This window comes from Taudactylus pleione, unplaced genomic scaffold, assembly GCF_031769625.1.
Source record: "Taudactylus pleione unplaced genomic scaffold, aTauple2 ptg000329l, whole genome shotgun sequence".
NCBI lineage: Eukaryota > Metazoa > Chordata > Amphibia > Anura > Myobatrachidae > Taudactylus > Taudactylus pleione.
Window position 1 is genome coordinate 2,008,451 of NW_028284730.1, and position 72,089 is coordinate 2,080,539.

At 44.9% G+C, this 72,089-nt stretch overlaps 1 protein-coding gene across 1 annotated transcript; it reads left to right on the forward strand.

Annotated features, from left to right (window-relative positions):
- The first annotated feature begins 1,577 nt into the window (after positions 1 to 1,577).
- Positions 1,578 to 25,466, forward strand: VAMP8 (vesicle associated membrane protein 8). The gene is made up of 3 exons (XM_088443183.1): positions 1,578 to 1,807; positions 22,251 to 22,415; positions 23,216 to 25,466. The coding sequence occupies exons 1-3, from the start codon at positions 1,793 to 1,795 to the stop codon at positions 23,357 to 23,359; spliced, it is 324 nt and encodes a 107-aa protein (XP_088299309.1). The 5' UTR covers positions 1,578 to 1,792; the 3' UTR covers positions 23,360 to 25,466.
- Positions 25,467 to 72,089: the final 46,623 nt, after the last annotated feature.

Below are 72,089 nucleotides of genomic sequence, written 5' to 3' on the forward strand. Positions count from 1 at the left end.
GCCAGTCTCAGTCTTAGAAAAGAATTCAGTCCATCAGGTAGTTTTCTGGGTACTCAGAAACCTTCCCTTTGTACGCCACCGCAAAGACGCCATAGAGGAAAAAAATATTTTTATTTTTACTACATTAAAGCATTTGCTTACATTACACTTTTATGGTTTTTCTGTTTTATTTTTGTAGAATGTGCTACTGGAGGTCCATAAATTTCATTTTTCTGGAATATATACAAAGCTCTACACTTTTTGAGGTGCGTCCAGATCTACTTTGGCAGCACATGGACCTAGTTTGAAAAAAAAAGTAATCATCATCATCAAAGTATTTTTGCACTAGGATCAGGCTTGTTCTGTCCATAATGCCTTTCTCTCTGCAATCGCGTATTTTCCATATGGTTGAATACAAGGAGGATAAAGGATAAATAATGTTGGGGACATAGGAAAGGATAAATAAAAATAGGTTTATGTATGGATCTTAAACTAGTATACTGCCTGGGGCCCCATGTGCCCCTGTAAAGGCACCATGGGGTGTTAATCTGGTTCTGGTGCAGATGAACAGTCTCGGGGGTATTAATCCGGCTCTGGCGCAGATAAGCAGTGGTAGAAACTGCACATCACTTCCCAATGCTGCAAAATTGTGCATGTTCCATTATGTTTTAAAAAAAGAAAATCTGAAAAATGTTTTTAAAAACAATATATTAAAATGTTTCTGCACAAAATACCAGCTTTGTCTTTGCTAAACTGAACAGGGCTAATTTCCTTATTCATGATTCATTGAAGATTTTCTAACTTTCCAATGAGAGTATCTCCCAAACGACTTGGTTATATATATATAACCAACGGGTATATATAACGGGTGGCTTCAGCTACCCGTCAGACTTCACATAAACTGATATAACAGCCATGGCTTTCCACAGACACCCACAAAAACTGCCTCTTAAAGTAGAATGTTAGTGGCGTAAATCTTAATTCAAATGACTTCCACACCTACTGTAAAATAGGAATCCACCCATCTGTCATCCTAACCCTCTGTCCCATGCTCACTGTCTACCCCATCCGTGTCACCCCTGTCTGTTTGCCCATCCCCTCTAGAATGTAAGCTCTCACGAGCAGGACCCTCTTTCCTCTTATGCTTATCCTTTCTTTACTTATATTATCTGCTCTATACTCAAAAGCACCTTACCTGTGACTTTTGCCATCCTGCTTCTGTTGCAGCAGTGTTTATATACCATGTACTTGTCTTGTAGTGTCTTAAACTGTATGACACTGTTTTCTTGTTCTGCTCAACTGTTTATGTACTAGGTTTATGTACTATGTAAGGCGCTGCGGAACCCTTGTGGCGCCATATAAATAAAGGATAATAATAATAATATATATATATATATATATATATGTTCTCTACTCTGCCAAATTTCCGCAGTACATAAATTATTAATAATATATTGGCGATGACGTTTCCACCTGCCACAGCTTTTACAGGTAAACATCCACATGACTTAATCAGACTGACACTGGGCCACAGTGCAATACAAAAGCCAAAACCTGCTGTGTGACCACATTCCGATCCCTATCATGAAGACAGCTGCTGCCGGGGAGCTGGAATGTATCAGAGGTGGTGTATACCTGGAGGAAGGTGAGCAGCTCACACCCCTCCCTCATACGGAGAAGGGAGGGGGACAGGAAGTCAGGCCGGTGTTTCATAATCATAACTCAGTCACACAGGGCAGGGAGAGAGACTGCTGCAATCTCGCCACACAGAGTGACACAGACCCGGGGGAGCTGCTCTGACTGACAGACAGCCATGGACAAGAGGCCGGTGAGTGGAAAACCCGGGTGGGGGAATATGGGGCGACCCCGGAGAGGTCTGGGATCACTGGAAAGTACATTGAGAAAGTTTGGACCTGGGAAGCCCCTCTGTATGCAATGAGTTGGGGGAGAAGCCGCTAGAAGTACAAGAGGGGGAGATAAGTTTGGGTGGGGGGGCTAAGGATAACCAGCGGAACGGAACCGGGACAATGTAGCGCCAGATATAGTGTAACAGACCACCCTCTGCACCTGGGACTTGTAGTTCCACAACAGTCGTAGAGTTCGATGGTTTCTCCCAGCACAGTTACAGAGGGCAGAGAGTAGGGAGCAGCAGAGACAGGTTGTAGTGGAGGGATCAGGCTACAGGGATCTGACTGCTAACTGGACTTTGGATCGAGCTGTTTACTTCAGATTACAGACACTGAGACAGGGGGACACACTGTGTGTATTGCACTGTATGTTCTGTGTGTGCTGGTGTTTGGTATGTCTATTATATTGTAGTTGCTGTTAGTGGATATAGGTGTTTGTGTATTTCCTGTAAGCTTTTTACACAACCAGTGACTTGTAACTACTAGTGTTCTGTATGCTGGTTTTAGGTACATTTCATCTCCCTTGTTAGGGTTTGTGAACAACCGGTTTTCAAACAATGAGTGTGCAATAAAAGGAGGCTGAATTTATTTTCTTCTTATACCAACTTATTCTTCTCTCCATCTTATTCTACGACATACTGTAAGGGGAGGGGGGAATTACCCTGGGAAAACTACAGCTACTTATTCAAATGGCTAAAAATGGCTTGTGTTCCCTACTTTGCCACCTAATTTGATAACCAAAGCCTTGTTGGGTCAGGATACATAGAAGAGGCTTTTGTAACCTACCCCTTATGTGTTTTCCCACTTGTGAGATTGGTTTCAGAAAAATAAGTTTTTTTTTGTTTGTTTTTTTGTTGTGTATGAGAACTTGAAGAAGGAATAATCGAACACAATAAGCAGCTAACTGCACTTTCCTCTACAGTGTACATTAATAGGAGGAGTGAGAACGAAGATATAGAGGAAGTATCTTTGGTCACTGCTGTCTGGGTGATGGTCTGAAGGCGTTTTGCCCAATTTAAAGGCCCAGTGTACCTGGAAGTGCATGAGTTAAACATTGACTTCTGTGACAGTAGAAGCACGTAGAAGTTCCAGGACATATATTAGGTGTGTGCGTGTAATGACGTCAGGACGGTTGTTTGGCAATTACAAACAGTGTCTCGCCACTCCTTCATTGCCAGAAATGGCTTTATTGCTAGATATGACAGTACAATCCTTCTGTGAAGGTAGACAGATGACTGTGCATGGTACAAGCACACTGATCCGATCTTTCATTTATATCGCTGATTGCACCATTCACCATCCTGCTGGTACATTTCATAATGCTTCTCAGTCACAGTGGTGTTGGTGATTGCAAGAGCTCTGCAGTAGACAGTTAACAATCATCTACCCGTTGGTTTCAGTCCATATAGTAACAGTATAGCCTGGCATCAGAAAACCTATAAATCTTAGGCCAACAAACAGCTAGGCTACGTAGGGGTGGATGCCAACTCTCCACCAGCAGAATGAAGAACAGAATGTTTACAGATCTCATAATTACAAGTGATGCTAATATATTTTTAGGGATATTAGACGTCACCCATGACACTTTATAAGGTTACTGAACCTCTTCAGACTATGATTTTGAAGTATAGGTAATAAAATACATTTACTAATTGGTACACTGGCTCTTTCACTCTTTGGGGCTTATTTACTAAATGGGCTTAAACATGCCGGGAAGCATTGGCTTTTACAATCCACGTCTTAGTAAATAAGCCGCTTAGACCTTTCGTATCCTTTATGAAATGGTGGGCCTTCACCTGGTGCCAATGTACAGTATGGCCATTACATACGGCAGAATTGTTGCTTGGCTATAATGTAAACTTTGAAAGTAGACATCTTGGAGGGACTAAAGGTGCGTATCCACTTGCTGATTGGGTAACGACAGTATGATTACAACATTGTAATCGTACAGTCGTTCCTCATCCCCTGCAGTGCCTACACTGAGCGATATGTCGTTCAGTGCAGACACCCTCCCTCATCCCCAAACCTGGCCAATCTGTCGTTATCGGCAGATTGACAGTCATGTTCAGGCGATGATTGATATTGGAAACGACCAGCGGGAGCGCGCATCGCTGGCCGTTTCCGACATTATACTGTCTGGTTTATGCAAGATTAATGAACAATTACGATGTCGTAATCGTTCAATCGCTTTGTTTAATCGGCAAGTGGATACGCGGCTTAATAGAGGGAATTTCCTTATTACTTCCATTGCATTATCTGCTTTTTATCACTCTCCTATCTGCCTCCCCTCCCTGGTCTCTGTACTGGTTGCCTGGCTGCTCATTCAGCATTTTCCTCTGAACAAAGCTGTTATTACTGAACAACCTGTTTGTTATGAATGGATACTGGGGGTGTGGTCAGGTTATGTGCGTCATTCTATTAAAGTAATTCAATTCTAAGGCCAGAGGGACAGAAAGAGGGGATCTGTCTTTCATAGACACAAAGTATATTAATTAACAGTGATAGATATCGTATTATAAAGCTTTTATTCTGCCCTAGCAGCCAGAATATGAAATGGTATCTGGTAACGCACACTGATGTATCATTATCCATGCGCTAAGGCAGTATATGTACTTGTTACCTCGCCACGTACACCTTAGAGTCTTATGTACTTTTCCATTTTTGGCTGTGAGTGGCTTCGTGTTGTATTTGCAACAGCAGAGTTGGTGTACATAAGAATTATGCTAATCTCCATAACTTTATCTGGAGCAAGTGTTCTGTCAGGTTTCTGAGAGGTGACCGTTTCTTATAGCGCTTCGAGTTATATTAAATGCAGGTTAGTTTTTGTGACTCTTTATGGCTTTTGTCTACTCAAAGTTGAGAGTTTCCCCACTCAGGGCTTTCTGCACTGTGGCGTATAAACCCCCGCTAGCTAAATATTTAGGGAGCACTATTTACTCTGCTTCGCTCTAACAGAGTGATAATTAACCTGTGGCATAGCATACTATCGTCCCCATTTAATAATGATGCTTATTACCAGCAGCATATTTCCTTTAGTATCGCAATGATGCTGTTGCTATTTAACACTACTTACCCTTCCGGAAAGGTCCGATAATGCCCGCCCTCCTCAGCGGCCTCCTCATTGCTGAGCCTATTGCTGTAGACCTTTGTGTCATGCGCATGCACGACAGCCAGATTGCGTATATGTACATAACGCTTTCACCTGGCGGGCACTAAGCAATTCCCAGAAGGCTTTGGTAAAGCCGGAAAGGCTGTTGCTAGGTCTCCACTGCTGGCAATATGGATGGCGTACGTGATACAGTGACAAGCTTACCGCTGTTTGTTAAATACTGAAAGGAGGCCATAACACCTTTAGCGAGTGCTAAAGGCGCTATGTCTCGTTAAATGGGGCCCTATACACTTATTGAGCTATCTCATGGAATTTCATTGTATTGTGCAGAGTTTCTGAAACGTAAGCAATGCTGAAGGTGAAGCAGGCTTGCCTACCCTCCCGATTTGGTCGGGAGCCTCCCGAATATCGGGTGCCGCTCCCAACCCCCCGGAAAGGCAGGCAAGCCTCCCGGCTGCCGCCTACCCCCCCGAACTACTACTAAAAAACCCCGCAGCAGGGGGGCCCGATGACGCGATTCAGCGCGAATTGCGTCATCGTGGCTCCGCCCCCTGCTTCACAATGCCTTTTTCCCGGCATTGTGAAGAGGGGGCGGGGCCACGATGACGCGATCGTGCGGTCACGCTCCTGGCCCCGCCCCCAAAATGGCATCATAGCCCGGCCACGCCCCCCACAGAATGCAGGCATTCAGCTCCCTCCCGGAAGGAGGGAGCTGAATGTCGGCAAGTATGAGGTGAAGCAAAGAGACCGCTTGTCACAAAGGGGGAGTTGTGTAAAGTGAAGAAGTTGCCGATGGCAATAAATTGGCTTCGAGATAGCATTTAATAAATGCTTTCTATAAATGTTAGAAGCTCATGGGTTGCTATGGGCAAATTCTCAACTCTTTACGCTGCTTGATAACTCTCACTTTAATAGTAAATTTACACCTGGGTGAGTTGTATCAAGCAGTGTAAAGAGTGGAGAAGTTGCCCATAGCAACCCATGAGCTTCTAACATTTATAGAAAGCATTTATTAAATGCTATCTCAAAGCTGATTTGTTGCTATCGGCAACTTCTTCACTTTGCACCTCTTGACACATCTCACCCAGGTGTAAATTTACTAAAGTGAGAGTTTTCAAAAGTGGAGATGTTGCCCATAGCAACCAATCAGATTCTACTTAACATTTAACTAGCCGCTTCTAGAAGATAATAGCTAGAATCTGATTGGTTGTTATGGCCAACATCTCCACTTATAAAAACTCTCACTTTAGTAAATTTACCCCCCAGTGTCTGTCTGTAACGGCATGTTTTTGCTATTATTATTATTATTATTATTATTATTATCAGAATCATAACGCATTTGGGTGGAGATTCCTGGCGTGATGTGCAACTGAACAGAAAACCGTTCTTGCTCGCACTTCTATTGTATGTGATCTTATACAAGCAAGGTTAACTTCCTGACTATCCCAAGTTATAATGAACTTGGGGCCTGATCCAGCACAGCTGTGTTTGCACGCAGCCGGACGATGTTTGCATTCTGCACATGTGTATGCATCTCAGTGCGCAAACTAGCCACTGCGATCGGGAAGCGATCGCAGTGAGCACGCAGAGTCTTCACAGAGTGATTGACACGAATTGACCATTTGGGGGTGGAGAGGCAGGAAGGGGGGAGTCGGCAGAACGCAGGTGTGTCTGTGCGTTTGAATGCCATTGCAGGAGCGTGCATAATTAAGCCCCTGCAATTGTATACGCTGGCAGAGGTCTAGATCAGTGATTGCAAACCTCGGTCCTAAAGGCACACTAACAGTCCTGGTTTTGGTGATATCCATGCTAAAGCACAGATGGTTTAATCAAAATAACTGAGGTACTAATTAAGTTGCCTGTGCTCAAGTATGGCTATCCTTAAATCCTGGACTGTTAGTGTGCTTTGAGGACCGTGGTTGGGAACCCCTGGTCTAGATGGAGACAGGAAGTTAGCAGTTTGTGAGGTAAGGTCAGGTCAACCACAACTGTGTGAATGGTTCGGATGTTACTTGATGTTTTGGCTGACTTGTGGATGCATGTCATGGGAAGTGGGCAGGCTTTATACAGTGATGGGCATATTTTTGCAGCTAACGGGTGCGTACGAACGCAGCCGTGCGACACTGCTGAATCAGACTCTTGGTCCCAATGAAATCTTGCCTATCATCTAATCATCCATATAAATTGGCCTGTCTGTGAAATACCATTACTGTTCTAGTATCTCACATTCCTGGTGAGGTAAGGATGATAAGCTATTGCTTCTCCATTAGTTCCAGCATGACCTGCTCTGGGGACATTCGCAGGAACGGGACTTTGACTGAACCCCAATGCCCTAATGTGAAATCAGGGTAGACAGACACCTCACAGGAACGTGGGGCATCACAATCTTCCTCACTTTTTGGGCTTTAAGCCTGTGGTTTCGGAATAGTAACCACGGAATAACAAGTGTTTACAGCGATGCCTTTTTTTTATTTATTTTTTTGTATTTGTTCACGTTGCAAGCAGTATTGTGGAGTGCACCAGTATCACAAGCATACAGCCAATCACTTCACTAGCTGGTGACATCACTTAGGCACAAGGCAGGGTGTGTCCTCCCTCTGTGTACACCCAGCAGATACACTTTTAAAGGAGCAGCAGTACTGGTACAAAGGGCGTTTCAGGCTGTTAATGATAATCGCTTTCTATTGCAAAGTTTTATTTTAGAGCTTTTAGAATCAACAAATACAAATATTGTTCTATAGATAGCCATGGAGAAAACAAAGGGATATGCCAGCAGTACTGTCATTGTAAAACTAGAGATCAGCGAGTAGTGATGAGATAGGGACAGGGGGTAGTCAGGTGTTGGTGCTGGGGGAAGAATGCTGACTGACTCTTTGCCTTGCAGACAATGTATATCTCAGTCTATTCAGATATGAAGATAAACCCTTTGTTCAGTGTTATCCTGACATTCCGTAGCAATGAGTAAAATATCACCGTCTCACTCCGTTACAGACAGCTGTAGCTGCTACCATATCTTTAGGACTGTGTCCTGATTGGACCTTATACAGATAAAAAGAGAGTAGTGCTCAGTACACACTTACTTGACGGATCGGTCAACACACCGATCCACCGTCCGGTTGGTAAGATCTACACTCTTAACAATCGACAGCTCGATATGTCTGTCCTGACATCACAACTGGGCGGGCATTTACATTTGCCCGCCCAGTTGAGATGTTGGCGGTTCCTGCAGCAAGTGTATGGACGGTAGGCAAGTCACCCGTACACAAATGCAGATGTATCGGCTGAGCTGCAGGGCTGACCTAATATGTCTTGTAAGACGTTGTTCACAGACATATCGGATGCATTTGCGATATATATCGTTCGCTGATCGAACGCTATATTGGCAAGTGTGTCCCCAGCATTACTGAGCATAACTCAACCAGTGTACATTGTGCATTCTTGCGCAACAAGTCTGCTGAGCCCCTCTCTCCTAACATGGCAATATGTGAGAGAGAGCATGGTGGTCTTAATCAAATATTAGATCTTATTAGTTTTGCTGCATTTGGTAACAATGACCTATTATAGTGACCCATCACAACATCTCTGCAATGAAACAACCAAGTTTTAATCACCATGTTTTAGAATCCGAAGAACATCTGTCCAAAAAGTTCTGACACCATGGACGAACCCCGAAAATGTAACTATAAGGTGGACAGAACTCTGGGCCCGATTCAGACTCGCTGGCTCGATGCGTTCGCTCGCTCATGCGTATGCAAATTCGGGAAGGCAGTCGATCGCACGGCAAGGCATTAGCACGCCCACTATGTTTTGGCGTGCGGTCGCTCTGTGTATGCAGATGCCCACCAGTCTGTCTTAAGACACCCACTAGCGCACGTCATCTCCAGGAAGTGTATGCAACCATCGGATGCATACACAGCGCTTGTGGTTGACCATACCCGCAAGCACTGCGAGCACTTCAGTGTAAAATTCAACCAGGTGATGTGTACTATGATGCTGCCTCTTAATTATGCACGCCTCTGAAACGACGTTGAGACGCTCAGGCACGCCTACGTTCAGACCTCCACTCCCCCGTTTTTAATGGCCAGCCCCTGTCACCACCCACTAACGGCTTCTCCTGTCACTCATTCAGCCGGGCAGTCTATACACGGCGAGCGAACGCATCCCGATTGCTCGCAAGGTTTGCGCACTGCGATGCGTATGCATGCGCACAATGCAAACATCGGTAGCCTGCGTGCGAACGCTTCCTAGCGAGCGGGTCTTAATCGGGCCCTTTGTGCTACCCAGCAGTTTATTTATAATGAATCTTGTATTCTCATACTGATAAAAGGTCCAGTTGGCCATTTTGTTTAGTCTTTGTGGATCCATCAGGTTCGCTTTGCACAATTTTTTCTCTGAGATGAAGATGTGGTTCATATTTTGAATTAAGGAGAGGCAGTGATCAAGCTTTACCATGGGTAAACATACTCCTCAAGTTGTGAGCATGTATCTACAGCAGTCCACTGGACAATGCCAAACTTCTCCGTCAGAGACGTTTTAAGTATACAGCCATCTATCAGGGGCGTAACTAGGTATTTGAAGGCCCCATAGCAAAAGTTTGTAAGGGCCCCTATATACCACCCAATGGTGAAATTTGTATATAACACATGGGACCCCTCAGCTCTGGGCCCCATAGCAGCTACAGCCCTTGCACCTATGGTAGTTACACCCATGCGTCTAGTTTGTTCCACCATTTCCCCACTATCTGTTTACCAGGAGGAAACCGTTTTAAGAGGAGGAGAAGCAACCTAGGTGGATACCCTCCTAAAAGTTTTATTGAAAACGTTGTACACTTCAAGTTTGCATCTAGCTTATGGAGAAGTACAGCTGTCCAGACCCCTTTGAGATGAGAGGACCATGGGCCAAAAGCAAAGTAAATCTTTTTGGAGGTACCTGAGGCTTATTTTTCATATCGCCCACGACACATCGGAACGATTATCATTTAGTTTAGTGGTTCTCAAACTTTTTTGAATCGCGGCGCCCTAGTGCATCACCATTGTTTTCATGGCACCCCTAAGCCAAAAGCTTGTTGTTGAGAAATTGAGAGAAAAATGTAGTGAAGTAATACAGTGAAGTAAATTGTTCTCACCTGTCAGCCTTAGGTTTGGTTATATAGTGGTGGACAGGTTTGTGCACATATTTACATTACATTGACCATAAAGAATTTAATTTGGTGCTGGACCACCAACCCGAGGCACCCCAGGGTGCCGCGGTGCACATTTTGGTAACCACTGCTTTAGTGTGTTCCCTGAAAACCATCTAATTCCCTTCGGATGTGCTGCGAATCAGGTGAGACGGTGCCATGGACGATGTGGTATAGTTACATTAGACATGTAACTGTATATCGCACCATCATTACAGAGGATGGTGCAGTGGGTACGGCAATGCGATATATCATTACGGTTTTTGATGGTCTTAAAAAAGAAGGGAAGTATCCTAAATAAGAGCCTGTTGCTGCTGATAACTTTGATGATGCCTCCACCAACATACAGTAGGTGAGAGATATTTTCCACAAAATGCAGCCATGTCACAGAGGGGATGGGTACATCTAATAAAACATTTGCTTAAAGTAGAAGTAAATGGACGAAAAAACATTTTAAAATTCATCCATTGTATCGCTATATTTGAAACCTGTATCATGTAAGTATATACGGCCTTCCAACACTTCAGCAATTGCCGGTGTTTGGGAGTGGTAGCAGCTTAGTTTATGGTTAAGTGAAATAATCTTTCAGCACAATTAAAAATGTTTTCATTAATTGTCTATTAAAGAAACTGTCATAGCACATCACCATTGTTTACCTGTAATGCTGGGCATTCTCTGTACAATAATCTGACAGATCACCCAGATAATGGAAGAGTGTATTTCCACGACTGACCACTAATTATCGGTCTGCCGGACACACTGAAATCGTCCAGCATGTCTCAAAGATGCAATAATTTGGTCAGCCACATATGGCATCATAAAATATGGACCTATGGAATCTTAAAATATAAACTTTAAAAACAGAAAAGAGCTGAATAAACTGGTTTCCTAAGTGATGGTTACAGTATAGAGGGGGGGGGGGCAATGCTGAGACAATAGGAGCTACTGAAGTTCTCGCTAGCTGTTAAAACATGTAGAGGATGGGGGTAGAATAAGCTATAGTGATGAGATGAGTTTAGAGATATTGTTTGACATATTAAAGGTTGGGAGATCCATAGGTTGGAAGCAGCAGATAATTGTTAGTGGTAGGGTCTTGGAGGTTGGCATGAGAGATTACCAGGGAGGAGGAGATTCATAGGTCAGAGCCAGAAGGGGGTGAGAGGCAGAGTATCTAATGAGCAGGTCAGAGATATATAAATAGGAGAAGTTTGTGCGGGCTTTAAAATCGAGGATGTGTAGCTTAAATTCTGGAGTTACTGTGGAGCCATTGTGGGGATTTGCAAAGTGGTACAGCTGATATAGAGTGACAAATGAGGAAGTTGAGTCTTGAAGAATTTAGGATGGATTATGATGGGGAAAACTATATAGCAGGAGGTTATCTGTGCTAAAGACAGTGAAAGAATGCATAAAAATGTTGGTAATCTCATGAATGGAATAGAGGTGTCATCTGGTAATGCATCTATGCAGGTGGTGGCAAGACTGCACAAGGGACTGAATATATGGGATAAAGCTGATGGCAGAGTCTAGGGTGACTGCAAGGCAGTGGTGTTGGGGGGCTGAGGAAGGCCTGTTATGTGGGAATCTGGAGTGAGGGTGGGTAGTGAAAGATGAAGATCACTGTTTCGGACATCCATGTGGGGTTAGCAGAGAGGCATTGGACACGTACTTTAAAAGAAAAGGCGAGAGTTTAGTGTAGAAGAGAGTAATTTGGGTGTGATTTGCTTACAGGTGGTAACGGAGGCCCAAATAGGGTTTTAATTCATCGGCAGAAAAGCAGAGGTTCAACAACCCAGCCTTGATCATCCCCAGTAGATAGAGAGAAGGGAGGATGTGAGTTGGTGGTTACAAAGAGTGATGGACGTTGGTTGACATAGTAAATACCAGGGACTTAATGGTAGACAATACATGAACACTAAATGAGTCGCCATGTGTTGTACAATCTAGGCTAACCTTCCAGGACTACAATCTCCAACATAGTTTGTTTACTGACTTTTAGTATTTTTAGTAGGGATGTGCAGGCTCGGTTCTACTCTGTTCCGCTCGGTTTTTTTTACCGAATCTTATTGGCTATCCAAAACTCGTGACAGCTGAAACCCAATAAGATTCGGGAAAAATAACCGAACGGAACCGAGTAGAACCGAGCCTGCACATCCCTAATTTTTAGCAGTAGCAGTTTTAGTTTTATTTTCAATTTTCATATTCAATAAATATTGTTATAAATTAATAGACCAATGGTTCCCAAATTGGGTGCCGTGGCACCCTAGGGTGCCTCAGGCCACTTGCAGGGTGCCTCGGGTTGGTGGTCCAGTACCAAATAAAATTATTTTTAGCCAGTGTGATTGGCAGCAGCCTTCACTGGTTTTGCCTATCAAAAGTATGTGGACAAAAAGAAGCACCAACCACCACATAACTGAACCTATGGGTGACATTTAAGCACAATTTTACTTCATTTAATTTTTGCTGAATTTCTCAATAAGAAACTTTTGCCCCAGGGGTGCCATGGAAAAAAATGCTGCTACTCTAGGGCACTGTGATTCAAAAAAGTTTGGGAATCACTATAATAGACTATTAATGGATAGTGCTGATGATATTCCTGAAAATCAGGGACCGTTGGCAAATGGCAGCTCAAACTACACCAGCCAACTGGCAATTATGTTTTATCACATTAGTTCAAGGGACACTATTCAGCGCGTTGTTGATAGCTCTGGGAAGGAGTTCCTGGTTATTTTCAATTCAGCGCGTTGTTAAGTCGACTAAATGATTTCTTCTCGCACCTCCTGAGGGTGTGAGCAGAAATCTGACTAAAGTGTCGGCCGCGAAGCTGTTTGCCGGCTTAATGCGGCTCAAACATCCTCGCGGCTTGCACTTTTGTTGGAGAATGCCGGTTCTCGCGACTAAACACCCAGGTCGTGAGAACCGGCATTCTCCGACTTAATTATTTATAGTCGGACTAAACTGTGAGGTGAATTGAATAGCTCCGGGACCAACTTCCCAGTGCTGTTCACCTTGCGTTTAATTGAATCGCCCCCTGAAAGCGAATATCTGGTTGCTGTAGTATTACTATAGATTTTCATCCTATGTTAGTAAATTACTTTTTTTCTGGGCTTTCTTTGTCTGTTTTTTTTGTGTATAAAATGACCGTATTTTGCCTTTAGCACTGTTGACTTTTTGCTGGTGTGGGATGATGGTATTAGAACCCCGAGTCTCAAATGCATAGGTCTTAGTGGGGCTAGTGACATGAACCAGAGTTCTCCAGGACATTAGTAACTGCCTTGTATAATATAGCAGTGACATCAATGACCAGTGTCCTCCCAATAATCCACATTGTAAAATATTCCTATTGACCTAACAGGCCATGGTAGAGCTGATAGAGGGACCAGTCCTTTCTAGTCATTTCTGTAAAAGACACCGTGTTAATGTGGGAGAGGTGATTGGCTAGAGGAAGTTAGAGGGGCTTTGGCTTAGATGTAGCACCAGGGCCCAGGAGACCTAGCCCTACAGCGCTTATTAAATACTTTTCTCACAGTTACTATGAGGTTCTGCCCATTTATTCCTGTCTTTCGTGGTGCACGATTACTGCAGAGCTCGATCAGCCGTGCTGCTAGTTAGACGGCTTTTTCCTACACATCACAATGTACGTGAGGAAGATTCCCTGCTAATTAATGGTTTTGCGCTCTTCAAATTAGTACTTTAAAATACTCTTTGTTGCTGAGACAAATGGCAACATACACTTGAGATCTTGCCTTCCAAATATGCCCGCCTTCCATATTTTCCTGATGGGATGCGATCAGGATACCGGCGGGCGCTATCCCGCCCGCCATCACCCACATCCCGACATTGGACTAAAGATAGGCATTGAAATCCCGACGCCTATCATTAGCCCCACTACTAAATCCCGACTTGCGGCTTACCGAACGAAGGTAAGCCTGGTGTCTTAGCGTGTAGCCATGGGGGGGGTTTAGCTTTAGGGACCCCCGGGGGGACTTGGGGTTAGGCACCCCCCCGGGAGGTTTAGGGTGTGGGGAGGGAGGGGTTAGGGTAAGGCACTAGTGGGGGAGGTTAGGGTTAGGCACCACTAAGGGAGGGGGTGGGTTAGAGTACTTACCTCCGGCAATCTGGATTCCAACCCGTCGGGCTGCCGCTGTCGGTATTTGATCCACCAGCATTACATACCGATTCCTTTCCTGATACTGTATATTATTTGTTTTTCCCTTGCCCATATGTAGATAAACCTCAGACAACAGCATCAAATACCCTATAAACTAATATAAAGAGTGGGGAAGTTGCCCATAGCAACCAATCAGCTTGTAGCTATCATGTCTCAAATATATTCTATAAAATCATCAGTAGTATCTGGTTGCTGTGGGCAACTTCTCCACTTGTCCACTCTATAATATGTATAGATAGTCTCCCACATGTAGATAACGGAATCGGTATGAATTACCGCCAGACCTAAGCCCAGCTGATGAAATACCGACGCCGGAAGGCCCCCCCCCTTCCCCTAACCTAACCCTAATCCCGCGACTATCAGCTCCCGATACCCGGCTCACCTACGTTTGGTATGCCGGGCATCGGGATTACAGTGTGAGGCTAATGATAGGTGTCGGTATTTAGACGCCTATCATTAGTCCCAAGCCGGGACTTCACTGTCGGGAAGCCGGCGTTCGGCATTTCGACCGCCTGCTTCCTGACTACATTACGTAGATAACATTGATGAATTTAGAAGCCGAACACACAAATTTACAGAACAATAAAAATGTATTTTCGGTTTATGGCTACATTTACCTCATGGATGTCAATGGACAGGTACAATACTTACTAGCGCATCTTTTCGGTAAAGGCGTGCATTCATAAGACTTTCTCAGACAGAGTAAATGGAGAGGCAAGTTATTGTTAGAAGCACCAGCCTTTAGTATGCTGTTTGATAGGGGTCTATTTACTAAGCAGTGGAGACAGAGAGTGAAAAGTGATAAGGTGCCAGCCAATCAGCTCCCAACTGTCATTTTTCAAGCACAGCCTTTGAGATGACAGTTGGGAGCTGATTGGCTGGCACCTTATCACTTTCTTATCACTTTTCACTCTGTCTCCTAACACTGCTTAGTAAATAGACCCCTAGGTCTTATCTACTATCTGAGATTTGGATTGCTCAAGGATTAAGTAATGCAAAGCAGTCATGTTACAATTGTTTTCACAATAATCTGATCACCTGGTGGCAGCGTATTTGGACTGTATTTCCAGTATTTCTGCAGGACGAACAAAATACCCAAGACTTTAATTGAACATCTATAGAAAAACAAAATTGACATAGTTAAAACTCTAAGACATATTTACCATGTCATGCACATTAAAACCTGATTATAATCCAGTAGGTTTTAATTAAGTTATCATTTGTGTCCGTACATTAGTTACGATGTCTGAAACCATCTGGAATGGTTAAACATTTTAAGCTGAGGTAGTTGAGTTAAAGTTCTTGACTACACACCTCAAACAATGTAATTTGTAATAATTAGCTCTTTATGTGATCACTTTTTTTCAATGCTATTGCTAGGGCCGGCACCATGTGGTAAGCGGCGGTTAGCAATGCAGGACGGCGCAGGGCTGGAGAGGCGCCGACCTGGCCTGAAACCGGCTGCCTTCTCAATCTCTGTTTTAATAAGCACCATGCAAGCGGGTGCTATGTGTTTTTTTTATATGGCATTGACCGCGATCCAATCGCGGCTCACAGAATGGTGGCTAATAGGCTGCAGGGGCTATTTGAACTTGCGCTGGGTGTGTACATAATGTGTATAAGATATACTGCAGTGGCATAATGTGTAAAAGGGGCACTACTGTGTGGCATAATTGTATAAGGGGCACTACTGTGTGGCATAATGTGTATAAGGGGCTCTACTGTGTGGCGTAACGTGAATAATGGGTAAATGTGAGACCTGAGGACATATTTGTAGATGGACTCAAATTTATAGTTTGCAGGGGGGTGCCGAACACCCTCGTAACTGCCATAGCCAGGGCCGGATGTGTGCTATAAATGTACCGAATGTATCTAACTGTCTATAGAGTTAATGGTGAATGGCCAGCATGAGTCATTGTGTGGCTCTCGAGCATGCTGGGATGTGTCAATTTACAACTTTTGGAAACTGCATGTGTCCATTGTGACTTGCAGAGCAATCTAGGAAATGATGCTGGACGTTGGTAGTTTTGGCTGCACAAGCAGAACACGTTGTAGCAATTAGTGAAGTAATGTAGTGTTACAAGGTATTACCATAGTGGTGATAGAGAACTGTTTGAGACACTGCCCAATCTGTCGGATCCCATGCAAAGTGCTGGCCTGCTGTGGGGGCACAAACTCTGCAATTCAAAGGACCATATTAGGTTTTAGACCAAGATGTGCAGTACGTGAATTTTACAGCCAGGCCACTTGCATTATGGAATCGCTTGTCTGACCACACACACTACACAGGCCCAGCACCGTGTACATGGGAATTTACCTATGCATTCAGAACTAGTCTGGCACAACTTGCAAATCCAGATTTAAAAACACAGCGTGTTTCTTTCCCTTCAGTTACTGTATGGCCTTATACTCCTGCTTGATGCATGTTCCAAATAGTTTCCGGCTCCTGTAACCTAGCACTTATAAAGTGTGATTACACGTTCTGTGAAATACAGTTGTAAGTAAAACACTCCCATCTAATTGTTTGTGTAATTATTGCTGTGTGTACTAAACATAAGGATTAATGATTTCACAGTGTGCAGGGTCTATAACCGTGTTTTCTTCATGGCTGCATTTTGTGCACCCTAGGGTTCTCCACCTGTGATAAGGGGGCTGCTTGGCTAGATTCCAGGAGGATCTCAGGTTGTTATACCGCATTAAAAAACAGACAAAAAACTATAGTAATAAAATAAAACCACTCATAATGGAGTAAATAAATCCATATGTATACATACAAGGAATGGCTTTGTATAAATGTTATAGCATATCACATACTGGACGGGGAGTGTGCCTCTAAATCAGAATTTGCATGCTTTGATTGCGTAAAAATAGTTCCCTTGTGTACTGTACTGGGACATTGCTGTTCTAGGCTGCCAAACTACACTGTGAATCAGAGATACATGCTAAACAAATGATTAAAGTCCCAAGGAGCTGTCTATCAGGCTGCCACTCGTATATCAATAAGGCCACTTTAAACCTTCGGGTCAAAGACCACAAAAGAATGAAATATCCAGGTCGGCGCTTCAATAGTGTCCCATGCAAATGGTCTTATCTTGTCTGCACTGCAGTCCAAAAATGTTCTGCTTGAAATTGCAGATAGTCCTCGCCGTGCCAAGGAGAGAGACAGAAAAAGCATATAGTGTAAATCAGATGGATACCACCTCATCCAGGTGTAATAGGATGAAAAGTCACAAACCTGTAGAAATGGGTAATAAACAGGGGACAATTCCCTTTTGTGAATATGCTTTCATTACATCCACTTTCATATCTGTGTATATAGGATTCTTTTTATTCAGTCCTCTCCAGTACGGATATTTATACAAAATAAAACTACAACCTAAAATATAGTGTTAATGATACATGATAATAAATCACCCAGGTGTAGAATAGATGATGAAGTGCCAAATAGAACCCAACAGGTTAATATATGGACAGGTGAGTAAAAAATATGTTCGACGCCTTCCCTTTGTGAATATGCTTACTTCAGCTTTACTTGTAGCAATGCGTATAGGGGTGACTTTATACTCTGTAGGCTTATCCACATGAGGGCATGAGTGCAGAAGACCAGGTAACGGAATGAATAAAAAATATCATAGTGCATCATATAAAACCAATAACATTTAATGGACCCAAATGTTAAAACTCCTCTAAAAGCAAATCATACAGCTGGATGTGCTTTCGACCAGAAAGTAGATGTAAATAGCATTGTACAGATCACATCAGTGTAAATGGAGCCTGGGATAACGTAACTATGGATATAGACCATATTAATCGGGGATAGTGCAGGGCTAGCCACCACGCAACCAACACACTTAGGACCTCATTCAGAGTCGGTCGTTGCAGCCGCACGGTCGTAAGGTAAAATGGGCCGGATATGCAAATGAAGCGCTCGCAAGTTGCGTTGTTAAGATGGGATCGTTAGCTGGACGAGCGAGGGGAGGATTCGGCCGTAAGACTAAAAATACGCCCCCTTCTCGTTCCCATTACACGTCATCTCCGGGCATATAAGGATTAATCGAGACCATCGGAGCTGGTCGTAGACCTTAAGGTGCCATGACACTACTTGGTTAATTATGCACTCCCATAAGACGCCGTTTGCATAGTCAGGCATAGTCAAGTACGCCTGCGTTCGGATCTCCACTCCCCCGTTCACAAGCACCTTCCCCTGTTACCACCCACAAAGGCCTCATCCTGTCACTCAAACTAACGACCTGGCCAAGTTGAAGGAGAGAGCAATTTCTGATCGTAATAGCTAGTTTGCGCACGCGCATTGCAAATTTTATGCATGCGCAGTTTAGCGAACATCGGTGGCGTACGACCGTGCGGCCGCACCGACCAACTCTGAATGAGGTCCTTTAGTCTTTTTCAAGTAAAAAATCTACACCGCAAATCAGATCCAGCAACCTATTGTATATAGCACATTAGTAGCAAAACTATAAAACTTAATAAAAAAATTATATGACCCCAGCCAAAAACCATATTACCCCAACCAAAAACTTTAATTGTGTATAATTTCATTGTAACATGGGATTTAATTGCACTGCTAAAAATAGTTTGTATAGCCCACGTCTAATGTCCGTTAATTTATTCAGGTTATTCAATTTAAAAAAAAATCTGTCCATACATGTGGGCAGCACAGATGGTGTAATGGTTAGCATTACTGCCTCACAGCACTGAGGTCGTGTGTTCGATTCCCACCATGGCCCTAACTGTGTGGAGTTTGTATATTCTCCCTGTGCTCGCGTGGGTCTCCTCCAGGTACTCCCGGTTTCCTCCCACAATCCAACAATATACTGGTAGGTTAATTGGCTCCCAACATATATTAACCCTAGTGTGTATGTGTGTGAGCATGTGGTAGGGAATATAGCATGTAACCTCCACATGTGAATGGCCAAATATTCTCTGTAAAGCGTTGTGGAATATGTGTGCACTATATAAATAACTGGTAATAATTAAATAAATGTAGGTGGCCAGTTTAGATGAGGTCCTCAATTTAGACCATTAGTCTGATCAAAAATATTATTATTATTATACTGGATATTTATTGATTGAAAACTGCATTATTGTTTTCAGGAACTGATATATAATACAGAATATAATATTAGAATAAAAATATAGAACAGTGTTATCCAGTGGCCAAATTACTGTGAAAAATTGTGAAGTATTTGGATTGTGCTACCAAGCTGTTCATCAACCGCTTTAATAAACATCATGGGGCATTTGATCCAATGTACATTTTGTGTGTGAGATTAGCAATATAACATCTCCTAGCAGGAAATATAACTTATTTGATCACAACATTTGGTTGCAGAAAAACAATGAACATTGGCCCTGATTTAGAGCCGCTCGTAAGCGGCCGCTCGTTCGTTCTGACCGATGTTCGCACATCTGCGCATGCGTACGGATTTTAATACGTATGGTGCGAGTGGAAAGGGGGCGTATTTTTCAAAATTACAACCGCAAGTTTTGCTCGCTCGTTGAGACTTAGAGGCGTGAACAGACCGCAATTAGCGAACGGTTCATTTGAATAGCCACCCCTTGTTTTAGAAAGAACGACCGCAAATAGCGAGCGGCTCTGAATGAGGGCCATTGCTCCCTTGTGTTTAATGAACAGTTCTGTAACTTGTAAACTGATTTCTGTACCCATAAAATTCATTTAGGATATCAGAATTCCCCCAGTTCAGCTATTTATTGTAAGTTAGCAAGCAGGGCCCTCTTACCTCCCTGTCTGTCTGTTATTACCCAGTCTTGCTTTTATTATTGTTTTGTTGCCAATTGTAAAGTGAAACAGGAAATGCTGGCACTATGTAAGTAACAAATAAAATGAAATTGAGACTGCGGTCTGTTTTCTCTCTGCATTTCAAAACACTGTGAATTAAAAGTGCTATAGTCCAGTGGTGGCAATATGTGGTCTGGGGGACACCTAGGACCCTCCTAACCAGTCGAGTCTTTCCTCAATGCAGTGACTGGAACCCAATACATGTGTGTGTAATGTCTGTGATGAGAGAGGGACTTCACCCCAGGTTGAGCAGCAGGCCGCAGGTTACTCTATCATACAGCTATAGACAACAAGGCCTTCATCATTCTTTGCGGGCGATTCAATTGTTATATTGTGCCATATCTCCCAACTAAAATAATGGTAGATGGGGGCGACCATAATCAATTGTTTTATTGCTCATATCGCGCCCATATAGACAGGGTTTAGCCGTGTAAAGCGACTAAACCTGACTTAAGTCCTGTTAGGACGCCCAAACCATGGACTACGCATATTTCTGCTTGTTACCTCAGGAGGGTGTGAGCAGAAATATAGACGAAAACCACTGAATTCCTCTGAGTGTTTCAGTTTATCGACCTATTGTGTGAGCCAGTAAGTCGCTTTCTTCTTCTGGTGTTCCTGTAATCTGCTTAGAAACACCCAGCAATAGCACTTTCATCAGTCTGCTTATCACCGTTTGCCATCGCTCGCATGCAGTCGTATTCTACACAGAACTGGTTTCCACATTCATAACAACCATTTGCACTTGGTATTTTCCTTCCTCATTTTCTCATGTCTCCTCCCCACCCTGTGTGTTCCTGCGATCATTGATTTCACGTCCATTATGTCTTCCTGCACAGTACAGATAGGCTGCATGATAGCTAGTTTGACATAACGCTGGATCAAGGCCCATCACTGACCAAAAGGGAGGGTGCAGTGTTCACCAGGCCGTGTATCTGTGACACTGTACAATACTTATGTAGTCCTGATGTTTTGCTTCAGAGATCATGGATAGGATGTAGAAGCCTGAAGTATAAGTCACGTATCATAACTGTTTCAGGATGCGGTTTCCTTTGGCACATTAGGGTCCACAACAAGACTCTCCACTTTTCTCTGCTAATGGAAGTTGTACAGAGTGGCTTTATTTATGTTTGCAAACCTATACGTACATTATGCGCTTTGTAGAAGGGAGGAAGTTGCGCCAAACGTAGTGCGATGATGCCTACAGAAAAGAGGTATGGTCATGCCATGCTGGGGGCTTTGTACATGCTACCGAATCTCTAGGCCACCCGCAACACCCCTCAGCTTGGGCACCAGAGGTACGTAGCTTACATTGTCCTGCGAGTGGGGAAGATTGTGTCGACTTGTGACACAGTCCCCAATTGGTATTGTACCACCTCCATCAGTACAGTTGGGGGATATGGATCACTGACAATAGCTGCCACCATTTTTTATAATAATTTCCAGGTGCCCGTTGCTACTGAGTGGGGGGTATTTAAGCACATCAATTGCATCTCGGTATTCACAGACCTTGTTGCTCTGTAACCCTCACTATAACATAGTTATTGAGCTTAAAACGTATGAAAACAAGTGTTTACCATCAAATATAAACAATAACTAAAGTATTGCTTTATAAGTCGGGCGGTATAGAAAGCAGAAACGTTTCCAGCGGCAAAACACTAAGACCTGGATCTTTCCCTGGAAATTGGGGACCGTGGGTAACTTTGCATTTTATGGGCTGAACCATTAACCATGCAGCTAATCACTCCTCAGGGCTTGTCACACACATCTGCTGGGAATATAAGTAACATGCGTGCAAACTAACACGCTTTAGTGATGTGTTATTAGCACATTTGCCACGCATTCTCCTGCCGTGACCAGAAGAACAATCATCCTCCTTCAGGACAAAGCCTTTCCATGTGTGGAGTGTATATGTGCCTGCACACGTATGACGTTGGCATTTACAGACTTATTATTGGCAGCATTAGGCAGAGGATGTAAAAGGTTTGCATGATTCTGTAGACGTGTCTGTGTGTGAACGATCTCTGCAGTCTTTCTACGTGACTTATGTTTTCAGAGTTTATCCTGACGCCATCTTGTTTCTGTGTTACCAGGAGACGGGCGGGGCACCGGCCCCAGTGGCCACTGACCGCGTCAGGGACCTGCAGAGTGAGGTGGAGGGAGTGAAGAACATAATGTCTCAAAATGTGGATCGAATCTTGGCTCGCGGAGAGAATCTGGACCAATTGAGGAATAAAACGGAGGACCTGGAGGCCAGTGTGAGTTCTCTTCATATGTACAATAACAGTGACCGGTATTCACTTTACATCAGAGAAGGCATAATTCACGCTCCCACTTTAAACTTCCATTAGGTTAGCTGTATACTAGGTGGGTTTTTGCCCCTGTATGACCAGATTAAAGATAAATAGAATGCATCTTGGGGCTGATATTGCGTTGGGTGCAGATTTTGTCCAGGCGCTGAGCGAGCCCAGACATTGAGCTATAACTACAAGCATCTGTTGTATGTAACGTAGATGGTCTTGCTTGCTGCAGGCACGTACAGTACAGCTCTACTTGTACACTGCATTTTAGGGTAGAGAGAGGCTCTAAAGCAACTCGGGCATTCTACATTTTTCACCCTGCAGCACTAATCATTTTTTACAGCTGCGCATTTTACACCCTGTATCTGGATTGTTCAAAATTCTAATTAATCACTCTTGTATGAAAGGAACAATGGGAGGTAATGTGTCACTTTGTACAACCCCAGAAATTGACCTATAAAATTGAATTTACTAGATGAATTCCAAATTAGTGCTCTCTATTCATGGTCTAAGAATGCCACCGTGATAAGGAATAAAGGTTCCCTGCGGGCTGCTAAGGAGGGAGGGGGTGTGGGAAGGTGTCCGGCGACCAGCTCTGTGAGATTTACCTACTCTTCCGGGCGGCCGTAAATTCCACCCAATTTTCAGGAGCCTCCCAGCCGTTCCAGGGGAGTGAGCAGGTATGATGTTAGCTTGCTTGTCTATCCTGGATATTGTACACTTTTCTCACACACGTCCTATTTTCGTCTCTCCCGCAGTCTGAACACTTCAAGACCACGTCACAGAAAGTTGCACGAAAGTACTGGTGGAAGAATGCAAAGATGATCGCCATAATCTGCGTTGTGGTGGGGATTATCCTCCTCCTCATCATCCTCCTTGCTACCGGCGTAATCCCCACATAGATTTTTTATTTCTTCTCTCTCTTCTTCCTTCTCGCTCCCCCCACTGAAGACTCACACTAACCCCAAATGTATGACTCCATAAAACTGCATTGCGCTCAAGACTGTGATGACAGCCACCTATGGGGACATTTTATATACCTATGTGTATATGCACACTGTTTTATAATATACACCAGTTCTACGGTCATTGGTATCTGTATAGGGGTAGCTGTCTGTCTATAGAGGTCTCAACTAAGATATAACCATTTATTTTAAGCATGACCAAGAAAATGTTAAATCCATGCCTAGCTTTAGTAATGGTATGTATGTAAAAATCGGCTAATGGTGAAGGACTACATTTTGTAATCGTAACTGTTCAATGCTGCTTTGTTCTCTTTGTATGTGATGCCTACAGCGGGAGCAGCCATGATGTGGGTGGAGCCAATATACTGCCTATCAATACTAGTGACCCATAAAATGCCTCCTAGGAAGGTCACTGGGTCCTAATGCATTGTAAGGCTGCATACTGGTTCATTCATTATCCATACATGTTATGAAGCAATGAATTACTGCCTATGAAAAATTTAGCATTTTTATGGCCATATTTCTTATTTCAAAACTTTTGAATAGTTTGATATTTAGTACATACATCACGCTTAGGTACACTGCTCCTTGTAACGGAAGGATGTGAAATAAATGTACGTTCTTAGCACTGCAAGGGCAGAACGGTTCTTTAAGACAGGTGGTTTTCCTGCAACCTGTAATACAGAATACACAGTAATCTATGTAGTGCAGCAGATTATGGTGGACTAGTGGGGGATGTGTAACTATTAATATACCGGGGTCAAGGAAGAAGGGAGTATAAACATAATATAATTGTATCACTGAAATGAAAATGTAATTTAGTAATATGTATTCTAATGACTAATAAATGAAATGACTCCATAGTACTATCCTCTCTGGCTGCTCACCCTGCTAGTATTGTAAAGTTGTTTTACGGACTGGTTTAAAAAAAAAAAAAAAAAAAGGGGGTTCAGGATCCCCTGCGTATGATTTTGGGGGGAATTTTCTGTTTTATATTGTTTTTCAAGGCCATCAAATAGGGGAGTATGCAGTGATATGCGTTTCTTAATATATATTTTGAAATTAATCCTTTGTCAATTTTATTTTGCTGCCATTTTTCTGGGGGGGTTTTTGCAGCCAGTAGGTGGCTACTAGATTGTCTATGACAGATGTTATGTCAGGTTGGCTGGAACTTGTAGTTCTAAAATGGCTAGAGAACAGTACGTGACCTTCCCGGTAATCCTGCTTTATGGTGGCCTCAAGTGCCACATTTCCTTCATATCTAACATATTTTTTTTTTTTTATAAAAACCATCTACAGACTGTAGTGTAGACGGAAACAAGACACGATTTGTGATAGTTACCGAAAACCATTTAAGGGGCTTCAACACAAGTATGGGAATCAACTGGGCAAAACTCTTACAGTATATGGTTAACGAGACCTTGGCATGATTACTCTGACAAACAAGCATTCTTGCCTATATAAGTGAGGAACAGAGATGGGAAATGCTGCCCTAGAGATTTTTTTTTTATTTCTATAGCTAATGAAGAAACTAAATAGACTATTAAACTGCAGCAATGAGATCAAATTATATGCCCAAATTGTCTTTATGAAGGATTATAAAGTGCACTGTGAATGTTTCAAATTGCTGATAAACAACATGCCTGCAGTGCTCTTACCATACACCAGAGGGCAGATGTGCAATATTAAACCAGACACTGAATGCTGGATTTGAAGACATGAAATATCAGCCAAAGCTGTAGAGTCACCTGCAATGCGATCTGTAGCGCGGATGATCGGCCTTGATTACACTTATGAGCAGATATCTGGTGCTCTTCGTACCTATGTAGATGTTGGAGACTCTCAGCAGTTTATCAGCATGTCTGTTTTCTATGTATACCTTGTACAGCGCTGCATACACCTTGTGGTGCCTTATAAATAAAAGCTAATAATAATAATTATAATGTCTACATGCGTAGAGAGAAGTCTAAAGCTATTATTTTATTGCTGATGATTTTACAGCATTTATTTATGAGACTCCATATTAAAGAGTTTAATTGGTTCACTCTTGTGTGGTTTTATTTTTGGTGTCTTCTCTTACACGATTGCACTCTTGTTTTACTTTGTCCTGGTCTAAAACTGGGCTATTAATGTTGTACATCCAATATAGATATGTTGCTTGATCCAACACCAGTACTATTAAGTTGAACACATTGTATACTTTTTATAAATCTACCAGCCAATCCGCTTCTAACTGACATGTCACAGGCTGTGTTTGAAAAATGACAGGAGCTGGTTGGTTGGTACTTTATCTCCGTCCTCTTTATCTCCATCCAGAGCTTAGTAAATAGACCCCTAATGATATATTTATTTTATACACCTCGCATTTTTACACTGCTCCACTAGTCATACTGTATTAACCGGCGATATGGGGGAGAAGTGGTATCCGTGCACGTTATGTGTGGCCTTCCCCTGTGTGGACATATACCTATGGACCCATGAGTGAGTGTTCCCCCATTTATTATTACTTTTCTGTCCCTTCTGCTACGGTGACGTCCGAGCCAACCTTCATCCTCCTCCACACACACTGCCCCTGGTATTAGTACTGCAGGTGCCGCACACTGTGGAAGCAACTAGTGTCTGCAGCACTGGGAGGGGTTTATGTATGGCTGTGTGTGTGGCACTCTGTACTGTGCCTGCTGGCACCGATAATTGGGTTAACTGTGGGGGAAGCATGGAGGACCTAAACAAAAATAATTATATATGTGTGTAATTTGAGAGATATATATATATATATGTGTGTGTGTTATGAGTTAAATTCCCACCAAGGTCAGGATTTACTAAAGGTGAAAATGCGGTAAAACCCCCCAAAAATGCAGTTTTCGGGGTTTTACTGCATTCCCCAAATGTACTAAGCAAACCGTCTCGATGGGTAACGCCACCTGAAGGCTATGGGTTTCTTATCGGGACGCTCTCCCTTGGGAGGGATCCGACTGGATACCTCCCATCACCCCCCGTGGCCTTATGTGCATGCGCAGAAGGACGCCAGGAGGACTTCTGGGTGTTAAACCCGGAAGTCCCTCTGTCCGGAGCCATCGCAAAGGAGCACTCTTATCGGGAGAACTGTCATTTGCGATATTCTTGGTACATACCGCGGTAATGACCCGCGGTATGTACCTGAAGACAGGCGGGATGTCCTGCATCGCGGATGAGATGCTTAGTACATCCCACCCCAAGAGTTTGTATACATAGGTGCTTTCCATGCACATGTGCACTAAGATGTGCTCCCACAAGTGGCAAGAACAGCTTTGATGTACTTTATCCTAGTACTTTTCATAGCAGTCCAATCAATATATATATATATATATATATGTGTGTGTGTGTGTATGTATATATCTATGTGTGTGTATATATATATATGTGTGTGTGTAACTTAAATACATAACCATATATATCAGCTTTTTAGCTGTGAACAAAAAAGGAATAAGAAATATAGACATTGGAATAATCCATGTGACCATAAAACTAAAACCCCCCGCTGCAGATACCTCAAGCCCTTTCAGTTATGGGACAACGCTTCCTTGAACGAGGATACACAAAAGGGGACATTGAGGAAGCATTTCAAAAGATCGGACAACTTAAGAGAGAGGACCTTCTGACTGAAAAAAATGGAGTAGTCACAAACTTAATTTCTGTACTACGTTCACCACTGCCTCACACTACATTCCTAAAAAAGTGTGCTTTCCACCGCAATGGGCGAAGCCCCCAGACTTGCCTACAGATGCGGACCCAACTTAAATCTATAATACCCCTTTTACACCGGAGCCAAAACCTGGGTTATTGCAGGGTTAACCCGGGTAGCTCCTTGGTGTAAAAGGGGAGAGGGTTGGATCGCCGGGTCGAGTGACCCAGCAATCCAACCCAAGTAACTTACAGGGTTTAACACGGGAGTAACCCGTGAAACCCTGCAGTGTGAACGGCGCACTCCGGGTCACGATGACCTTGAGCGCGCCGCATGCCAGCCAATTGGTCCGGCTTCAGTGGCGCTTGGAGATTACGTTATCTCCAAGCGTCCACTTCAATGCCAGAAAAGCCGGGTCTATGCCAATTTTTACTGGTTGGGAATTATACTATCAACCCTCAAGACAACAAAAAATACACTGTCAAACATAGGTTAGACTGCAATACTAAATATGAAGTATATATTCTCAAATGCCCTTGTAATCTATTATATGTGGGCAAAACCAGCAGGATGCTAAAGGAGCGTCTTAGCCAACACCGCTCTTCTATCAAAAAAAGCTTGGGCAACAACACAGAACAACTAGACCTCAAGAATCTACCCGTGGCTAGGCATTTTCGAGAAAAGAACCACACAATGCACCAGCTAAAATGTTGCATCATTGACCTAAATTCCACCATTACAGAGGGGGAGGGGGGTGAGACCGAGAAAAACTGTTACTCAAGAGAGAATTACGATGGATTTACAGACTCAAGAGTCTGGCACCCAATGGATTTTGGATGGCTTGCTGGGATGTGTTGTACCACAACTAAAGACAATATTTAACCATTTCTTTAACATTACACATACACTATCAATCCGGCACCCACTGCCCTAGGGTGCCGGGGATACCCCCGGGCTATCAGCCTAGGCCAGGGGTGCCCTGGAGAGGGGTACCCGACTCCCCAGGGATCCCTGGTCTGGGCTGACTAGCGGTCAGGGCTGATGCTGCGGCTGGGGGGGCTGGTGAAAGGGCTCCCCTGGCTGTGGCATCAGTGCCCCGGTAGAAAGAGTCCAGGGCTGATTTTAAATATATGGGAAACCTCACACCATTTTTTTTCTCCGTATATTTTAAATCGGCTCTGTCCCTGCTGCCTGGTGCTGGGTCGCAAATATACAGTGGAACCCTACACATGTTTTCCCTGTAAATTTAAGAACCAGGACAGGCTGGTTAGTCTTTTGGGGGGGGGGGGGGGACCTCACGTAATTAAAAAAACCCAAAAAAAATTTAACCCTTTTCTACAAGTCTTAACACACAAGAAGCCAACACATACAGTACCTCACTGATATGTGCAGGCTGCTAGCTCGGGAGAGATTTTCATAGAGAAAACACTGCAATCCTGCAAAAGGAGATACTCGGGAGAGATATCTCGTTCTGCTTCACCATCAGCCAACTCGTTTAGCCTCAAATTGCCTGCTGATAAATTTGGTAAAAAACAAGGGATTAAATCACCCGAATTTTGGAGAGTTCCAGCGAGATTAATCTCCTTGAAAATCAGGACCATCTCGAATCTTAGTAAATTTACCCCCCCCCCCCCCCCCCCTGGAATGCCTCATATTGTTTACCAGACTGCTTGGAATCTGTCCACTTTGGGACTATGATATGTACTGTTGATCCCACATAGTCAGACACTTCTGTGTGTCCTATTGTTATACTGCATTTTGTAACTCTAGTGATGAAAAGATTGTAAGCAGATCCAGATTAAGGTTTGTGGGGGCCCCTAACATTATAATGATGCTGGCAATGTAATAAAAATATCATGTGCAGGGGTGTATTTATAATGGGTGCGGGCCCCCGGGTCCAGGGGGGCCCACACCGCACACCTTGCTGCCATTTTCCCTGTGTTTTGTGCATGCGCAGTGGGGAAATGTGCAGTAGACTCTGGGCACAGACAAGTGCCCAGAGTCTACTGATGCGGGCGGCGCTGGCCACCAGAGAGGAGGAGGCCCTAGATGGAGACTGCACACAGGCCCCCTCCTCTTTTAATACACCCCTGATCATGTGTAAATACTCCCATCACCAGAACTGTGTTAAACACACTGTGGTGCCCCCACGCTGGTGATGTAGCTTTGTATGGGCCCGCCCCTGGGAGACCGGCCCGGCTGCCCTGTTGTTAATTCGGCATTGATTGTAAGCTCCCCTGGGGCAGGGACTGATGTGAATGTCTGAACAACTTCCTAAAATTCTATGCTAGGCACCCAACAAAGGACGTGGGCTCCCCCTTATCCTAATCCAAGTGATAGTTGCTTACTAGACCCTGTGTCCTGTTGGTGTACGGCTGCTCCCAGTAATGGTTTTGTTACGCTGTACACTCTTCATTCTCACACTGATTTTTCCTGTACATCAAGCCGGATTAAGCCTTCAGGGACTTGGGCCCTCTTGTCATCACCATTCCCTTGACTATGCCCACTGTGTGTGTGCCTCCTTCCCCTGCACCTCCATGAGGAAGCAGCAGCGGCTCAGGTCCTACCTTTACTCCTGCAGCAGGAGCAGACTTCTGAGCCTCCACTCGGGCAGCACAGGGACTGATTCTGTTCATCTCCAGCCTTTGCTGACAGCAACAAGGTACTGGGAGAGCTGCTGCTGGTGGAGGAGGCTGGAGACGAGCAGAATTATCCTCGGACTGCAGAACCAGAGCTGGGACAGAGCAGCTCCAGCTGGAGAGGGCCTCCTGAGAGAGAGGCGCCTGGGGGTACTCGCCGCCTGTGCCTCACCCCTTAATCTGATACCAAGCATCACTACACTAACACTCCCACTCTGGTGTCTCAAAGTGTTTGTCTTCACAGATGATTGTGGGGTAAATATTCCAATGCATGGAGGAGGGGGTGAGATGCCCTGAGCTATTACTTGGGACACTGCATAGTGGGGGAGCCTCCACTGGGGGCACAACAAGGGGGGGCTACAACTAGGGGCACTACAAGGGGGGGGGACTACTACTAGGGGCACTACAAGGGGGGCTATTACTGGGGGCACTGCATAGGGGGGAACCTCCACTGGGGGCACAACAAGAGGGGCACTACTACTAGGGGCACTAGAAGGAGGGGAACACTACTAGGGGCACTACAAGGGGGCGCTATTACTGGGGGCACTGCATAGGGGGGAGCCTCCACTGGGGGCACAACAAGGGCGGGCTACTACTAGGGGCACTACAAGGGGAGGACTACTACAAGGGGGGCTATTACTGGGGGCACTGCATAGGGGGGAGCCTCCACTGGGGGCACAACAAGGGGGGAGTACTACAAGGGGGGTCTACTACTAGGGGCACTACAAGGGGGGGCTACTACTGGGGGCACTGCATAGGGGGGAACCTCAACTGGGGGAACAACAAGGGAGGGACTACTACAAGGGGGGTCTACTACTAGGGGCACTACAAGGGGGGGACTACTACTAGGGGCACTACAAGGGGGGTTACTACTGGGGGCACTGCATAGAGGTGGAACCTCCACTGGGAGCACAAGGGGGGACTACTACAAGAGGGGGGACTACTACTAAGGGCACTACAAGGGGGGACTACCACTGGGGGTACTATATAAAGGGCAATACGGGGGGTACTGCATAGGGGGGAACTACAACTGGGGCCACTGTTTAAAGGGCACTGCATAAGGGGTACCACTTTTGGGAGGACTACTAGGGGGGGCACTATATAAGGGGCACCGCATAGGGGGTGCCACTACTGGGGGCACTGCATAGTACTGGGAGTACTATTGGGGGGCACTATATAAGGGGCTTACTACTGGGGGCACAAGGGGCACTGCACAGGGGGGACCACTGCTGGGGGCACTGCATAGGGGGGATCACTACTGGGGACACTACTGGAGTCCTGCATAAGGGGGACCTCTCCTGGGGCATAAGGGGCACTGCATAGGGGGGACCACTACAGGGGGCACTGCATAGGGGGCCTACTACTGGGGGCACTATATAAGGGGCTTACTACTGGGGGCACAAGGGGCACTGCACAGGGGAGACCACTGCTGGGGGCACTGCATAGGGGAGATCACTACTGGGGGCACTACTGGAGTCCTGCATAAGGGGGACCACTCCTGGGGCACAAGGGGCACTGCACAGGGGGGACAAGTACTGGGGGAATGGTATAAGAGGCACTGCATAGGGGGTGATCACTATTGGGGGCCTGCATAAGGGTGACCACTACTAGGGGCAATGTATAAGGGGCACTACTTGGGGCCTGCATAAGAGGGACCACTACTGGGGGGCATTGCATACTGGGGGTACTGTATAAGGGGCACTACTGGGGGGACTGCATTAAAGTGCATATGGAATGGAAAGGACTGTTCCCAGAGTTACTAGAAAGGGGTGTGTGTCATGGTAATGGCTTTTTCCATGAGACCATGGCCCCTTAATTTTTTTGGGCACGCGCAACAATATGCCTGGGGGTGCCAAAATATATACTCGCTTACGAAAACATTTGGGCTAGGGCCGGCCCTGGTTCTGTCAGTTGTATTTGGAGGGGGAATGCATTCTAACTCTGGCTGCCCACCTTGTCCGGCCTGTGTCTCTTCCTGCAGTCACTGCAGTGCTGCTGTGGATGCCTCGCTGTGCGCCACACAGCCCATATCAATAGATGTGGCAGACAATCATCGTTACAGTGACTTGGCCTGGCCCCTCCTATGGCACTGGTGGCAATGAGACTCAGTGAAGTCACAAGGTAATGTCTGTGTTCTTCCCAGAGCGCACAGCAGGAGAGAAGCTTCAAGGATGACCCATGTGGACGTGTGTGGACTGGAGTCCTCTCACTGTGTGACTGCAGTCACTGCTCAAGGAACATGCGCTCCAGAGACAGGCAGGTGACACTAGTCAGGATTCCAGGCTGTGACCGGTCACAGGATACAATTTAGTTCAGGAAGGTGTGTGCCACTGCTGAGCTGAGTCTTACTGACTGGTTAAGTTAACTAAGTTTGTTGTTTTTAGTTTAACCAAAAATGTGAGTGTAAGATTGATTTCAATATAATATGGAGTAAGCTGCTGGAGGGACACAGGTTCGTGAGCTGCTGGGGCATCCAGATGACAGGTTGAAGGTCAAAAGGTCAACAATGTATAGGTCGACACCAAATGGTTGACATGCAATAGGTCAACAGGGGCAAAAAGTTGACAGGCACAAATGGCCAAATGACAGAAGGTCAACAGTGCAAAAGTCGACAGGTCAACTGGTCGTCACATGATTGTTTTTACTAAATTTTTAAGGTTAGGGTTAGGGGTTAGGCATTTGGGGGAGAGTTAGGTTTAGACTGCTGGAAGGGATGGTTAGGCACTAGGGGGAGGGTTAGGCTACGGTTATGTTTAGGAACTTGGGGGAAGGTTAGGCACTAGGGGGAGGGTTAGGCTACGGTTATGTTTAGGAACTTGGGGGAAAGTTAGGCACTAGGGGAGGATTAGGTACCATGGGAAGGCTTAGGGTTAAAAAAAAGTGCATTTGTCCTTGTCAACCTTTTGCACTGTCAACCTTTTGTACCTATTGACCTTTTGACCCTGTCAACCTATTGCATGTCGACCATTTGGTGTCGACCTATACATTGTTGACCTATTACCTGTCAATCTTTTTATACCACACCCAGCTGCTGAAGGGACGCAGGAAGATGGTGATTAACAGACACAGGGGACTAACTCTGGTGAGATGCAAAGGTGATGACACTGGTGAGACGCAGGGGGAGTTAAGGCGCATATCCACTACACGATATGAATGGAAGATTGAACAATAACGCTGATTTGTGACCCAGAAGTCCCTCTGCGCATGCGTCGTATGCTGGGAGGGATCCGATTAGATCCCTCTGAGAGTACTTTGCGAAAGAAGCCCATATGCTTCTAGAAGGAAACGCCAACTGAAGATGGCATTGCCCACCGGGTCCACGATGCTAAAAGCTTTGCTTTCCGAAGCTTGGTACATATGGAAAATGCAGTCAAACCCCTGAAAACTGCATTTTCTGGTGGTTTGACCGATCTATGTAACTGTCATGTTATAGGCTGTGTTTGAAAAATGACAGTTAGGAGCTGATTAGTTGGTACTTTATCTCCGTCCACTTTATCTCTCTCCAAAGCTTAGTACATAGATCCAAAAGTACCAGCCAATCAGTTCCTGTCACTTTACAGACTAAAAATGCACATTAGGAGGTGTTTGGTCTCCCTCCACTTTATCTCTCTCCAAACTTTGAGAAATATACCCCTTTATCTTTCTCCAGGGATTAGTACATCTACCCCTATATCATAAATTTCCCCATTGAGGTTTTAACTTCGCTCTCAATTCCCTTATTTGCATTCCAATGTTTATTTCAGTACCAATATAAGTATACAGCCAGGATTTTAAACAACACCTTTCAAGGCAACATTTTTGATTATAAGCTCTCAGCACTATAACCCTAGTTGCGCCTCTAGCACTGGCAAAGCACCATCCTGTTTATACACAGGATATCTTTGTACAATTTCCTATTTTTCGCAGAAACTTCTAAATACCCTTCTTCCAAATATAAACAGGACACAGGTCATGAGCTGATTTGTGTCACCAAATTTCCAGCCCGCCACAGTGACTACAAGACTACATTATATAGTTAATGATCACTGTTTTATAGGGCAACAACGCTCAGCATGTATGTGCTAGGACAGACCCTCCACACCCTAACAATAGAAATTGTCACAGAAGGAATAGCCAGCATAGGTTGGTGCAACATGACAGGAGTTTACAATTGACATTACTTACAGTGGTGAATTAAGATAACCATGGGACCTGGGGCTGGGCCCCCCTCCTCCACAGTCAGATAGATGTATATCTCTCTGACCTATTTCTCAATCTGCTTCGATAATGATGATTTCCTATAAGCCAGAAAATCACTTACCATAATTTATCAATAACAACTACTGAGTGACATCCAGTGCCTAGGCTATACTGTCCAGGAGAGGTAAGGCTGAATCTACCACTTTGCCAGCAAGTATAAACGCAAGCGTGAGCCGGCTAGCCAGATTATACATACTTAGTGGAATCAAAAGCCAGGATTTGGGATTTCAATCTTGTTAAAAAAGTAATAAATAAAAAGCTCCCAATGTTTAAAAATAGAATAAATTATTGACATCAGTACTTTGTAGGTCCACCACGTGCAGTGATTACTACAGACACCCATCTTGGCAAACTGTCCAAAAGTTCCTGGACAACAGCAGGCGGTATGTTTGCCATTCCGCCTTATGTACAGTCACCAAATGTAACGCTGAAGAAGGTTGAGTTGGCCTAGAGCGCTCCTGTCGCTCCAATTCGTCCCAGAGGTTCTCAATGGGATTAATATCTTGACTCTGAGCTGGTCAGTCAATCCAGGTTACCAAATTCTCTGTATCTATCTATCTACTCTACTCAAGTACTCGTTTGTGTGTATATATATATATATTTTTAGATATATATAGTATTATAAGGGCACAGTCGTGCCCTTATATTAAGGCTGCATCTGAAAAAACGGATTTCTCTATAGAGAATTCCGGAGGGAGGGGCAGGGTGTTCAAGGGGCAACACCTCAAAAGCTATTAGAGGTACGGATCTAAAATTTGGTATGACCGGGTAGAACTGTCACTGGGTGCTGCATGCCAAATTTCAGGGCAAAAACTTAAAAAATTTGGATTTGGGAGTAATCTAAAGCTCCAACTCTCACATTTTTCTGACATTCTCAATTAGTAACACTTTACTGCTTTAGTCTATGGTGGTTTTTTGGGAAGGCAAAACTCAGGGTAGGGGTGGAATTTAGACTTGGGGTTTGTTTTATTAGGTAGCTATTGTGCCAGGGTACATGCTTTTGGGGTTCAGGTAATTTAGAAGGTTACAGTTTTTAAACTATTACCTCTAGAATGCTCCATTGTAGAGATAGGACCTTTCAACTTGTTGCGCAGCTGCAGTAGAAGCCTCTAGCAGGTGTAATAACTGTGGCTTCACAAAGATGGCCATCGTTTGCGGGCTTTAGTGGTGGTGTGCTCAGGGGAAAGAAGCTGTCATTACCAGCAGCGGGAGCCGGCAGAAAGGCGCGGGACAGTAGCGGGCTTTAGCGGCGGCAGTGCAGGTGGCAGTGCAGACGGCGGTGGGGCAGGCGCTAGGACCCAGGGGAGGTAGCAGCACACAGAATGCAGGCTCGGATCTGGTAGATCCATGATACCTGTTTGTGTTTAATTTTAAAAAAATGGCGTTGCCCTGCCCCCCAGAAAACAACCAGCACCGGGCTTTGGAGCCCTAGTACTGGTTATGCTAACTACAGGGGACAAATGACGTAGGGGTCCCCCTGTATTAAGCACAACCAGCACCAGGCTTTTCAGAACCTGTCCTGGTTGCCAAAATACGGGGGACAAATGACGTAGGGGTCCCCCGTATTTAGCAAAACCAGCACAGGGCTCTGAGCCGGTCCTGGTTCTGGAAATACAGGGGGAAAAAATGCGTAGTGTCCCCCTGCATTTACCAGAACCAGCACCGGACTCCTTCTAGCAGGGGGGGCTGATGCCACAGCCAGGGAAGCCCTTTCACCGGGACCCCAGCTGCAGCATCACCCCAGACCGCTAGTCAGCCCAGGCTGGGGATCCCTGGGGAGTTGAGGACTCCGCCCCAATAAAGGATTCCCTCTCAGGGCACTCCAGGTCCCAAACCAACCTCCTGTGTGTTGTCCCCTGTTCCATCTGCGTTAGTGTACCATTTTGTTGCCCTTCTCCCCTGCAGGTGGCCCGGTTTGCTCATCCAAACCCTGATAGTTAATACATTTTAAAAAGGCTATGAAATTCCATAGACAAAAAACCTTATGGTTTCACGTGTCCCATTAAGGCTGCTTAGACATGATCTGAAAATTCACAAAACCTATTGATTTTCTGCCACTCAATCTTCAAAAAGCAATTAAATTACGATCATTAAGGCTGACGCCTTAATGGACATGTTCCTTGCGCAATCCAGATATGGTATGCCATCACACCCAGTGGTTAACTGCAGATTCAGCACTCTCAGAGAATGAGATTGCTGTCACTCACAAAATGGTGGAGCTGCTAATTCACAGAATTGTGTGCTCATTGGAATACACACATGCAGTCCATGCAACTGAGGTTTGAGCAGTTATGTGGCTCCCACATCCCACTCAGTGCCCACAATCTTCCCATTTGATCACCAAAACAACCTCACTGGCTTCCAACATCCTTCTCACTGCATACATTTATAGTGGTGAGAGGGGTTGTCTCTCATCTGAATTGCCCACATTCTGGTGGGATAAGCTCCCTCCAAGGGAGAGGAAAACTAGACCAGCACATTCTGCAGTTACAACAGAAGTTTGAGTTCTGGGTTTAGCAACACCTATGAGCGCGGTGGCAAAGTGGACGTGTACTGCTACATCTGAGAGGCGTGTCATAAAATGGACTTCCATCTACATTTTTTTAAATATAACAGTTTCATAATGGGTGTAAGAAGCAATCAGGGAGATTGCTAGACTCTTCAGGGACACAGGGAGTATAATTTTTCTGTTATTATTTTTCTTTATTGCACTGAAGACAGTGTCATTATTCAGTACATGTAACACTGTCATTGTGTACTTACCATTATTGTTTGGATTTTTTTCTTTTTTTCTTTTTCATACATATTTTCTGTTTTGGGATATCACTTTGTTTCTCACAGTGCAAACTGCTGATATTATATGGCAATTTAATATATGCATTTATCACTACTGCAAGGTGTACTATTCTTTACCTAGCATATCTGCTAAAAACAATATGAGTTAACATACTTGGGATAAAAGTCCTCCCAAACACAATCCTCTTAGTTATATGGGGACACAGACTTTATCACTATCAGCAATGTCTATATATGTGTACTGATATTTAATTACAATATATATCCCTCACTCATCTACAGGGGACACAGATTTCAAAGCTGCTGGATTATCCTAATAAATCATCTTTCTTAGTTATCATAGTGTGGTTTCTTACAATATACAATTGTTTCTGACCGACTATCATTTATGTATATGTCGATCACAACAGAGATCTAATTAAAAACTACTATAGTTCGCCAGATATGTACTGTATGAAGTAATCATATGTGCCTCCCTGTAGATTGAATTAGGGTTAATTAGAATATTCATTACCCTTAACAGGAGCTGATTACTTATTGAATTTTTATCAATAATAAATAATAATACTCATTTACACTTCAAAGGACGTTTATATTGTTATTTTTTGTCCTTAGTAGATTTCTATGTTATATCTACACATCACTCTCTGGGGAGAACTTCCTTTTAAAGGTGTATATTAAACGTTAAGTTTTATTCACACTAATCATTCCATCATCATCCATATATAAAGAATTATCTGTCATAAGAGTGCCCCTACAAAGGCATATTTGTCCTTTTCCTCTGCTTCTTGCAGAAAGTACTTTTATATGTGTTTAGCACAAACCTTTAGGGAGCACCACAAACATAGAGTCATCCAAAAAATTTTTATTGTGATGAACCATGATGTTGGTATCAATTATGTAATAGCAATTTTCCATTCATTTCAATTGTATTACTAGTGCGTACTCACAACTTTGTCATATATTATGGATATGAGTAAGGGAAAGTGGGCGTCCTTATTTTGGGCTGCAACAGCATTGCGATAGCAATCATTAGCATAGTTCACAGTGGATCTGCGTGCGTAATCGCAGCTGCAATCGCAATAGCTATCCTTAATGATCCTTAAGCATTCTTAATTTGCAGCATGTTTTCCATACCGCCTAAAACTTTTGCACAGTATTGTGTGTATAAACTGTATATATATATATATATATATATATATATATATAAAGCTAGGCGGTAGTCCTTGGTCTTAATAAAGTGCAAAAAACTTCATCTATAAACAATCAACGTTTCGAGGCCTCTGGGGCCTTTTCATCGGGATGTGATATACAAAAGAAACAAGTGAAAAACAAATGGAAGACTAACCAATACTGTTACACTGCTGCAGAACCATAGCTAGACTTTTTGGTGCCCTGTGCCAGAGAAAACCCCCTCACCCATTTTTTTAATAGGGACATAAGATAGTCCACCAGAAAAAGGGCCATGGCTTAATGGGGAAGGGCCAGGGAAGAGATAGGGGAGGACGGGAGATGTTGGGGATAAAAGAAGAGAAAGCTACAAGTGAGAATGATAATAAACAGGAAAATTGACAGGCCCAAACAGCGCCCCCTGCCCTGCGGTACCCTGTGCCAGGGCACAGGTCCCACTACCCTAGTTACAGCCCTGCACTGCTGTGCTGTGTATTGCCACTATCGCCACCAGGGGGGTCCTCAGGTGATGACATCATCGGTATGTGCCGATTGCCTGCAAAGGATTCTGGGAATGTTGCCATAGCAATCAGCTGTAGCATTCTTAATGTGCATAAAGTTGTTTACTTTTGCTAGGCTACCAGTGAGTCATATTGTGCGGTCCCCCGGTGGAGAGATGCTGCAATACAAGTACATGCTAAGTTAAAAAGAAGTGCACTGATAAATATAAACAAAGTTGTAAGAATGTTAAAAACATGTGAATAATTTATAATAAGAGCTCAATAATTGTGTAAAGGAAAAAAAATAAACAGGCATATATAAGATCAATTAATTAGACTACCAAGTTAATAAACTGCATTTGGCTATTATTACTTTATCTATCAGATTACTCATTAAAAGAGGAAAAACATTTTTTAATTAATAAGGGAAAGTTCTATATAGAGATAGTTAATTGAATGCAGATATTCCACGGAAGTTTCTCATTCAGTCCTTTTGAATGTAGAGTACTGTGTCCAGCATGAAAATCCATCTAGCTTCTCTTTTCAATAGTATTTTTGCTCTGTCGCCCTTCTGAGTGGAGGGGAGGTTGGTCTATTATCATACTGTGTAACTCAGACTGTTCAGTGTATGTTTTTTCTCCCTGAAGTGTCTTGCGACTGGTTGTTCGCTGTCCTTTCCATCCAAAGCTGCCTTTATTGCGGACCTGGGCAGGGCCATCCTCTCCTTAAACATTCTTGTGGTCTGTCCCACATATCTTAAACCGCACGGGTAGTTTATGAAATATACCACGAATTTTGTTGTTCATGTCACCACATGTGAGAGCTTAAATACTTTCTCTGAATGAGGATGTTTAAAAGATGATCCAATTTCCCAAAAACTACATGTTGTGCTAGATATGCATTTATAGCAGCCTGTTTTTTTCTGAAACACGTTAGGGTTTGTTTCTCATAAGGGAGCTACGTCACTTTTAACTAAATTGTCCTTGAGGTTTCTTCCATGTTTGTAGCGCACTGGACGTTTATGGTACAGTCCTGGGAGGTTCTTGTCACTCCTAATGATAGGCCAAAGTGCTTTTGATACTGTAGGTAAGACCAACGCAGCTAACGTGTATTCTGCCACCAGAGGTACCATGTTCTGAGTTTTATTCTTTTTAACATTTGTTAAAAGTTGCTCCCTTGGTATTTTGAGAACTTCAGTTTTTTGTTGGTTTAGCACTTTCTATCAGAGCATCTATCAGCAAACTTCTCAATTATGGCATCCACTTGAATTGTTGCTTCTTCTGTGTCACTCGTGATCCGCGCTACTCTTTTCATTTGGGATCTCGCTAGTCCCTTCTTGAGGGATGGGGGATGAAAGCTATTTGCGACCAATAGGGTGTTACGGTCCGTTTCTTTATTGTACACGGAAGTTGTAATTTTATTATGGTTAATTTGAATGGTTTACGTCCAGGTTAATTTATCGATGTATTGCTGAACTGAAAAGTGAGTTTTATTGGTGAGTCCATTTTGTTGATGTTCTTAGTAAGCATTTTCAATGATTGTTCACCACCTCTCCAAATTAACAGGTGGTCATCTATGTAGCATACGTACAGAATAATATTTTCCTCCACCATAGGATCTGAAAAGAAAACCTTTTTTTCTTGGGCAAACATGTAGATATTGGCAAGGGGCGGTGCCACGTTTGAGCCCATGGCACAACCGGTCCTTTGTCTGTAATATGTGCCATTAAATGAAAAGTAATTTTTTTTTAAGGCAAGTTCTAATAGATTGAGAAATAGATCAGAATCTAGTATGTCAAATGATGTGTTGTTGAGGAATTCTCTGGTAGTTGATAAACCTTCATTACGCGGAATACCCATATATATATAGGAGGTGGGATGTACTAACCTTGCGGAGTTCTTACTGATCGCATATGTACTTTATGCGATCAGTACCGCAAAGGACAGCTCTCCCGATAAGAGCTGTCCTTTGTGATCAGCACTGTATCCTCGACTTCCGGGTTTATGACCAGGGAGTCCATCTGTGACGCGGTGGCCGCGGGGCATTCTGGGAGGGATCCGATCATAGCGTGATGCGGTAGAAGCCCATAGGCCACCCAATAGTACATGTGGAAAATGCGGTAAAACCCCAAAACAGGGTTTTTATCGCATTTTCCATTTAGTACATCCCGGCCACGTTTTTAACATCCAGTGTACACAGTATTACATTTTCTGGTAATGGTAGTAAATTGTGTAGCATTTTCAAAAGTGAGGTGGTATCTTTAAGGAATGTTTTTTGTGCCATAACATATGGTTGGATGAGACAGTCCGTTAATTGAGAAGCCGGTTGGTAGATGGAGCCCCTGGCAGATATAATGGGTCTGCCAGCGGTTTTTTCTTTTTAAATCATTATGAATTTTTGGGATGGTATATAACAGCGGTGTCCATGGGAATGTTTGTGTCAGAGCTGTAACAGTTTTCTTATCCAAGAGGTTATCTGATTGGACTCCTATCAAATTATTATCCAATTCTATTTTATAAAGATCCGTAGGATTATCAGACAGTTGTTCATACGTGGTTAATTCAGAAAGTTGCTTGTCAATTTCTTCTTTGTAGTCTATGATGTCTTGGACTACTATGCCGCCCCCTTTGTCCACTGGACAAATTATGATAGTGGGATCATTTGCAAGATTTTTTAAGGACCTTTGCTTGTCCAGTGACTAGTTGTAGTATATCTTTCGCTGAGCTTGATGAAAGCGAACCAGGTAAATATCTAATAGACGTGAAAACGTTTTTATAGATGAATTACTTGATTGGGGGGGTCAAAGGTCGAGAATGGTCTTTTTGTTAAAAATGATGTACTAGCAACTAGATTTTGTTGTAAGTTTTGGTGCTGAAAAAATTCTTGTCTTCGATTGGAAGATAGAAAATTATAAATTAGCAAGATCTTTAAGCCAAGAACGTGATTGGCTCACCGGGGCTGCTTATGATTGACTGCCGTGATTGGCTCGCAGTCTGCACCACCCACCACTGCTTGAGTGGTGCTGGGAGCAGGCACACTGTTGAGTCCCACTGGGGACACATCTCTACATAATACCACTGCACTTGATCCTAGCGCCGGCTCCTGCCGCATACACACTAGGGCACATCTCCACATGTGCCCACATGCCCTTTAAGCAGGGCACACAACTAGCAGCATATATCGCAGCAGAACCTGGCAAATAGAGATCATAGAGGGTTCCTCCCCTGGGCATTCTGTGCTCTGTGCGGCAGCACCGACTGCATCGCCCTAGTTACAGCCCTGATTCTAACCCTGTATGCGGGTGGTACTGCCGGGCAAAGCCCCTGGTGAGCACCATCCTGGCCAAGGGGTAGATACACCATTCGAAGCCGGATAATTGGCTGACAGGATCGGTGTAAAATTAGATTGGGGCGACGCCATATTGCGACTGGCCGCCCAGCGCCATTTTAGTGAAACTCGCCACTATAAGTACATACGGCGATGCTATTATTTAGCGTCGTGCGATTCCCACACTATGGAAAGAATTTAAAGGTCCTCACCATACAAATACAGACAGTCATTAACCACTTAACTGACAAATTATTTTTCCAAAAACCGCTCCAAAATTGTCGGTTTCTTTTATGATTGAATTAGGTCTAGAACATAATTTTAAACTTATCCATCACTATTTTATATTAAAAAAATATTTTTTTAAAAGACAGTATACCATAAAAATAGCAATTTGTATGTTATACTGCAGTGATGGCCATTGACAGCTGTACCATCGATGGTTCAACCATCGTTAGAAGCCATCAATTGTTTAGCGATTGGTCGAGGAAATCTGTGTAGACCACAACTGCTGATGTTTCAGAAACATCAATTGAGGGTTGCCATCGATGGTGTAACATTGATGGCCTTCAGCAAACCATCAATGGTCGGTTGCCATTCCAAATCAGAGGCTCTGCGATATCTATCGATTATTTATTTATATATATATATATATATATATATATATAAATATATATATATACACACACATATATATATATACATAAATATATATACACACACAGTATATACACACATATATATATATACACATACATATATAAAAAATATATTCCAGATATAATATATATATATATATGTGTGTGTGTATATATCTATATATGTATATATATATATATATATATTATATATATATTATGGCCTGGCCCTTATACAAACGGGCATAATTAGGGAGGAGGAGGAGCTGCTGAGGCCGGAGGGAGTGGCCCTGAACATAGCAGAGCGGCGGCTACCAGAGCCGCCGCTGCTGCTCCTACACAACAGTGATCACATAGTGATCACTGTAGAGCCGGAGCAGCAGTGGGAGGATGTCCCACTGGCGGCCCGGATACAGAGCAGAGCGGCGGCTACCAGAGCCGCCGCTGCTGCTTCTTACTGAAGGGGTGGGTTCTGGCTGCCTGATCACTGCTGGCCACAGTGATCGGGGCACTGCAGCAGCCACGCCTACATAAGCCCTGGCTGCTGGAAGTTGCTAGCCCATGGAAATTCGCCGGGAGGGGGGTGCTGATGGTGCCCGATCACTGTGGCCAGCAGTGATCGGGACACAAAGAAGGGGGAGCCACGGGTGTAGAGGGACCAGAAGGTCCCTCTGATATAGGCGGCAGAGGGAAGATTAACTTCCCATAGCCGCCTAGTGGCCATTTCTGACTGGTCGTATCAGATACGACCATGTCAGGGAAAGCCCAGTCTGGTATGGTGGTATCTGATACGACCGTGCCAGGCAAGTGGTTAAAACATATAAAATGATTATCCCTGCAAAACACGTACCATTGTGTACTCCACAAAACACATAGTCACACAACGCTAACTAGCGTCTTTTCCCAATTCCCCAATACTTACACACTGCACACTTACGTAAAAGGTTCCCTAGCATTAAAGTGTAATATCAAAGGTTTATGCAGTATTTATTAATGTTGTGTAATAAAGGTTATTTGATATCTAAGGTTTAGTACATGGTAAGCAGACCGTGTTTGGTGTTGTACTGATCCACTGTGTCTCCACAGATTTCCGGTATCATCGGTGAGAAGATCGCAACATGTGTCTGCAAACTATGGAATATAGAGAGTTAAAACATTAAAATGTACTCTGTAATGTTAGCAGCTTAGATTAGCATGCAGCGGGAAAAAGGACACGAAGGGTTGTTAGAGGCTGTTTGTGTCCATTCGATTTGACCTATGAACTGTCCTTTAACAGAAGCACCTTTAAGAAGAACCAATGGAATCATGTCAAACTTGTCTATTGTATTGCCTATCCCTGTAAGAGTATATATGTGCGCTCTCTGACCCCAGTCTTGAGTCTTCTTCCTGTGCTGTTGTTGGAGGTTTCTAATGCTGATGCCGGTATCTGGGCCCAGAGCACGTGCGTATATAACAACTGTACCTTGGGTCTGTATGATTTATTTGCGCTAATTGTCTTTAGATCACAGCGTGTAACCATCTGTTTTTATATTGAATAATAACTTTTTGTGCTTTGGAACCACATTCAAAGTCTGAAAGCATTTATTTACTGTGCGACTCATTACACTAAATAGCGACAATTATAGAAGCTATAGGCAGGATATTAGAAGGTATAGACAGGATTGCATAGAGGTTTTAATTAGGTGTCCATAGTTGGGGGCTCGCAGTGTTAATCACGCTACCGGTCACTTGGTAACACTCGAGAGCGATCTCTCAGCAAAAGGGTGGAGGCGCCATAGCAGGAGAACGAATTGTGCCTTCGAAATCTGCTACCACTTTGTTGCTGAGAGTCCGCTACCTGTTATTGTGGCTTTAGGAGCGCTGATTGAGAATCCAGGGACGAGGGAGGAAAAGTTTGTTTTCCTTCATCGATAGTTTTTTTGTGTTAAAAAGGGGAAGTCGCATTATTGTGTATGCGACCAGTCGCACTATAGCGTAAAAATCATAATACGTGTTGTGTAGTAGTCGCATTATTGTGTATGCGACTAGTCGCACAATAGCGTATACGTATTTCCTGTATTGCTGCCACGTGTTTTAAACAAAGCTGTTGAGAGTGCATGGTGATATTGATAGATAGCATTGTTGTAAATACATTGATCAGTGTTGCCATAGTCTGGGAAAACATGTATTTTTCTGCGCAGGAAAAGGGTATGTAACAGTGAGTATTTGTTGGTAGGAACAACAGTTCCCTAGTTAAGGGTATCGTAGGACACTTAAGGACTAGGCGCAAGGGTCAACCTAGTAGCTTGGTAGTACATACCGTTCTAACACATAAGCAGGTGTAGTTGTTGTCTTTGTTGTAGGTTCGGCTCTCAGTGTGATTACAGTATTCCGTGATCAGTTAGGGTTATTTGAGCATTGTAATTGAACCGCACAGCTTTGGCTAAATTGTGATTGTGAACTGGGTAGAGGGTGGACGAAATCACTGAAAAGGGTAGGTGTTATTGGAATGCCTACATGCTAGCAGTTGAAAGGTAGTCAAAAAGGGATTAGGTGCGTGGAAGCAGCCTGGTTATTCTTCCATAGGTGTGTGGGCGCATCCTGTTAATATCGTCCGCAGGTAAGTGAAAGTATCTTGACTGTCTTTCACCAGTTTAAATCTCTATTGAAAAGCTTAGGGTTCTCCCAGATGGGGGCCAAGCAAACGATAGAGATGTTAGATGATGTGCTGCTGTTGGAAGCGCCGCTTGGGTCGGCACGCCATATTATGCATACTAAGTACGGTGCTTATGCAATTAGGTACTGTGATGTATGGTTTAAAATGATGATAAAGAGTGTTAGACCGTTTCCCAGAATTGGCAGCTTTGATAAGGAGGTATTAAACAATGTCTGAGATAGCATCTGTATGGTGTCCTCTCGAATGAAAAAGGTAAAATATAACGAGTGTTTAAAATTCTGGCAGCGTGAGGGGGATGCGTGGCTTAAAGGCGTGCACGCGGCACAAACTAGCGCCGTGAGCACGTTACCGGAGAGTACACAGGCAGCGCACACATGCAGCAAGGTAGCATTGCGGAAGGTATTGCCAGTGGTTCATGTGCACCACCGCCGCCCTATGCGGATGGGGGTGCAGATACAGTTGTTGAAAAAACCCATAAAAATGTACCAAGTAACTTGTACCCTTTCTTAAGTAATCATAAAGAAAATGTTTATGATGCGGATGATGATCCTATTGTTATGTCTGCCATTTCCCATGCTGTACACAAGTTAGATGCTGCACCATGACAAGCACAAGTGGTGCCGCCATCTTCATCAGTGATAGTACAGGAAGTGTTAACATTCACTGCACCCGTAGAGGAAGTTGTTAACCCTATACATAGCAGTAATAGACTAAATCCCCAGCCAGGTAACAAGGTCAAAAGTAGCAGTGCAGTCGGTCTGCATCCCATCCGGACAATAATGGTTCCGAATGGGAATGCGGATGCGAATGGTGTAGTGCCCACAAGGGAGGTAGCAATGCATTGTCCTTGGACAAGAGTGGAGCTAAATTCCATAATGAATGATTTCCCCGATCCTAAAAAGGAATTAGTTAAATGCCAAAGATTTTTGAAAAATTTGGGTAGTGCTCACGAGCCAACCAATAAAGATTGGCGAGTGGTGTTAAGGGCTTGTCTTCCATGCAATACCGACGTGACAAATTTTATCATGGATTGTGTATAGGATGGAGATGTTCCCTTAATAGACAAAATTAACCAAGGTAACATTTCCCGCATTATAACTCAATTGGGTGTATATTTTCCAGTAGTAGTTAACTGGAGCAAAATTTTCACCATAAAACAAAAAGAGAGTGAATCTGCAGAGGATTATTGTAACCGAGCTCTGCAGGCTATCACCCTGTACACTGGGTTAGAGGATATTAAAGATAGCACTCATCACAGGGGAATGATCGTCACTGTACTTATGGATGGTCTAATAGAGAACCTACAGACCCAAGTTCAGACCTCTCAACCTGGCTGGAGGGGAGTCACTGTAGACACCCTCATAGAATCTGCTATTGAATACGATAAGAACATCCTTAAAAAGAGAGAGACCCAGAGCGAGAAGCTAATGGCTGTTAGTATTCAAGCTCTAGAAGGAATGACTGTAACATCACAGAAAACAGACACACATGCACCTGCACAGCTACATGTCCTCACCAATCCTGCACCACCTCAAACAACCCTACCCCACTTATCCACAACCACCATATTTCCCTCAATATCCTTACCCACACCCACCATCTTTCCCTTCCGCTCAACCCACACAGCAATTCTTTCACCCACCCCACTCACGAAGGTGCTTTAACTGCAACCAAGTGGGATATGTAAGTAGGAACTGTAGGGTGAAGAAGGTAGGACCCCCTAACCAGGGAGTACCTGGATATCCCCATAAGGGATATACACAGAGTACAGGAAACCTACAACAGTCACCAGCTCCAATTGTGGCCTTAAATGCTGTATTACAGAGTGAGAGTCAACGCTAGGGGTCAGGTCATACCTGTAGTCTACAGATAGTGGAGAGTTAGGTACAGGTTATGCTGTGGCAAATGACGAGGACGTTATATGAGCCGAACCTTTAGGCCCACCACACTCGGCCCAAGTGGCGGAACTGGTGGCACTAAAGAGAGCATGTGAATTAGCAGAAGGTAAATCTGCTAATATCTACACTGACTCTAGGTATGTCTTCGGGGTGTAACAAAATTTCGGTGCCTTATGGCGTCTGAGAAAATTTCTGACAGCAGCAGGCACACCAATTGCACATTCCAAACATATAAAAGGACTACTAACAGCAATCCAATTGCCAAAGGCAGCGGCAGTAATTAAGTGTAAAGCCCATACATGTGAGGATGATACGGTGTCACTGGGCAACAACAGGGCAGACGAAGCTGCAAAATGGGCAGCAGGGTTAAAAATGAGTGTACCAACTGAACAAATCATGACTTTTCAAACAATTGATATGCTGAAATTAATTGAGATGCAAAATTTGTGTTCTATCCAGGAAAAGTCAGTCTGGAGGTCCAAGGGATGTGGGCAAGAGTCCTCTGGGCTCTGGAGAGACGAACAAGGTAAGCCAGTGGCTCCCAAGGCATACTACCCAATCCTGGCTGAGGCAGCGCACGGTCTGACTCATCTGGGAAAGCAAGGTATGTGTAAATTGTTGAGAGCATACTGGTGCACACCGGGTTTTTCTTCTCAAGTGGAAAAGAGAGCAATGTCCTATCTGACCAAAACATTGGGAAAACGATCCCTACCAAACCATTCCACATCCCTCCGACTGACAGACCTTTCCAGTTAATACAAATTGATTTCATCCAATTACCATCCTGCAGGAATCTCAAGTATGTATTAGTGTGCGCTGATGTGTACTCCAATTGGGTTGAGGCATACCCAGCTGCCACTAATACTGCTGCGTTCACTGCCAAGAAAATTGTTCAGGAGTTTGTGTGCAGATACGGTATCCCTAAAATTATCGAGAGTGATAGGGGTACTCATTTCACAGGTGATGTTTTTCAAAATATTTGTAAACTGATGGGTATTAATAGTCGACTTCATACCCCCTACTGACCGCAAGCCAGTGCCAAGGTGGAGAGGATGAACGGTACTATTAAAAATAAATTAAGTAAGATCATGGCAGAAACTGGACTAGGATGGCCAAAAGCATTACCGTTGGTCCTACATAGCATAAGGACCACTCCTAGACCCCCTCTAAATCTGTCCCCCTTTGAAATACTGTTTGGTAGACAACCTCATTTGATTATAAGTCTGCAGGAAGATTTGAAAGGTAACAACGAGGTAACTGTAAGGTATCTTATAACAATGAGTAAACAGAAAGTGAAATTGTTGTCCCATGATATGCCTGAAACAAACTGTCATGATGTTGAACCTGGAGAATATGTTATGATCAGAAATTTTTTGCGTTCAGGTTGTTTGACTGATCATTGGGAAGGTCCATATCAGGTGTTGCTGACGAGTACCACATCTTTGAAGGTGGCCGAGAGAGATACCTGGGTCCATTCCACTCACTGCAAGAAGGTCAACCAACCTGTGGAGAAACAAGGCGGAGACAATGCTGATAACGTGGACCTGTCGATCGTGAGCTTGTTCCGGGAGGGTTAATAGGTTGCAGTGAGATATCTGAACTAAAGAAATTTACAGGTCCTTGCTACTGCAATGGACTGGTTTGCTGTGTTCATTTTTGTATTCTCTTCCAGAGTTTCCATCATCCTGGTTTGTTCGGGGATATCTGGTTTCTGTGACAGGGGACCAATAGAGGAGATGGGAGCTAATGGCAGTATTGATGGAGTGGAGTCAAGAGGAGGAGTGCTATGGCAATCAGGGGAGTGTCTGACCAATCTTAGTACTGTAATTGTTAAGAGATCTGTTATTTTGGATACTCGGAGACAGTGTGAAGGTCTATCATCTGAGGATTATTGTATGTGTGAGTTTTGTGGGTCCGTAGTCAACGAGAGATGCATCCAACAGTGTCAACCTAAGTATAGCCAGTATTGGAGTGGGTATCCTTTAGGGGATTATCACACCATGGTGGGCAAAATTTTGAACCAAACCGACTGTTGGGTGTGCTCTCACGTGCCCCAAGGACAACATAATGTAGGATTAGTGCCATTCCCATTAAATATCTCTGAAATTTTAGAATTGCAAAAAGGGAAGACACTGGATGGAAAATTTCTTAATACCAAACCACCCCATTTTAAACTCCACCAGTACCAGGCAGATAAAACACTTATATGTTTAAACATCACCAACTCCAATGAACCAGGAAATTGGGAAGTGACTGGGAATAACCAGACGATGACCTTCTCACAAAGAGCTGACCGTGAGCCTATGAATTATGAACTGTTATGCAAAATTAGGTCAGGTGGAAGACACTTCCGGTATAAATATACACTGAGTAACACCAAAGAAATGATTGGTAGAATATCAGAAGGGTACTGTGCTAAGGTTATACAACCAGAAACATGTATTTGCCAGATGGGAGAACCTGAGATAGGAACATTTGTGAGGGAAATGTGTTTGATGACCATGATGAAGGTTTGTGTTACCTGGGAAGAGTAGTCCCAGAGGTTATGACCCTCAAACATGGAGAAATGCTTGGTATTCATAAAAACACACCATCACCATATCTTCACACACAGTATGAACACAGAGACAAAAGAAATATGATACCTGGTGACGTGCATAAAGCCACTCAGTTAATTAGTGAGACAACTGGCTTTCAGGTTTTGGTAGCACTGGATCCCACCAGGATCGCTCGGGGTACACTAAATTTCAGATATATCCAAGACCTTGCTAAATTGATAGATAATATCACCGAGATGTATGATGACACATTCAGGTATACAGGTAGGGAATTGCAAGCATACAAGAAAGAACTGGGGCAACATAGACTAGTGTTAAATTATTTAACAGCTGTCACCGGAGGGTATTGCGTAACTTTGGCCACCCAATTTGGAGTAAAGTGTTGCACTTACATTACAAATGATACCAGCGATCCCAAGGATGTAATAGACCGGAAGATGGATGAAATTCTGCAGCTAAAATGGGAATTTTGAAAGAATCATAATGCTTCAGTGGCTGAAGTAGAAGAGAAGGTAAAGGAATGGATTTCATGGTTGAACGCAGAGAAATGGTTCTCAAGTCTAGGAGAGTGGGTCCAGGAAATGATTGCGAGCATAGGTAAACTCCTGATCCTTATACTGGGTGTCATCATAGTAATTGGCCTATGTGTCAGGTGTGTTCCTACTGTTTTGAAATGTGGAAAATGTAAAGATAAGGTAAACCGGAAGAATTAAATTATGATGGTGATCAGTAGTAATAATGTGAATACTGAGGTAAATGTAGAACTGCATTACAACCCTGAACGAGAAGGTACCGTCGTATAATGTATAAGATTTAGACATGCAGAAAATGTATTATTAAAATGTTATTTTAAAACATCTTAAATAATGTAAGTCCCTATTCCCCCTCAAGACTTCCTTTATAGGATTGGTGCATCCCCACATCTTTCCCATGATCTCCCAAGATCCGCGGTGTGCGTATAGGTTTAGTTTTATGTCCCCTCCTAGAGACACATTATTGATGGATTAAGAACCACCTTGTGCCATCCCATAATATAACATTAAATAATATGTCATAATGTAAGCCTAAATTAATTTAAAAATCAGAGTATGATAGCATGTTGTTTGCTATCAAAGGGTGGACTGTCGAAGCCGGATAATTGGCTGAGACAGGATCGATTTAAAATTAGATCTGCGCGACGCCATTTTGCGAATGGCAATGAGACGCCATTTTGCGACTGGCCACCCAGCGCCATTTTAGTGAAACTCGCCATTATAAGTACATACGGCGATGCTATTATTTAGCGTTGTGCGATTCCCACGCAATAGAAAGAAGTTAAAGGTCCTCACCATACAAATACAGACAGTCATTAAAACATATAACATGATTATCCCTGCAAAACACGTTCCATGGTGTACTCCACAAAACACATAGTCGCACAACGCTAACTAGCGTCTTTTCCCAATTCCCCAATACTTACACACTGCACACGTACATAAAAGATTCCCTAGCATTAAAGTGTAATATCCAAGGTTTATGCAGTAATTATTAATGTTGTGTAATAAAGGTTATTTGATATCTAAGGTTTAGTACATGGTAAGCAGACCGTGTTTGGTGTTGTACTGATCCACTGTGTCTCCACAGATTTCCGGTATCATCGGTGAGAAGATCGCAACATGCATCTGCAAACTATGGACTATAGAGAGTTAAAACATTAAAATGTACTCTGTATTGTTAGCAGCTTAGATTAGAATGCAGCGGGAAAAAGGACACAAAGGGTTGTTAGAGGCTGTTTGTGTCCATTCGAATTGACCTATGAACTATCCTGTAACAGAAGCACCTTTAAGAAGAATCAATGGAATCATGTCAAACTTGTCTATTGTATTGCCTATCCCTGTAAGAGTATATACCGGTATGTGCTCTCTGACCCCAGTCTTGAGTCTTCTTGCTGTGCTGTTGACGGAGGTTTCTAATGCTGATGCCGGTATCTGGGCCCAGAGCACGTGCATATATAACAACTGTACCTTGGGTCTGTATGATTTATTTACGCTAATTGTCTTTAGATCACAGCGTGTAACCATCTGTTTTTATATTGAATAATAACTTTTTGTGCTTTGGAACCACATTCAAAGTCTGAAAGTATTTATTTACTGTGCGACTCATTACGCTAAATAGCGACAATTTTAGAAGCTATAGGCAGGATTTTAGAAGATATAGACAGGATTGCATAGAGGTTTTAATTAGGTATCCATACACCCTTGCTCCCCCACTGCTGTATAATATTACCAACTAAAGGAGGTTGTGATAGCTCAAATGAAGAGCCTCAGGTTCCCCTAAGCCTGCCTTGCACAATGTCCTAAAGAGGTTAGTATAATCTGGTATCCAGCATAAACTAGAAAAAGAGGAAACATTGTGTCGTCAGACTACATTGAGAAAGGAGGGAAATATCTTGTGCAGATGCAACATGCTAACCATGAAATAATAAAGTTGTCTAAGTGCATTATATATGTTCTACATCATCCTGTCACGAATCGGGGTCTTAGCATCCCTTTCAGACTCAGACATTCATTCATTTCAGTTTCCAAGACATCCCAGGATTATCTGATGCACCTGTGTGCTCACCTGGTGAGCTAGTCCAATGGCTATTGACCACCTCCTATTTAAGCCAGTTCGTTCATGCTGTATACAGACCTGTATCTCCTCTGCCGCTGTGTTCCATTACCTGTCAGCACCGCAGCATCCACTCTGCATACAGACCTGCACTACCACTTCATCTCGGCCTGCAAGTATATCACTTCCATCTGCCTGTGTACCGTCACCTATCAGTACTGAGCTGATGAGTTCAGCTGCGGTCTCATTCCATAATACCACTGGGACAGTGCATGCAAGTTGCTTATGATGTTATACTCTATGCTAAGTAGTTGTCCAGGTTTTCAGGTTATACTATTGTGCTGACTTGTATTGGCTTCCCTGAACTGGCTTGTGGTTAGCGCTGGGCTGGCATACATCGGGGCGCTGCCTGCCAGCCTTATCCGGGAAAAGCGGGTCTGCCGCCCGAGGCTTGCTGTACCTCGAGTCGGGCGGCTCTGCAGACTGCGCTTAAGTACAGTAAGTCTGTTACTGGGAGAGGGCCAGGGTGCTGTGGTTCTCATTGTTGGAAGAGGAGGGGTGCTCTGCTGCTGGGATAGGGGTACTGGGTGAGGGTGGGTGCTGACACCATGTTGTGCTGGGAGAGGCGGTGTTGTGCTGGGTGAGGGGTGTTGTGAGGGAGGGTGCCGTGCTGGGATAGGGATGCTGGGTCAGGTGAGGGGTGCCATTTTGCTGTGCTGGTATTGGGGGGTGCTATGCTGGGTGAGGGCCAGGGTGCTGTGCTGGGAGAGGGGTGATGGGTGCTGTGATCTGTGAGTGAGGGCCAAGGTGTTGGGTGAGAGGTGCTGTGTACTGTGCTGTGTAGAGGGGTGCTTTGCTGGGAGGGGGGTGAAGAGCAGGGTCGTAACTAGGGTGTGGCGACCTGTGCCATGGCACAGGGCACCGCAGGGCAGGGGGCGCTGTTTGGGCCAGTCAATTCTCCTTTTTATCTTACTTACTTGTAGCTTCCTCTTCTTTTATCCCCAGCATCTCCTGGCCACCCAGGGTAGATGCAAGGCTTCTAGGTACCTTAGGTAGCCAACATTTGTGGGTACCGCAGCAGGTGGGTATACTGTGTACAGCTGACAAAGGGAGATAGCAAGACTGTGGTGGCTATACATACTGGTTTAGACACACACCTATACAGTATGGGCAGTGTTGGTAATATGCCCAGAATCCACACTTGCCTTAACTTCTCCTGGGAAGTAGATGGTAGACCACGTGGTGCAGCCACTGCCCTCTCTCCCAGCAACACGCACTTACACATGCTGGGCTCAGCCCTGGGCACCGCCGGCAGTGGGACAGGCTCCAGGGCAGCGCTCACCCCTGCACACAGGCTCATCATCCCAGCCACGGTCTGAAGCAGCAGCCAGCGGGCGGTGAGCACTGCGCAGGGCTGGGAGTAGGGTGCGCATCCAGCTGCAGTATGAAAGTGACCAGGAGGACAGGACAGGTGGCGCGCTGTCAGCGTATACTGTAGCACAGTCCACTCACCATGGTAACGGGCAACACTCCGGGTGGCTTTGAAACTCGAACATATTAATGGATGACGTCACGTGTGGGGCGGAGAGAGCGAAGTGCCGGCGCTCAGCTATTGGCTCCACACACTGATGTTCCTCCCCCTCTTCTCTGGTTTTTCCCAGTATCCGGTCACAGTGTTGTGTACATTGGGGTGGAAGCGGGTGTAGAGAGCTGCCCACTGCCAGGGTAGGCAGGCTTTCCCAGGTCTCAGCCTGCAGGAGTGGCTTCCAGGAGAGAGGCAAGGCCATGTCCCCTCTCCAAGGCAGCCTCAGCAGCTGCCTGGCAGGTCCTGGCGCCCATAGACAACTGCCTAATGGAAGCTCCGACCCTGTGGCCTCCCCTATCTCTTCCATGACCCTTCCCCATGAGGCAATGGCCCTTTTTCAGGTGCACAATCTTATGTCCCTATTTGAAAAATGGTGGGGTGGGGGCGCCAATGCTCTTTTTGGCACAGGGCAGCAAAAAGTCTAATTACGGCTCTGGTGAAAAGTGCTGTGCTGGTTGAAGGGTGCTGTGCTGGGATAGGGTTGATGGGTTCTGTGATCTGTGCTGGGAGAGGGGTGCTGTGATCTGTGCTGTGCTGGGAGAGGGGTACTGTGATCTGTGCTGGGAGAGGGGTGCTGTGCTGGGAGAGGGGTGAAGGGTGCTGTGATGGGTTCTGTGCTGGAGAGGGTGCTGGGAGCGCAGCACAATGAGGGAAGGGCCACAGCACCGCGAGACCACACCCCTTCCATGAAGACCCATTTTCACCACCACTCAAAAGCTTGCCTAGGTCACTAATTTGGCTAGGGCCAGCACTGAATAAGGGGCCCAGAATGGCTGTGGTGCCTCCTATCACCAGAAATCTTGTTCTAGGTGGCAGCACTGTGCACATATATCTGTTGACAGGACAAGTCCATGAGCTTAAACGTTTCTTTCTGACGCTATTACCATTTAGTATAGGCCACATATGATGTTAATATGCGCAGTGGCATCACTAGGGGGGGTGCGGGCCATACCAAATGACACCATCCAAGGAGGTGAAACCAAAATATCACAGCTGCAATTTTGGTGTCACGCTCTCAGATGGTGTCACCGAGCAGTGAACAGCGGTTATGGATGACGCGAGCATGTGCAAACCAGGGGCGGAATGCATGACTCGTCGTATTCGGGATGCGATGCATCAGGCCACTCTTCGCATGCATCCTGGCATTAGTTACGCCGGTATGCATGAGGATAATCACAAAGGACAGCTCTCTCGGTAAGAGCTGTTCTTTGCAAGTGAGAGACTTCCGGGTCTATGACCCAGAAGTCCCTCTGGCACCCTTCTGCTGGAAGGGATCCAATCGCACCTAAACAATATTGTGTATGGCACATGAGCCATCTACACTGGTTGCATAAGGCAGATCAGGGGCTGGCTGGCAACTTTTAGCCTGGGGGGCAAATGCATGCAGGCGGCCCTGGCAGAGGAGTAGCGTGTAGCCAGGGTGCCCGAAGAACGTGTGTGCTACGGCGCCGCCCCCCCTCAAGTGTTTCAGGGAGGAGGCAGGTCCATATGGGATTAATGTAAGGTAAAAATAAAGATTAGGGGCAGCCCCCTGTCGTAGTGCCCATATGCAGTGCCCCCGTGTGCCACAGGAGATAACACCCTTATGCAGGCCTCCAGTAGTGCCCCCAGTAGTGATCCCCACTGTTCAGTGCCCCTTGTGCCCCCAGTAGTAAGCCCCTTATATAGTGCCCCCAATAGTGGTACCCCCTATGCAGTGCCCCCAGTAGCAGTCCACCCCCCCATGCAGTGCCCCCAATAGTGGTAACCCTTATGCAATGTCCCTTAAATAGTGGCCCCAGTTGTAGTCTCCCACCTATGCAGTACCCCCAGTATTACCCTTTATATAGAACCCCCAGCAGTGGTCCCTCGCAGTGCCCCCAGTGGTAGTCCCCTCCCCCTATGTAGTGCCCCTAGTAGTAGTCCCCTCCCCCCTATGCAGTGCCCCTAGTAGTAGTCCCCTCCCCTTGTAGTGCCCCCAGTAGTAGCCCCCCCTTGTAGTGCTGCCAGTAGTAGTAGTAGTCCCCCCTTGTAGTTCCCCCAGTAGTAGTAGTCCCCCCCCCTTGTAGTGCCCCCAGTAGTAATCCACCCCCTGGTAGTGCCACCATAGAAATCCCCCCCCTGGTAGTGCCCCCATAGTAATCCTCCCCCCCCTGGTAGTGCCCCCATAGTAATCCCCCCCTTGGTAGTGCCCCCAGTAGAGAGAGACTTAATTTAAAAAAATAAAAAAAACCCTCTTACCTGAAACTCCCGCTCCTGGTCCCGACGCTTCCACCGGCTCCTCTGGCCGCTTTGCATTATGGGAGAGACATCGTCATGACGACGGCTCTCCCATTACCCACTGCGGGAGCCAGAAGATGGCTCCCGCAGTGGGAGCAGCGGCAGCCGATGAGAGTCTGACAGACTCTCAGCGGCTGCTGATTACAGCAAACACGCAGCTGCCGGCTCCGGCGGCTGTGTGCTTGTGCTGTGTAGCACTCTGTCCGGTCAGCGCCACACACGCGGTGCAGTCTGTGTCACAGTGACACAGACTGCACCGGCCCGCGGCCCGGGGGGCACATGGCACCCTGCCCCCCGGCCCAGCCCGCCACTGAGGCAGATATGTAAAACTAAAAGACATAATCTGCCTTCTGAGAGGTGACAGAGGGGATGCACTGCACAAAAGGCTCTGACCATTCAATACTTCCCAGTTTAACTTTGGTCACTCTAATCTAGGGGCTATATTTGCTAAAGTGCTGGTTTATAGAAGTGGAGATGTTGCCAAAAGCAACCAATCAGATTCTAGCTATTATCTTCTAAAAGGTGCTAGATAATTGATCTGTAGAATCTAGTTGCTATGGGCAAAGGCCCTGATTCAGAGCGCTCGCTCTGAATCAGGGCCGTCCTTCCTGATTTTCGAGCGGCCTCCTGGCCGCTCGCATAGCTGTGGGTTACCACCAACAGCTATAGTGAGCGGCCAAAAAGATGGTCGCGATGGTCAAGACCATCGCAACAATCGGGCTTGCGACGAGACCCTTGTGGTAGGGTCTCGTCTGCCGCAAACCCTGGAGTGCTTTCAGCTCTATAAGAGCCGTGAGCACTCCCACTGACATCATTTGTGATGTCAGTTGGGCCGGCCCCAGACGGTAGGCGTTCCCATGGGAACGACTCCGTCTGGCCAGCCACGCCCCCGGCACGCCCACCAAAGGGGGCGTGCTGTCACTCACCATCGACAGCACGCCCCTTTTGTAGCGAGACCCATAGCGACGGCTGGCCCGTCGCTATCCGGGTCTCGCGCATGCGCACGACGGAGCCGCCTCCGTCGTGCGCATGCGCACTGGCCTAACATCGACCCGCTTGCGAGCGCTCAGCGCTCGCGAGCGGGTCTCAATTAGGCCCAATGTCTCCACTTAAAAAAAAAAACGCACTTTAGTAAATATACCCCTACATCTAGTAAATATACCCCTACATCTAGTAAATATACCCCTACATCTAGTAAATATACCCCTACATCTAGTAAATATACCCCTACATCTAGTAAATATACCCCTACATCTAGTAAATATACCCCTAGATAGAGTTAGAAACATAACATAAATGTAGGTGGATTTCTGCATTTGTACTTTTAATGTCATCTTTTGTTTCTGTAAAACACAACCCACCTTTAAACATTTTCAGCATATAAATCCACCAAGTAAAGTTTTGAAAATTATTTATTAGAAATATACGGCTGAGGGAATGGGATTGAAAAACTGGCAGCAGAAGAGCCACCAGTTCAAATCCCGTCCCTGGAAGCTCCTTCAGAATTCCGACGCCAGCTGGAAAGTAGGCTAACCCTCCCCTCTCCCCCCTCTAACTCTCCCTTGCTGGTGCCTAACCCTAAAACTCCCGGGGTGGTGCCTAACTCTAACTCCCCCCAGGGTTGCCTAAACCTAACCCCCCCTTCCTGCACCCTAAACCTAACCCTCCCGTGGGGTGCCTAACCCTAACCTCCCCCCTGTGGTGCCTTACCATAACCCTCCTTGGGGGTGCCTAACCCTAGGTTCACCTAGGGGGTGGCTAAACCAACCCCCGCGGCTAACACTTACCTGGCCCCGGTGTCTTACAATCGGGATCCCGGTGTCCTGATCGTAAAGGGCGCATTCTCTTTTATCACTCCTTTTGGGCTCTTTGAAGTTGCTGCATTGAAAGAAGATTGAACTGGCCACCTCCAGAATACAGTGTATCATCTTTTGGAAGGGTGTCATATTTGCCCAGGCACCTGGAGCACATACACATGTTCAGTGAAAGATGCTCAATCACATTAAGGTGTATATATAACAGGGGATGTAGTCATAATTCAGACAATCAAAAGGTGAACACAAAAATGTTGACTGTCACGTTAACACGGTCAGGTGGACAATCAAAGGGTTGACATGGTCAGAAGGTCGAAAGGGGCATAATGTCGACAGCGAAAATGTTGATAGGGTCAAAAGGTTGACAGTGAAAAAAAATGTTGAAAGTCAAAATGTCGGCAGTATCAATATGTCGACAGTCAAACTATAAACACAGTTACAATATAGATAAATCATAAGGGCAACAACCAAAATGTACACACACACCCACCCCATATAAGAATATGGGTGTATATGGGACAATATGGGTGTATATGTAACAATGTGTGGGTGTAGCAATATGGGTGGGTAAAAACCTGGAAACAGTGTAAAGTGAATTGAAAAAGCTGGGAATTATATTGCATGTACTGAAAAGTCGGAAACTATAGTAAACTTCCTATAGGTTCCCTTCCTAGCACTGGTGCCCGCACAATCTCACCACTCTATTCATCTTGGTCCCATAAATTGATCTCACCTACTCGTTACAGCAACCCTGATAATCTCATTCACATCTCTCCCACAAACATTGTCCCTCTATCCTGTGCCCTCTGGAGTGCCAGATTGGTCTGTAATAAACTGGTTCCCACCCATGACATTTTCATCTCCAACAACTTGCATCTCCTAACCATTACTGAAACCTGGATTTCACCTTCTGATACCACTTCTCCTGCAGCTCTCTTATCTGGGGGTCTCACCTCTCACACCCCTCGGCCAGGGGCTTGCTATGGTGGTAGTGTTGGGGTCCTTTTATCCTGTCACGGACTCTGAGGAGATTTCCCCTGTTGGTGGGGTCAAAGCTGAGGTTCCGGGTAGAGGGAGGAACAGGAGGTGTGGAGCCTGAATATAAGATCTCCTCATCCACGGATGTCAGACGTTGACGAGACCAGTACAAAGGTGCGGAGTCTAACCAGCCAGAAGGTGTTTCCCAGTGACCCCTCCAAGCGGGATATGGGCTTAGCTGCACCCAACTGGCAGGTCACGGTCCTTTGCACTGGTGTCTGATACCCTGGGAAGAGTCAAATAAACAATGGCCCTGTAAATATACTTCAAGAAGAAGTAACACAGAGAGTGAAACCTAAGACTGGACTGCTGGAGGCACAGGTATAATAAAGGATAGGTCCTTGTAAGTGAGTAGGAACCTGACTTGCACACAGGCTGGATGTTAATACACTGTGGCAGAAAGAGGCTGGAACTTGTCTCGCACACAGGCTGGATGTTAATACACTGTTGCAGAGAGAGGCTGGAACTTGTCTTGCACACAGGCTGGATGTTAACACACACTGTTGTAAGGAGAGAGGACGGAACTAGATCACCAGTAAACATGAGAGGAGCTGGAAACAGTCGACCCAGTAATCCTGCGAGGAGCCTACAAAGAGTCTGATGAATGTCTCCAATTCCTGGTTTACCCTCTCCATCTGGCCGTTAGTCTGAGGATGATAGGCTGATGAAAACTCCAGTTTGATCCCAAAGGAAGTACCAAGAGCCCTCCAGAATCTTGCTACAAACTGTACTCCACTGTCGGACACAATTTCCTTCGGCAACCCATGGAGCCTGAAGATCTGCAGAATGAATACCGTAGCCAACTGTGGAGCTGAGGGAAGACCGGTTAGAGGGATGAAGTCGGCCATCTTTGAAAAGTGGTCAACCACAACCCAAATTGTATTACCGTATAACCCTTTGATGATGGCAATTCAGAGATAAAATTCATCGAGATATGAGTCCAAGGAGCATCTGGCACTGATAATGGACGAAGAGGACCAACAATTTTACTTCTACTGGTCTTATGCTGGGCACACTTAGTACAGGCTACAACGAAGTTATGAACATCCTCATGCATGGAAGGCGACCAGTAGGACCGCTGCAGAAATTTATATGTGTTGTGAATGCTGGAATGCCCAGCAAACAGAGAAGCATGGGCCCAAGTCAACAACTTCCTTCTCAAACAAGGATCCACAAAAATTTTGCCTGGTGGAGGAGTTAGTACCAGTACAAAAGGATTTAAAATGGTTTGCTCCTGTGGGAGATCTTCCTCCAAGGGAGATAGAAAAGACAGTGACAAAGCATCTGCTTTTTTGTTTAAGACCCCAGGCCAGAATTGCAATTTGAAATTGAAGCATGCAAAGAAGAGGGACCAGCGTGCCTACCTGGCATTCAAGCGATGAGCTGTCTGAAGATAAAGCAGATTTTTATGGTCCGTGATGATGGTAAATGGGAACTTTGCCCCCTCCAGCAGATGTCTCCACTCCTCTAAAGCCAGGCGCATGGCCAGTAATTCTCGATCACCATGTCAGGATACGGTCTGGGATCGGCCGCTACTAACCTCTGCGCTGGTGTCTCTGAGCACAATGAAAAACGGTTTTCGGTAGTTCCCATGGAAGACCCTTTTCAACTTAAGTCTTCTTCAAGTGGTTTGAAAAAATCTAGGAAAAAGAAGAAAAATCGATGACTTCCTGGCGACCAACCTTTCTATGACAAATTGACATGTTCTCCAAGGAATTATTTTATGAGCAAATCGCCTCAGGAAACAATATTCCAGTACCTTCTACATTCCTCAAAGTTTGAAGTTCCTGAAGATATCTGACAGGTTCAGTTAAGATTTTAGAAGTTTTTCAAGTTTGTCCTGGTGTTTTCAAGTTTTTTGGAAGCTTTCTTGTATTTCTGGAAGGAAATTTTGTGCACATTTTTGGTGTCCGGAGTCCACCCTAAAAGCGGGGGGGACTGTCAGGATGTGGCCTGGGATCGCCGCTACTCACCTCTGCGCTGATGTCTTTGGGCTTAGGTGTCCAGACGCTGGGAGTGGAGGTGAGTGGTGACTGAGTATTCTCCCTGGGGTCCGCTAGGGCTTCCATGCATGCGTCCTGGTTTCTGGGGTGCTGGGCATGGGCGCAGCCATGTTGACTCATATCACCTGACTAGTCTCTCCCAATGACAGTCCTGTGGTCACTCAGCTGATCCTCTGATCCAATGATCAGCCACGCAGGGGTATTTAAGTCTGACTCCAGAAACAAGTAACTGCTGTTCAACTTCGTTGTCCCACTGTTGCTCTGTGCTAATTCCTTCAGCGTGTTGCTTCAGCCTGCTCACAGTTCTCCAGTTTCCTGTATTAGCTTCCATGCTAACCCTTAGTCTGAGACTTTAGCTCTCTCACAGTACTTCAGTGTTTCATGTCTCTTTCCTGTGTGTCTTTGTATATGTGCTGCTAATTCTATTGCAGCTTTCCTGTGACTATTACTCTGTGTCACTGAGGTGTCAGATTACCTGCTAGTACTAATTAGCTCCCAGCTGCCTCTTTAAGCATTCCCAGCCAGTCTACAGCCCTGTGTTTGTCTGTGTAAATCTGCACCAGCATTCCTAGCTTTCCCAGTATATGCCTGTCTTTTCTCTATGTCTCACTGTGCTAATCAACTCCAGAATCTGTTACTTTCTCAGTATTTGCCTTTGTCCACTCTGCTCTGTGTCTTGTCTGTGCAAAGCAGTACCAGCATTTCCAGCACTCCCAGTATTTACCTTTGTCCACTCTGCTCTGTATCTTGTCTGTGCAAATCAGAACCAATATATTTCCAGTCCATGCCTGTGTTCTAGCATCCAGATTCTTTCCCTGTTTTCCAAGTATTCAGATCCAGCTCCAGAGTTCAAGCATTCGATTCACCACCAGTATTATAGCATTTATTATAGTTTCCGGTCTTCTGCCATTCCCAGGTACCTGTCCAGAGGGTCGCGACCTGCTCACTTGGTGAAGCGGAAAACCAAATCCCAATTGGAGGGGTCACTGGAGAAAACCACCGAGTGTTAGACTCCGCGCCTCTAGGCAGGTCTAGCCAAGCCTGGGTTTGGCCACAACTAGGAGACCTAATCCAGTCACTCCCATAGTCACCCGAACCCCCTGGCTCACTCTTCTCCACAGAGGAACATTTGCACCCGATCGTGACAGTTTGAACAACCAATATGCAAGCCGCCGGGTTCCAGGATGACGCAGGTTTTCAGGATTTACTCTTTCGTGTAACTGCACAGGAGACAGCTCTGCAATCTGTCAGACAGCAGCTGCAAGAACTCTCTAGTCAAATGATGGTTATTCATTCGGTTCTAGCTGCTTTGTCCCCAGACACACCACAAGTTCCGCCAGTGAATTCTGCATAGCTTCGTTCTGAAGTTCCAATTACCCCTACTGATGAAAAATTTTCTGTGTATGCTAGTGAAGCTCTCAAGTGTCCTCTGGTTCCCCAAATATCTGATATTCGTGACCCTGAACCTTTCAAGAGTTTCTACTGGCTTCTAGAACAATTACAAAATCTACGTCCCAAAATTTTTCAAGTTATTCCCAAGCTTCCTAGTGTTACTCCTGGCTTGACTAACAGCCCTTCCAAGCAAACTACTGTAAAGCATCAAAGTTTCCTGCGCTCTAAACATACTGAGGTTGAACGTCAGTGACGCCGGGAACTGCATCTGTGTTTATATTGCGGTTATGATGATCACTTTCTTAAGGACTGTACTCTGTGCCCACTGAGAAGTGGTGGCAAGTGTGTGACTCCCAACGTCTGCGCTTTCAGTTCTCCCCGTCATCCATCAGTGATTTCCATTTCTTCAGTTACAGATAAGGAGGTGATGTCCACTAAGCAAAAGAAAGTTCAAGTTTTCGATTGGGGTCCTGTTACAAGATGCTTCAACCAACCCTCGTCTAAGAAATATTGGGAGGATATTTTAACCTTCTAAAGTCAGGGACACTACTCATTCCATTTCTACTTGTCCCAGCCCGGATTCTGCCCGTTCCGGTCCCAGCCCAGATACTGCCCGTTCCGGTCCCAGCCCGGATTTTGCCCGTTCCGGTCCCTGCCTGGATTTTGCCTGTTCCAGTCCCAGCCCGGATTCTGTCTGTTTCGGTCCCAGCCCGGATTTTGCCTGTTCCGGTCCCAGGCCGGATTTTGCCTGTTCTGGTCCCAGCCCGGACTCTGCCTGTTCCATTCCCAGCACGGATTCTGCCTGTTCCGGTCCCAGCCTGGATTCTGCCTGTTCTGGTCATAGCCCGGATTCTGCCTGTTCCGGTCCCAGCCTGGATTCTGCTTTTCCCAATACAGTAGCTTTTCCCAATCCAGTCAGTAGCCCCAGGAGGGGTGCCAACTTCCTTACCCCAAGTGAGTGTTTCAAGTCTCGCACCCCAGCAGGGGGTCTCAAGTCTTGCACCCCAGCAGGGGGTCTCAAGTCTTGCACCCCAGCAGGGGGTCTCAAGTCTTGCACCCCAGCAGGGGCTCTCAAGTCTCGCACCCCAGCAGGGGGTCCCAAGTCTCGCACCTCAGCAGGGGGTCCCAAGTCTCATGCCCCAAGAGGGGGTTCCAAGTCTCATGCCCCAAGTCTCATACCCCAGGAGGGGGTTTCAAGTCCCGTTCCCCAGGAGCAGATTTCAAGTTCCACACTCTTGGTGGAAGTTTCCACTGTCCTGTCTAAGAAAGAACATCAATCAACTTTGGCTGAATCATCCAATCATCACGTTAAAGAATCTCTAAGTGGTTCCTTCTCAGTTCCTGAAAAGAATGCTGTAACTCAGGATGCTATAGTGTCCATGATCTTCGATGATGATGTGTCCCAGTACACCGTATTGCTTAAGCATTATGATGCCCTAATGAGAACCGATCCAACTTGTGGTATTACTCCCACCAACATCGTCATGTTTCTTTTTATGCACTTTAGAGGTAAAGCCTTGGAGTGGGCTAACCCACTAATTGAGTCCAAGGATCCAATTCTACAAGACATAATAGCTTTCAGTACAGCTCTGCTTAAAGAATTCGCTCCTATGTGTCTGTCTTCAGAAACATTTTCTGATAAAAATTTTAGATTTATTTCAGCGCCTTCAGATGCACTTCTTTGAGTCTTTCCCAAAATAATCCAGTGCAAGGACAGCCATACCTGGGTTTGGCCGCAACTAGGAGACCTAGTCCAGTCACTCCCATAGTCACCCGAACCCCCTGGCTCACTGTCCTCCACAGAGGAACATTTGCACCAGATCGTGACATACCAATTGTGTAATGCTTCTCAGCTGGTGAGAACCTCCAGGAGAAAAATACACAAGGATGAGACTTCCCATCGTCTTCTGGTTGCGTAAGTATTGCCCCTACTCCAACAGAGGACGCATCTACCTCCTGAACAAAGGGTTTCCCCAGGTGTGGTTGATGAAGAATTGGGGCAGTAGAAAATGCAGACTTTAATTCTTCAAAGGCCGAAAGGGCTGAGTGAGACCAGCAGGAAGGGTTAGAGCCTTTCTTGGTGAGGGCTGTGATACGTGCCACTGCTGTGGAGAAATTCAAAATAAACCTTCTGTAGTAGTTTGAGAATCCCAGAATACGTTGTTTGGCATTCAAAGTGGTTGGTTGAGGCGAGTCTCGCTTGGCCTTCAACTTCTCGGGGTCCATTCTCAAAGAGTTGCTAGAAATAATATGTCCCAGGAATGGCACAGAGAATTGTTCGAAGAGACACTTAGAAAGTTTCCTGTACAAACTGTGTTTTCGAAGGCAGGCCAAGACTTCCTTGACATGACATCATCGGTGGGACTGTAAGTCTGTGGAGAAAATTAATATATCGTCCAAGTATATCACAACGTATTCATAAAGCACAACTCTGAATACTTCATTAATATATCCTTGGAAGCTCACTGGAGCGTTGCATAATCCAAACGGCATTACAAGGTACTCAAAATGTCCATCCCGTGTGTTGAACGCGGTCTTCCACTCATCCCCAGGTTTGATACGGATTAAGTTGTATGCTCCGGGTAGATCCAACTTGGAAAAAACACAGGCTCCCTGCACTCTATCAAACATTTCCGAAATGAGGGGCAAGGGGTAAAGGTTCTTAACTGTAATTGCGTTGAGGTCCCTATAGTCGATGCAAATCCTTCGTTTTTTTTCTCTACAAAGAAAAATCCTGCACCAGCAGGAGAAGAAGAAGGTCTAATAAAACCTTTGGCCAGATTTTCCTTGATACACTCTGCCATTGCTGCAGATTCTGGTATGGACAGAGGATGGACCCGACCCCTAGGATGCACCTTCCCCGGCAGTAGATCAATGTTCCAGTCCCAGGGGCGATGAGGAGGTAGCTCATCCGCTGATTGCTCGTTAACAAGTTCGCAAACTCCTGGTAAGCATTTGGCAAGCGGGGGTCAGAAGGCTCTTTTCTGGGTTGAGACACCTGTGGAGACTGTGTGGAGAGAGAGTGGGCATGGACCCGTATAACCCGGGAAAGGCACTGATGGCCACTGTTTGACCACCAAGCTAAAACTTGCATTGTGGACCAATCCAAAGTAGGATTATGCTTCCTGAGCCAGGGTAGTCTTAACACCATCTCGTATGACATCCTAGAGAGAACGAGGAATTCTAGTGTCTCCTTATGAAGGCAGCCCACTTGAAGGGTCCCTGAGTGAGTAATAGAGGAGATCGGGTTACCCAGGATTATGCTACAATCCTCCCCCAAGAGGTCCAATTCAGCAGCGAGAGGTGTCACAGGAACAACCAGGGAAAGCGTCAAGGCCTTGGAAATGAAATTCCCTGCTGCTCCCGAATCCACTAAAGCTTTTAGGTCTCTCGTCTTCTCCTTATAGGAAAATGTGACATGGAAATAACTATCCATGACGTGGGTGGGTTTGATCAAAACCCCTAACTGGATGCACCCAGAGCCAGTTAGGGTCTTGCGTTTCCCCATAAGGAGAGGACAGTTCTTCAAGACGTGGTCTGGAGTGGCACAAAATATTAGCAGAGCTTGTTTTGAAAGCGACGGGTTTGCTCAGCGAAGACAATCGAGAGCAGTTAACCTGCATAGGCTCCTCTCTGCTGGAGCCAGGAGGAGAGGAATATGCTACTGGAGGCGAAGAACTCTGAATATGGTCCCATCGACCTCTGCTGGCTGTATGCTCCCGATGGCGCAGGTCAATCTTAATGCAAAGGGATATTACGTACGCGAAGGACTCTGGTAGATTCCTGGAGGCCAGTTCATCCTTCATACTTTCTGACAATCCACAGAGGTAGGCCTCTTTCAGTGCCTCCTCATTCCATTTTAGCTCTGTCCAACCGTACGGGTCCCCTGACGAACTCATAATAGGTCCGCGGATGCTGAGGACGTGCGACCAGGTTCGTTGAAGATTCTCTTGAAGGAGGAAATGAATGAGTCGTAATTGGACACAATGGGATTGGCCCATTCCCAGAGGGGAGAAACCCAGTCCAGGGCCATCCCGGACAACAAGGAAATAATGTAGGCCACTTTAGTCCGTGGTGTTGGGAGGCTGTGTGGTAAACACTCGATGTGAATTTTGCACTGGTTAATAAACCCACGACACTGTTGTGGATTTCCATCAAAGTGTTCCTGTGTAGTCAACTGGAGACGAGACCTCGGACTACCGGACCCAGTAGGCGGAGCTGGTGGGTTAGGTGGTTGTACAACTGCAGGCGATGGTAAAAGTGTTGCCAGAGATGCTTGTATATTCATCAGTTGCCCAGAGAGCTCTTGCAGATATTGACCCACTTGACGTTGGGCCGCCTCCTGGTTATCCATGCGGGTGGCTAAATCCTGTAGCGCACTCACCGCCTGGGACCCGGAAGCTTCCATTTGGCCTGTGCAAACTGTCACGGACTCTGAGGAGATTTCCGCTGTTGGTGGGGTTAAAACTGAGGTCCCGGGTTGAGGGAGGAACCGGAGGCGTGGGGCCTGTATATAAGATCTCCTCATCCACAGATGTCAGACATTGACGAGACCAATACAAAGGTACGGAGTCTAACCCAGCACTCACCATGTTTAAACACTCACAATGATGTATAAATAAATAAACTATGTGATAGCAGCTACCAGGTTTCCATCAGTGTGACGGATAGTGTAGGACCTGCAGAAAGTGGGGTCCCGTGATGTGGGCTGCGGGCTTAAATGCATTGATCAATCCATGAACCAAACCCCCATTATTTATTTATTTATTTATACATCATTGTGAGTGTTTAAACATGGTGAGTGCTGGGTTTTCTGATTTTATTTATTTAAGCAATGTGGTCACAGGCCACTTGCACCCCAGTCCTGGGAATGGCGAGTGCAGGTCTGCACCCCAAATCTAGGGGTGGCGAGTGCAGTGGATTTCTGACTTTATATATATATATATAAAAAGCTATATATATATATATATATATATATATATATATATATATATATATATATATACACATATATACATACAGTATACACACACAAGCATATATATATCTATATATATATAGCAAAACCAGAGTACCCGGCACTCGATCAGTAAAAAACAATGCTCCGGTGCCCTTCCAAACAGGAAAATGTGTAGAGTAGAAGACAGGATGGCACTCAGTGAGACTCCATAGAAGAACCACAAGGAAGCAACTGTGCTTATAAGTCAACATTTCAGTGTATTAACACTTTTATCAAGACATACAGAACAAAGAGAAAAACATACCTTAAATACTCCTCACCCCGTGTACCAACACCATGCTGATCCGTCCCGACGGGAGTCCGATGACGTCACGTATCGCGCCTCGGCGCCGGCGTCACCGTCATCCCTGGGGGGCGGGTCCAAACACCAAGTGCAACAATCACCATGACAACCTGGATAAACAGGAACAAATGAAGACGATAGGAAATCACCAGACCAACCTGATACCGATACAGACGCATCTGGAACCAGTCGGCCAAATACACAATATTATAAAACATCGTACACCACATATGGTAACATATATTAAATGCATGTAAAGAATACTGATGAGCTATATCAAGCATAACCTAAAGAATAACTATAGGCAGAAATCAACATCACAGAGAAAGGCATCAAAAAAGACATTATCAGGACAGAAATCACCGATATAGCGGCGTCTGCAATGCAGGAGTAAATAGGTGTATACAAACCCATATATGCTCATGTAACACTATTAACCAAAACACAATAAAGAAATCCAGCGGGGACCTAAGCAATCACAGAATGAAAATAAATTAGAATAAATTAGAAGAAGCATGAATACGAATTTATTTCATTAAGTCCCAATGGTTTCAAAGTCTGGAGATCGTGTATCCATCTGGACTCGTGTTGTAAAAGGGTACGTCCCCTGTCACCCCCTCTACTCTAGGTTGGGATCCAATCTATAATTTTGCAGCGAAGAGTAACCAAACTGTGTTTATACTCCCTGAAGTGTTTAGCGACAGGTTGGTCCATGGGCTTACCATCTAGTGCCGCTCTGATGCTAGAGCGATGTAAGGCCATGCGTTCCTTTAACTGACGTGTGGTTTTACCTACATACAGGAGCCCGCAGGGGCACCTGATGTAGTAAACCACAAAACGGCTAGTACAGGTAACTGGATATCTTATGTGGTACTGCTTACCAGACCGTGGATGTGAAAATGCATTGCCTGTCTCTAAATGACTACAGGTAATACAGCCTGTACATCTATAATTGCCAGGCTTTTTAGTTAAAAAATGTTCAGGTATTCTGTCAATGTGTAATGAGACGTCGTTATGCACTACACGCTCTTTAATATTGCGTCCCCTTCTGAACGCTGGAGTAATTTTAGTCTCCCTTAACATGAGGAGCGAAGGGTCCTGGGATATCAGGGGCCACATCTGTCTGGCCTTGTACATAATGTCCCGCGATTCCGGAGAATACTCCTGTACCCAAATCATCTTATTCTGGTCAGCAGTTCTTTTTGTGGCCTGTAAGGCTGCAAGTCTAGAAACATTCAATGCTTTCAATTTGGCATCTTTTAATACCCTAGGGTTATATCCTCTGGCCATGAACTTAAGGGACATATTGTCTATTTGTGTATTCGCATCCTGCGGATTGCTACAGATCCGTATGATCCGTAGGAATTGTGAATAAGGAATGTGCCTCGGCAGCTGGCAGCAACACCAAACAGAGACCCCCTTTAGGGGTACGCACTCGGGCCAGGACAGATATCCAGGCAGAACCAAAACCCGTTGGGGAAGGCCAGTGGGCGAGGACGATCAAGAAGGGTCTACAAAAAGAAGATGTAGTCTTCAATCTGTCTACGCGAGCCCTCACCAATGATGAAATAGCGGTCCTGAACAAAGGACTGTCGTTTGTTCCAACCCATGGCTCTGATGTGTTCAAGAATAAAATTGACCTACATAGGTTCACGAGGAAGGTGAAATTAAGAGAACATTTTGGCCCCTTTGATCAGTCTATACAGTCTACCCTTCCGTTTGCCAAAAAATCTAAATTCGATCCCATTTCCAACAATGCAGCAATTAAGCATGGAGCTGCATATTGATTCTCAAGTGGGCAACGTTAAAGATTGCAGACAGAGCTCCGTTATATCCAATCTATCTGGCAATGAAAGGCTGGCACTCAAGAATTTGAGTGGGTACGAGGACATTGTTATCCGCCCGGCGGACAAGGGGGGCGCGATCGTGGTCCAGAACACATGTGACTACAAACAAGAAATTTACAACCAGTTATCGGATCCACTAGTGTATCAACAACTCAGTGGCGATCCCACACAGAAATTCAAAAAAGAGTTGGATGAAATCTTGACCATAGCACTGTCCAATGATGTGATTTCTAAGAAAGTGTATGACACCTTGATTTCAGAATGGCCTAAGATCCCGATACTATACACAATCCCCAAGCTGCATAAAAATGCCATTACCCCTCCCGGCAGGCCAATAATAGCCGCAAGGGATTCTTTGTACTATATTGTATCCCAATACCTTGACTATATATTGCAACCAATAGTGCAAGCTCAATCTACCATATTACGTGACACCACAGCTTTGATTCTGCACTTACAACGGCTATCACCTCTGCCTGCCAAACGATTGCTGTGTGTAGTTGACGTAGTAAGTCTCTATACCTGCAATCCTCACCAGCGGGGGTTGCAGGCCATCAGACGCATTCTCACTAACAACCCAGCATATTCGGGACCTGATATCTCATTTTTTCTGACACTTCTAGAGCTCACATTAACCAGGAATTATTTTTTATTTGACAATAAGTTCTTCATACAGAAATCGGGCTGTGCGATGGGATCCTGTGTGGCTCCTAGCTTCGCCAATTTATTTATGTGCGAAGTTGAGAATGATTTATTCTTCTCCAGGTTTGCCACACAGGGTCTCATCACCTCATATTTCCATTACATAGATGACATTCTTATGTTCTGGACTGGTACTGAGGAGAGTTTAATTAACACCATGTCGGAAATTAATGCCTGTGATTCTGCAGTAAAATTGACCTTTCAGCACAGCTATACCTCGGTTAATTTTTTGGATGTAGCCATCACCATAGGGGAGGATTTACAGATTAACACCTCAATTTTCTTTAAAGTGACTGACAGGAATACCTTCCTACGAGCCAAGAGCTTCCATCCGCCGGCTCTAAAGAAAGGTTTGCCTTATTTACAATTCCTACAGATCATACGGATCTGTAGCAATCCGCAGGATGCGAATACACAAATAGACAATATGTCCCTTAAGTTCATGGCCAGAGGATATAACCCTAGGGTATTAAAAGATGCCAAATTGAAAGCATTGAAAGTTTCTAGACTTGCAGCCTTACAGGCCACTAAAAGAACTGCTGACCAGAATAAGATGATTTGGGTACAGGAGTATTCTCCAGAATCGCGGGACATTATGTACAAGGCCAGACAGATGTGGCCCCTGATATCCCAGGACCCTTCGCTCCTCATGTTAAGGGAGACTAAAATTACTCCAGCGTTCAGAAGGGGACGCAATATTAAAGAGCGTGTAGTGCATAATGACGTCTCATTACACATTGACAGAATACCTGAACATTTTTTAACTAAAAAACCTGGCAATTATAGATGTACAGGCTGTATTACCTGTAGTCATTTAGAGACAGGCAATGCATTTTCACATCCACGGTCTGGTAAGCAGTACCACATAAGATATCCGGTTACCTGTACTAGCCGTTTTGTGGTTTACTACATCAGGTGCCCCTGCGGGCTCCTGTATGTAGGTAAAACCACACGTCAGTTAAAGGAACGCATGGCCTTACATCGCTCTAGCATCAGAGTGGCACTAGATGGTAAGCCCATGGATCAACCTGTCGCTAAACACTTCAGGGAGTATAAACGCGGTTTGGCTACTCTTCGCTGCAAAATTATAGATTGGATCCCACCCCAGAGTAGAGGGGGTGACAGGGGACGTACCCTTCTACAACACGAGTCCAGATGGATACACGATCTCCAGACTTTGAAACCATTGGGACTTAATGAAATAAATTCGTATTCATGTTTCTTCTAATTTATTCTAATTTATTTTCGTTCTGTGATTGCTTAGGCCCCCGCTGGATTTCTTTATTGTGTTTTGGTTAATAGTGTTACATGAGCATATATGGGTTTGTATACACCTATTTACTCCTGCATTGCAGACGCCGCTATATCGGTGATTGCTGTCCTGATAATGTTTTTTTTGATGCCCTTCTCTGTGATGTTTATTTCTGCCTATTATTATTCTTTAGGTTATGCTTGATATAGCTCATCAGTATTCTTTACATGCATTTAATATATGTTACCATATGTGGTATATGATGTTTTATAATATTGTGTATTTGGCCGACTGGTTCCAGATGCGTCTGTATCGGTATCAGGTTGGTCTGGTGATTTCCTATCGTCTTCATTTGTTCCTGTTTATCCAGGTTGTCATGGTGATTGTTGCACTTGGTGTTTGGACCCGCCCCCCAGGGATGACGGTGACGCCGAGGCGCGATACGTGACGTCATCGGTCTCCCGTCGGGACGGATCAGCATGGTGTTGGTACACGGGGTGAGGAGTATTTAAGGTATGTTTTTCTCTTTGTTCTGTATGCCTTGATAAAAGAGTTAATACACTGAAATGTTGACTTATAAGCACAGTTGCTTCCTTGTGGTTCTTCTATGGAGTCTCACTGAGTGCCATCCTGTCTTCTACTCTATATATATATATATATATATATATAAATATATATATACACATGCATATAGATATGCACACACATACATATGTCACACAAATTACACGCACACACACACTTACCTGGCAGCAGCTGTGGGTTATAGAGATGGGGACCTGGCACTGACATTGGGCCCCT

Coding starts and splice junctions, on each gene's coding strand:
- VAMP8 (XM_088443183.1), top strand. Junction 22,416..23,215: donor CGGAGGACCTGGAGGCCAGT/GTGAGTTCTCTT, acceptor TCTCTCCCGCAG/TCTGAACACTTCAAGACCAC.